This window comes from Salvia splendens, chromosome 21 (assembly GCF_004379255.2).
Source record: "Salvia splendens isolate huo1 chromosome 21, SspV2, whole genome shotgun sequence".
Lineage (NCBI taxonomy): Eukaryota > Viridiplantae > Streptophyta > Magnoliopsida > Lamiales > Lamiaceae > Salvia > Salvia splendens.
In genome coordinates this window covers 5284158-5356246 of record NC_056052.1, presented here as the reverse complement: position 1 = coordinate 5356246, position 72089 = coordinate 5284158, and the positions used below count along the sequence as shown (strand labels likewise).

Sequence of the window (72089 nt, the reverse complement as noted above, 5' to 3'; positions counted from 1 at the left end):
TCCCACTGTGACGGCGAGGAATAAACTATAGTTATATACATGGATTCGTTGCATATTTGCATCCCTTTTGCAATAGTAACATATATGTAAATCAATTGACCATTCCATTTTGAGCACATCTAATGAATTAATTAATTGCGGAATACTCCCCTATGAAACACTTCCACAATTTTTTTTCTATAGAGCAATCAATTCATACGATTGATCTGTAATCGTATGTATGGATTGCGGCAAATATTCGGTAATCCTAATTCAACTCTAACCTCAGCTGTGAGGAAGGATCAATAATGCAGAGAAAGAATCTGGAAAGATAAAAGAAGTAGAAAACAGATTGATCTCGGATATTCTATAACTCGCCATTGGAGGAGAAGAGAATTTTGCAGAAGAGAGAACAGAAAGGTTGAATCGCGCGACAGGTTAATTTTCAAATGAGAGGCATTTTACTTTTTTCCCCAATTTTGCCTGTGAAGTGACCATTATACTGGGTCATGTTATAGTGAAGTAAATTTGTAATAAGAGTGAACAGATTCTCCTTTAAATTCCAAAATCACATGTATTAATACTAGCCATTGATTTTCTTGATCTTGTGGCTGTGATTTGTTCTCTAGTTATATGTTTAATGGGCTCTTGCCCTAGATCACTACTATATATATATATATATATATATATATATATATATATATATATAGGGAGATGATTAAAATAAGTATGTGTTTAAATCCAGAAATGCAGACCAAATCTTGGCCCTAGGATTAGATGATCTAATGGTCAATAATTAACCAAAAACACGGAAGGTCATAATTAAGCAATTTTAAGTCATATTATAATATTTGGGTTTAATGTCATGCTAAGATCGTTTTAGGTCATGCTTTGTTAGCATGACCTAAAAATTACCTAATTATGACCTAAAAGTGACCTAATTATGATATTATTCTGCGTTTCTGTATTTAAATCTAGTTTTGCATAGATCAAAACCCTATATATATATATATATATATAGAGGATTGTATTCAAATCCTTTTTCCATATTTTCTCCTATTTACTTCTTGATCTCAGCCCCACGATTTTGTCATCCGACGGTTAGATTGATGCCACGTGTCATTTAATAATGCAGATTTTCAGTTAAATAATGCACACCGACTAATAATGCACCGTTATACTGTAATAATGCAGATTTTCAGTTGAATAATGCACACCGACTAATAATGCACCATTATAGTGTAATAATGCAGATCATCTGGACCGTTGATGAATGAGATCTAACGGTCACTTAAATCTAAGGGGAGAAAAGGAGTTTAACACTACCCTCTCTCTCTCTATATATATATATAGGGGTGCATTATAATGATAACCCCAATTTCCGTAATAACCCTATAACTAAATCTGGACTACACATTTTTAAAATCACGTGGTCTAGATTCAAACTTAGCTTTCCTTCATAAAAAAGGCGTAGAGGGTAAATATGTCATTTCGCTTATTTAATTTCTGAATTTCGCTGATGATAAAATTTATGTATCCAAATTTCAGTTACACGTATGTATGAGGTTCAGTTATACGTAAAATCTTATTTCCCATGATATACAAATTTCGCTCATTTAAATACGTAAAATCTTATTTAAGTATCATTTTATCATTTTATCAGTCAAAAGTATCATTTTATCAACTCAGAGTATCATTCTATCCGGCAAAACTATCATTCTATGCAATAAACCTAACATATATCATTTTATCATTCTATCATTTTATCAGTCAGTCAAAAGTATCATTTTATCAACTCAGAGTATCATTCTATCCGGCAAAAACTATCATTCTATGCAATAAACCTAACATATATCATTTTATCAGTCAAAAGTATCATTTTATCAACTCAGAGTATCATTCTATCCGGCAAAACTATCGTTCTATGCAATAAACCTAACATATACTCCCTCCGTTCCATAGTAGTGGGGGCATTTCTTTTCGGCACGGAGATTAAGAAAGTAGAGAGATGAAGAGAGAATAAAGTAAGAGAGAGTAAAGTAAGTGAGAAGAAGTGTGTTAACTTTTACTAAAAAAGGAAATGACTCAACTACTATGGAACGTACCAAAATGGCAAAATGACTCCACTACTATGGAACGGAGGGAGTATCATTTTATTATTTTATCAGTCAGTCAAAAGTATCATTTTATCAACTCAGAGTATCATTCTATCTGGCAAAACTATCATTATATGCAATAAACCTAACATATATCATTTTATCATTTTATCAGTCAGTCAAAAGTATCATTTTATCAACTCAGAGTATCATTCTATCCGACAAAACTATCATTCTATGCAATAAACCTAACATATATCATTTTATCATTTTATGAGTCAGTCAAAAAGTATCATTTTATCAACTCAGAGTATCATTCTATCCGGCAAAACTATCATTCTATGCAATAAACCTAACATGTATCATTTTATCATTTTACGTGATATTTGACAAAATTCAGAAATTAAATGAGGGAAATGACATAGTATCATTTTATCAACTCAGAGTATCATTCTATCCGGCAAAACTATCATTATATGTAATAAACCTAACATATATCATTTTATCATTTTACGTGATATTTGGCGAAATTCAGAAATTAAATGATGGAAATGACATATTTACCCCCACGTTTTTTTTATGAAGTAAATCTAAGTTTGAATCTCAACCACAAGATTAAAAAATATGTGTGGTTCAGATTTGGTTATAGGGTTATTACGTGATTTAGGGGTTATCATATGATCACAACTATATATATATATATATATATATATATAGGAAAATGATCAATACAAAACTTGATCTCAATACAAAATCCAGACCAAATCCTGACCATGAGATTTGACAATCCAATGGTCAATAATTAAACAAAAACACGGAGGGTCATTGTAAAGTAGTTTTAGGTCATATTATAAACTTTGGGTTAGAGGTCATGTTAAGATCATTTCATGTCATCCTTACTATAACGACGTAAAAATAAGCTTACAATGACCTAAAAATGACTTTTGTATGCTTGGTTCTGCATTTTTGTATTAAGAATGGTTTTGCATGGATCAAAACCATATATATATATATATATATAGTTGTGATCATATAATAACCCCCAATTCACGTAATAACTCTATAACCAAATCTGAACTACACATATTTTCTAATCTTGTGACTGAGATTCAAACTTAGATTTACTTAATAAAAAAGGCAGAGAGTAAATATGTCATTTCCCTCATTTAATTTCTGAATTTCACTCCATTCTTTTACTCTCTCTCAGTTCGATGTTAGGTTTACTGCATAAAATGATAGTTTTGCCGGATAGAATGATACTCTGAGTTGATACAATGATACTTTTACTGATTTGTAGGTATGTACATAAAATGATAGTTTTGCCGGACAGAATGATGCTCTTAGCATGTCAACGAAGAAGTCAGTATTACTTCTTACCAGCCCAATTTATAACGAAATGACAATTTTTCCCTTTATATATCCGAATATGATAGTTTTATTTGATAAAATGATAGTTTTGTTAGATTAAATCTAGACCACATATTTTAAAAATGTATGGTGGAGATTTAGTAATAGGGTTATCACACAAATTGGGGTTATCATTATAATGCACCCCTATATATATATAAATAAAACTATGCAGCCGACTCACACAAAACTCTTTTCTAATAAATACATAATGTATAGCGGTGAAACGGAAAAGAATACATAAATTAATAATTTTAATTTAAAATAATTTATTACAACTTAAAAATTTAAATTTAAAGGATGGCAAAGAGAAGAAGAAGATAATTTTGAAATAATACCAGATTTGGTACTCCCTCCGTCCCAACTAAGTTGAGACAAAACTTTTGTGCACGAGGATTAAGAAATTGTGTTGAAAAGTATGAGGGAGATGAATAAAGTAGGAAAGATAAAGAGAGAGTAAAGTAGATGGTGGAATGAAGTAAGAATGATTGGATATTTTGTTTTTTGTTAAAGATAGAAATGACTCAACTTAGTTGAGACTTCCCAAAGAAGAATACGACTCAACTTAGTTGGGACTGAGGGAGTACATTATTGAAATAAGATCATACTAAAATAGTTAAAATATTAAAAGATGAAATTGTCCAGCAGCCCAAAAGGGCATTTTCGGAAGAAAATAGTGTAAAATGACCAAATTTGAAATAAATCCTAAGTCTAGGAACTACTGTAGATATTTTTAAAGTCTAGGAACTATTGTCCGTGATTAAATGTCTCATATTTGACCAGCACAGATTTTAAGAAATTATTTGACTTTATGTAATAAAGTAGGTAGAAAAGTTAGTGGAATGTTGTGTCTACTTTTATATATTGTTTTTATAATAAAATGTATGTGAAATGAGTTTATGGAATGTATGATCCACTTGCCAAATATAGTAAAAGTGAAATGAGACATTTTTTGGCGAACGAACAAAAAAGATAAAATGAGACATTTATTGGCGGACGGAGGGAGTATTATTTCAAAATTATCTTCTTCTTTCCATTGTCATCCTTCACTTTGTTTCTTTATTTCAATGTTAGATTTAATTTTATAAAATAAAATTTAAAATATATATTTTTAAATATTAATATATTAATTTTAATTAAAATTATTAAATTATGTATTCTATTATAAAAGAGTTTTGTGTGAACTGGCTGCATAATCTTATTTATATATAGCTGCGAGTCAAGAAAGAATACATAAATTAATAATTGTAATTAAAATATTTTATTGATATTTAAAATTTTAAATTTTAAATTTAATTTTATAAAATTAAATTTGATATTTAAAAAATAAAATAAAATAAAGGAACGCAAAGAAAAGCCAAGCAGAAGATAATTTTAATTAAAATAATTTATTGATATTTAAAATTTTTAATTTAATTTTATAAAATTAAATTTAATATTCAAAAAATAAAATAAAATAAAGGAATGCAAATAAAAGCTGAAGATAATTTTAAAATAATATCATAGTATTAGATAAAAAAGTTAAAAAGAATTTGAAACGAAATTGTGGAAGTTGGTCTGTTCTAGCCTTGTAGGAGGCACCGGGTCTCAGTCAGAAAAAATCAGAAAGTCGACACTCGACTACTGTTTTACTAATTTCCAGTCAGAAACTCGAAAGTGATGGGAAGCGCACTATTTTATTTTTTATAAAATGTGTTTTGCGTAAAATGCACTGTGAAAAGACTTGACTCTCAATCAGCACAAGTGTGATTTTTAGTATGGAATACAATCTTGTTGATTTTCATTTAAGGATTCGGATGGCTTTCAAGTTTATTACTACGTATTTGTTATTATTTCTTTGGAGTAGATTTTGCAGAGAGAGCATCAGATACCATTTCAGCAGGCCAATCTCTGTTTCCAAACCAGATCATAATCTCCAAAGGGGGCAGGTTTGAGCAGAAGTATTTGATGGGGTTTCCATACCCAACACGTGAGCACGAGCAATTTTTCGAGCATGCTAAACTGCATAAATCACGACTTGAAGCTGTTAAATCTGTCAATGAATTAGATCATATTCATATTTCTAGACAAACTCTTAAATCATTTATGTGCCTTTCTCCTGTCATTTTAGGACTTAAGAGTTGCAACAAAAGCTTTCAAACAAACAGATAGAGTTTCCAGGCACCAGAACATCATTAATACAGATTGGGAAATAAGGGAAAAAACATGCAAGAAACTAGGACAAGTGTTGATGTGAACTGAATAGGCAATGGTGCAGCGACGACGTTGCTTTCAAATATTTAACGAGCCTCGACATGAGACATCGTCATATCCTGTATAGAACAAATCTCGGCCTCTCTTTGAGCAACCAATGCTCTCCCAACAGTAAAAGTTGGATTTGTTGGTGATTGTATGGCTCTTTTATCATTGTTGAGCATTGCAACAACATCAGAGATGACTGGCCTATCAACTGGATTTTCTTCGACGCACAATAGACTTATCTGAACGTATCTCATTGCAACTGATGACCAAGATTTGAGCAGTTCTAACGTAGGATCAACCAGCTCATCAACACAACCTTTCTTCCACAAATCCCACGCCTGAAACCAACATCAAATTCCATCATTTTCAATATTAATGTTTAATCATATCATTGCAACTTTGCAAGATTCAATACAACTTACATATCTAAGAAGACAGATACTCAGAGCCATAGAAACCAGTATTCTTCTTTCCACTAATAATCTCCAGCATCAGTACTCCGAACGCAAACACATCAGACTTCACTGAGAAAAGCCCTTCCATGGCATATTCTGGTGACATATAACCACTGCATTTCCACAAATATATATAGTCTCTCATTTATGCACTGCCATGGATGAGAAATAAATAGCATTTTACTTACTATGTTCCAACAATCCGTTTAGTATTTGCCTGCGACTCATTTCCTCCAAATATTCTGGCCAGGCCGAAATCGGAGATTTTGGGATTCATGTCAGCATCTAGTAGGATATTGCTAGCTTTCAAATCCCTATGCACTATTCTCAACCGCGAATACTGGTGGAGATATAGAAGCCCTTGAGCAATTCCGGAGATGATATGAATGCGTTTATTCCAATCAAGTACCTCTTTCTGGGAGGGCGCTGCATTCAAAACATATGTTTAGTTGAGCTTGTTAAGCATGGCGATTTAAGAATTTGATGCATGACTAACCAAAGAGGAAACAATCCAAGCTTTTATTGGGCATGTATTCGTAGACAAGTATCATCTCATCTTTCTCATCGCAGCATCCTAAAATGCGGACAAGATTTGTGTGCTGCAGTTTGGCAATCAGTTGCATCTCATTTCTGAATTCCTCCAATCCCTGCCTTGACCTCTTTGATAGCCTTTTCACAGCTACAAACTGTCCATTAGCCAACTCTCCCTGCAAACTCAAATCTAACATTATTTTACTATTTTCAATTAACTCTCACAGATTCAATATGTATGTGACAGTATTACCTTATACACAGGTCCAAAACCACCTTGTCCAAGCTTGCTTGTAATGGAAAAATTGTTGGTAGATGCAGCTATGCTTCCCAAACTGAAGATTGGCAATTCATGCCAACCATCTTCAGCTTCTCCATCCTTGTTTCTAAATGAACCATCACTATTCAAATCTAGTAGCAATAGATCCTGATTTGTTTTCCCAGAATCTGAACAGAGACAAGCAAGACAACGAGATACTAATCGCTTAATAATGAGTTCAACTAGAAATGTGATACTATTGAACAAGAGAGTGTTAATTACCTTTGGTTTTGAGCTTTGGCCAGATATAGCAGAAACACAAACATGATATAATTAGCACAGAAGCAATGGACACAGTTAGAGCCACAATAAGTAGTATTCTAGTGTGTGCATTATGAGATGATTCTGTTCTGATATAAATAACGACCCCCGCAGAAGTATTTGATGTGGTTTCCAAAGCCAACAAATCACCCGTATACCACAAGCATGCTCCTTCAGTACCGTAGGCATAAGCAGAGCACGAGCAATTTTTCAAGCATGCTAATCTGCATAAATCATTTGAAGCTGTCCAATGTTTACGGTTAGCAGGCAATCTTGCTACGGTTACCTTTATAAACCTGAATTTACGCTCGTCACATTGAAGCGGCAGTATAATCTTTCTGTGACAACCATTAGAAAAGTCGGATAAATCCCATTGATGTTGATCCCGTGGTACGAACCCATCCAAGCATCTGCAAGCTGGTGAATATCGTGCATCACATATAGTGTTCGACCAACAACTGCGGTGTGTAGTAGAAGCCACCACAATCCAATCCTGCCTTGCCTCAGACCAAGCGAAACCCGTGAGTTGGCCATCATACCCTATAACAATCCTCGACAGTAGCATTGATTTATTGTAAAAATAAAGAGTGTCATATTCACCAATATCAGTAGAGTGAAGGGCAAGAATATGAGAGTTGCTAAAACTTGAGTGATCAAAGAGGGTACTACTACATATCCCTCTCTCCCACCCCACATTTTTCACTGGATTCACCGACAACAGACTTGGGCTCTCGTCTAATAATAAAAAGTAATTTCCTTTTGCAGGATCAATTGAATTCCTCCAAGAATAAATATCGGAATAAATTGGAGAAGTATATGCACGCTCCATAGCTGGATCAGTTGAATTCCTCCAAGAATAAATATCGGAATAAATTGGAGAAGTATATGCACGCTTCATAGCTGGCAGCAAGGTGTCGGTGAGGTAGTCAAAGCTCTGCCATAGAATGCCGCCTGAATCATTTCTCAGCATGAAGTTGCCACTGTCGAGAATCACAGCCTCACTAATATTTGAACTTCCGCCAAGACATCTTAAAATAGTATTTTCTACGTTCAGACATAATACAGAACTGTCATCGGACAGAAATTGCAGCCGTGGTTTATTGTTATAGAAAGAGATAGGGGTGTCTCTATTAAACACCCAAACAACTGTTTGAAGGGGTACGGTTTTGTTATAGTACCATATACCCAAGTAATAGTTGTTGGAATTTGGTGGAGAGAAGAATCCCAGTTCAAATATGCCTCCTTTGGATACTAATGTCTGGTTTAAGAGAAGAGTTTGGCCTAATAATAAGGTGTCTGATCCATAGCAAACGCAACTGGAAAAGAATATGAGCAAATCAGCAAGAAATATTGATAACATTATGGTCACCAAGTTAGATTGATAGCGTGAAGCGTTTGGAAATTCGAACTAGTATCTTCTTTTTCTGAGAAAAGAGCTACGATGACTCCGAGTAAGTCAACGTGATGAAATTCAGAATAAACTATACGTCTACAGTTGATCTATCCCTTGTTGAATCTTTCAACTATCATTATAATTATTCTTGTGGAGTGACGAAATGACTAATCAGTAATCTATCAATATCTAAAGTGAGAGTTTTTTTATGCCAATGGCAGCATGTTGGTGGGAAAATGAGGTTTCTTCTTCGTTTTTTTTGTTTTTTTGCCTTTGTTTATGAATACTGTTTCTGTCATTCATGGTTCCAATGTTGCTTTGCTGTTTTTATTATTCGATTTTTGGTAGCTTTTGTTTGATTGTTTTATGCAGTTCACTATTTTTTGAACTATTAAACCTCAATCCTATACACAAATACAACACAGTTTTCATATGTAATTGAGATACATATATTCTGCAAATTCAGTGCTTCAATTACCTGAACAAGTTTGAAAGATATATTAGTACCAAATATAGAGTACAAAATCTAATACATATATAGAAATTAAGAATTCAATATTTTAGTGCTAATTTAAGAATTTCAAAGCTGCTTAGATTACAAAATCTCAGTACTAATACATATATAGAAATTAAGAATTCAATATCATTTAATGTTATGGTATAACTTGCTTTTGTATAATAATATGCAAAATGTATTCAATATCTCAGTGCAAATTTTAGAATTTCAAGTTACATATTCAAAATGTATCATTTAATGTTATTTTTAATAGATCTGCAGTGCATTATAATCATATGATTGAAGAAACTAGACATTGATTTCATATTCAATGAGTGTCCTCATTTCAATATCCATGTTTGCAAATCTAATAAATAAGAATAGTACCTGTGTTTGGTTGTTCATGAACTATTCCATTGAGATTAATATTCAGATATCCTGCAAATGTAGAATCAATTTGCAAATAATATAGTTCTTAAAGTGCAAATAATATAGTTCAAAAAGCAGATGTTGATTATTGTGGTAGTCTATATAATATATTTCTTAAAGATCCTCAAACTAAATGTCTTACCAAATAATTGGAAATTCTTCTTCATCTTCTTCTATTTTCCACAAAAGATAGATGTGTTATTTGGATATATTCTGTAAACAAAGTAAAGTATAAATTAAAATATTAAACCGACAATTATATATTTGTTCAAGCTAACAAAATGGCAGTAGATACCTATTTTGTGTTCTTCCTTCTTCCTTTTCTCTCTCCTTCACCTACACCAAGACACATATGTGCAGATATGCAGAGGCTTATAGGCGTGCAACCTGTATTTGTAGTTTACTATTTTATTGGTTGCAGCATTCTTTCTCTCTCTTCCTTCTTGAAAATTTGAGGAAGACTTCTGCCATTAGGATTTCTTAGTTTGCTTTGGTATTCCTGCAAAATATGGTTAATATTATTAGGGCAACAACAACTAATTGTCATAAATGCGGCTGACGTGTGGCCCAATTAATGGGGCCTATAATTAATAGAGCATGCACAAAAATCAATTCTGAGTGTGTATATATGAAGTTGTTCTATTAACTAACTTATTTTAGTACTGACTTTCCTAGGATATGCATATATTCTATGGAATTATTTCTGGTGCCAAATATGGTGATTAATACATGCAGCATAATCAAAATGTATTATTTAATGTTTTGTGTAATAGATCTGCAGTTGGATATAATTATATGAATTCCTTTACCTAGACCTTGAATTCATATTCTTTGAGATACCTGTTTTGATCATTCCAAGTTTGCAAATCTATTAAATAAGAATAATACCTGTTTTTGGTTGTTCATTTTTTTCCATTAAGATAAAGATGCAGATATCCTGCAAATGTAATAATTTGTAACTTAGTATCTTAATCTGAAAATAATATAGGTCTTAAAGGTCTATATAATATACTTCTTAAAGTCTTTAAATTAAAGGTCTTACCAAATAATTGGAAATTCTTCTTCATTTTCTTCTTTCTTCCACAAAAGTTAGGTGTGTTATTTGGTTAAGGTTTACTGTAAACAAAATAATGCTTAAATGTATATGTTAAACTGGCAATAATTTTTGTATTCAATCTAATAAATGGAAGTAGATACCTATTTTGTGTTCTTTCTTCTTCCTTAGCTCTTTTCCACATTGTAGAGTGTAGAATATAAACGGATCAAGCATGCATCTTCTCTTTTTCTTCTTTGTGTAATGATTGCCTTTATTACTCTCTCATTCACCCACACAAAGAGGCATATCTGCAGATATGCCCTTGCTTAAAGGCGTGCATCCTTTATCTGTAGTTACATCTTTTATTGGTTGTAGCATTCTTTCTCTCTCTTTCTTCTTGAAAATTAGAGGCGGCTCTTTTGTCATTAGGTTTTATTTGTTTGTTTTAGTATTCCTGCAAAATATGGTTAATATTAATAGGACAACAAGAATTAATGTATAATTAATGTGGCTGAGATGTGACCCAATTAATGGGCCTATAATTAATAGAGTACGCACAAGAATCTATAATCAGTGTGTATATATTAAATTGTTCTATTATCTAGGGTTTCTGCATCTATTTTTTATTCGAAGTTAATACTAAATACCTGGTTTCCCTTTATTTTAATTTATTTGTGTTATTTGAAAGGTCTCATCTATGATTATGTATGTTTTCTAATGTTTATTTTATTTTTATTCGGTTGTGTTTGCATATATACATCACCAAACATCTATAAATACTCAAGTGTGCTTCTCTTTTACTCACCCTGCAACATCTTCCTCTCCAGCTTAGAATTCCATTCTTTTCTTGGTATATGATACTTCCATTGTCTATTTCTCATACTCATCAACTGTTTTGCCTAATCATATATGCAGTGTCTTTAGCTATTTATTTGTTCTTATATTGCAGTTCTACTTTCCTCTACTTTACTACTTCAAATTTCATATACCATATTGATGTTTCAGTAGTTTAGTTTAGTATATCTGACATTTGATGATATGTCAGCTTCTGTTCTTTTCCTTTTGTAGACTAGATTGAATACGCGCGAACCGTAGTTTTAAGTTGAGATAATCTATCACTTTCCCGAGTGACGAAAATGAACGAGAATCTGAAAGTTTGGGGTGAACCCCTAAATTGTCAAGTCACGACGAGGCAAGGAGATCTAGAGTGCGAATGGAGGCCGGTGAACCATGAGACTTTTTCTTAGAATTGCGTGAAACGTTGGAGCAAGCTTGACGTGTGAACTATTTTACTATTTCCTACGTTTTCCCTGAACGACAAGTACAAAAAGAATACGAGGAAGATTTGTTTTATAGAAAACCTGTTTTCAATCATGGACAGCTGTATGTTGCTATATCAAGAGTCACAAGTCGTGAAGGTTTGAAGATTTTGGTGTGTAAAGATGAACAAGGTGAAGGCAATGGTGATTCTACTGTTAACATTGTTTATAAAGAAGTTTTTCAAAACTTATGAACTATTGGATTGCAGATGTTTGCGTAAGTTCCTATTTATGAATATTGCGTTTTTTTAATGAACTTATTTTACAATTCTCTTACGTATTATGTATGTATATATGTATCATTTTATCATCTTTATTCTGTATTATATTTTATTTATTCCCCTCATATCTGCGTTTCAAATTTATAACAATTATTTGTTCATTGAAAATAGACACTTATATATTTGTCTTGATATTTACAATCAGTGGCGGAGCCAGAATTTTAATAGTGGGGGGCCCAAACTACCATTGAATTTTTTAAGTTCCAACGACACATAAACAACTCAGACATGAGCAATATATAAAGCCACATGTGAAAAAAATAAATGATGAGAAAATTAACTAGTCTGAATAGATTTTTTTTTAAAGCATAACATCAATTTTACAAATATTATATGATATATTTACATATTTATTAGATCAAAGAGTTATTTTTTATTTTAGATTTTTTATAATATAGAGCATCACAATAAAATATATTTTATTCTATACTTCAATTATAAAATCATTCTTATGATTAGAAATTTAAATGAAAATTACTAGTTAAAAAAAATTAATAAAAGTTAAGAATGTGAGAGTCCATAAAACATTAATGAATATGAGAAAATCAACAAAAATGACTAATTTGAGAAAATAAGAATAGCCACAAATGAACTACGAGCATAGCTTTAAAATCGATTTTACTAAAGTTATATTATACTACTACAAGCATATTTTTACATTTGTAGAGCTAAATAATTCTTTATTATATATAACCATAAGTTATATTATTTAAACAAAACTAATAATATTATAAATCCAATAAAACAAAAATGAATAGAGAATAGAAGAAACAGAATTTCCAATAAATGCGCCCGGAAGGATTCAACCTCTGCACCACATGAACAGAAGACTGGAACTTGGTCCACCTGCGCTAGCATTAGATATCTTTACTGCTGCATATATATGTTATATTGAAAATACACAAATGGCCGAGGGGCCCAAGGGCCCCCCTGGCCACCACCGTGGCTCCGCCCCTGTTTACAATGTGGTTTTTTACAAACAACGAATTCTCTGTCTGCAAGCATAATTATATAATATTTATCATCTACTTTTTTTAAAGTTCATTTATCTAAGAATTTATTACAAGTTTTTTGGCCCGTGCATAGTACTGGTGGTAAAACTAATTGTTCTTATGGGTTAATTTCTTAGCTTCACTACCTTGATAATGGTACAAATGATAACTTGAACCGTGAGAAAGAATGTGTACAGAAAAGTTAACCCACCATGAATCCCCCTCACTTTGTTTACCATTTAACCATGTTTGTCTTAGTTTATTTCTCAATAATATCTCAATTAAAAATCCTTGTTCATAGCCCATAATATTGAGCATACTAAATTTCGTGCAAATTACACAGAATGAAGAATTTGATTGTGAGATGAAGATACAAATATGAAATATTTGGCTCAAAATACACACTCCAACACTCAATAAAGACTACACGAAGGCTTATTACAATAGACTCCTTTAAAAAATAAACTCCTATACTATAGAAAAGAGGAAATTAGGAAATTACAACTAATGTCAAGGGAGGAAATTACAAGATAAATAAACTCCTATACAAATAAACTCATATACTATAGAAAGGAGGAAATTAGGAAATTACAATACAAAGTCAAGGGAGGAAATTACAATACAAATAAAAGGGAGGAAATTACAATACAAATAAACTCCTATACTATAGAAAGAAGGAAATTAGGAAATTACAACGGAAATTACAATCCTCATACAATAATGTCTAAGCTTCTTGCTGCTAGGACACAGGCTCTGGACATGTTTATCTTAGTTTATTTCTCAATAATGTCTCAATTAAAATTCCTTGTTCATATCCCAAAATATTGAGCATACTAAATTTCGTGCAAATTACACAGAATGAAGTATTTGATTGTGAGATGAAGATACAAATATGAGATATTTGTATCTCCTAATACACACTCCAACACTCAACCATGCTAATAAAGACTACACAAAGGCTTATTACAATAGACTCCTTTAAAATTTCAACTACATAGATAAATCAATACAATAATGTCCGAAGATGGGCCTTTGTCGAAAATTAAATGTGCCTCCCAACTGTATCAGAGATGAGTAGCCTATCCACACCATTGTTGAATATTTCAACTCTTATTATAACCATAAGAGCAGTTTGGGGTTTACAATTAATCATCATATGCAACCAAAGAAAACTTCAACGCGCTTCAACATGAGAGAGTGTCAAACCATTCACAGAGCAAATTTGGACTTTATTTGAACTTCTCGTAACAGTGAATGCAGGATTCAGGGGAGATGGCGCTTCCGCGTCTTCATTACTTAGCATGCCAACCACATCGGACATCAAAGGTCGATCAGCTGGATTTTCTTGAACGCATAGTAGGCCAATCTTAATGTATCTTAATGCAGCTGAAGATGAAGCTGCCATTTCCAATGATGGATCAAACACCTCCAGTGCTCTTCCATGTATCCATGCATTCCACGTCTGTAACCACCAAAATATCAGATGTTTTAGCAGATTTCCACAAGTGTTGAGTAGAAAACGAGGACTTACATAGCCTAGAAGACTAAGATACTCAGAACCATAAAAACCAGTGTTCTTCTTTCCGCTGATAATCTCCAGCATCAGTACTCCGAATGCAAACACATCAGACTTCACTGAGAAAAGCCCTTCCATGGCATATTCTGGTGACATATAACCACTGCATTTCCACAAATATATATAGTCTCTCATATATGCACTACCATGACTTGAGTTGATGAGAAATAAATTGCATTTTACTTACTATGTTCCGACAATCCTTTCAGTATTTGCTTGCATGCTGTTTCCTCCAAAGATTCTTGCCATGCCAAAATCAGAGATTTTGGGGTTCATCTCTGCATCTAGTAGAATATTACTAGCTTTCAGATCCCTATGAACTATTCTCAGCCGGGAGTAATGGTGGAGATACAGAAGCCCTTGAGCAATGCCCTCTATAATTTCAACACGTTTAGCCCACTCCAACACCACTCCACTTGTAGGCTCTGCATTCAGATTAGATTTTGTACTAAATGTCAATTCATTTCTTGCTGAATATCACACACAATCAGAATATTGATTCTGAGACAAACCAAAGATAAAGAAGTCGAGGCTGTTATTGGGCATGTATTCATACACTAAAATCATCTCATTGTTCTCAATACAGCATCCTAAGATCCTAACAAGGTTTCTGTGCTGTAGTTTGGCAATCACTTCTGTCTCATTTTTGAACTCCTCTAGTCCCTGTCCGGACCTTTTGGAGAGTCGTTTCACAGCGACAAACAGTCCATTCAGTAGTAATCCCTGAAAGAAGATTAACAGCATTGAAGTGGCTTCATCCATTCAAACATAACAGTTATATGCATAGCAAGGTATCCTTACCTTGTAAACAGGTCCAAAACCACCCTCTCCAAGCTTGTTTTCCACGGAAAAGTTATTAGTCGATGCAACTATGCTAGAAAAACTGAAAATTGGCAACTCATATTTGTCATTTTTATCTTCTCCATGAGTATTACCAACTTGCACGACTTTCTTATATTCTGCCCCATTCGAATCCAAATCAAGGAGTAGTAGGTTTTGATGTGTGTCCTTGGATTCTGAGCCAAAACAAAAGACAAACATTAGCTTCATGAAAATGCAATGTGGAATTTGCTATTCATTAGCAAGAAAGTCATACTCCGGTTTATTAGCTTTGGTCCCACATAACAGAAACCAAAACAAGACAAGAGTAGTAGTGCAGCAGGAATGGGCAACACTAACTCCAAAAGAAGCACTTTTCTATTCCCTGAAACAATTAGAGAAAGTGAATGCTAATGCAATACAGAGCAAATGACAAAATCACAAGAAACTAGCTCACCTTTTTGTTTCACTTTCACATGAAGATCTACACCTGCGGAATTGTTTGTTGGGGTTTCCAGATCTAGAAAGTCCCCCTCAAGTAATATACATTTACCTCCACTGCCGTATGCATAGGCAGTGCAGGAGCATGTTTTTGAGCATTGCAACTCGCAGACATTATTTGGCAACTCCACAGATTCCTGGCTTTCAGGCAATCTACTAGTGGTTACCTTGATATATCCTACTTTGTCAGTACAATGGAATGGTCTTCTTCTAACACATCCACTAGAAAAATCGGACGAATCCCAGTCTACCTCAACTAGTGGTTTGAACCCACTCAAACACCTACACGCTGGCGAGGGATCGGTATCACACATTGTATTGGGACCACACATGGCATATGCCCCACAAGAATAAGGCTTCACCATGAACAGATCCCAGGCCCGCCTGACCTCCAGCCACTGAAACAGCTCCATTCTGCCGCGATGGTTAATCAGAATCCTAGATAGCACAGACTTATTATTATATGTCACATATACATCTAAATCGCGTGCAAGGTACGTAAAGTTGTAGGGATAATTCAAGTCAAGTGACTGGAAAGTCCCTCCTTGCCAAGGCCCGCTGCTCCACAATGTTCCATTGCCTTTTCTAATGGAAAGATCACTGTTTCCATCAGACCCCATGCCTAATGAAAAGCTTCCTGAAGCAGGGTCATTTGGATTCCTCCACGAAACAAGTTTTACATTGATATCACTAAACCAACGGTATCCAAGCTTAGCACCGGGCAGCCATGTATCCGTTGGGTGCTCAAAGCTCTGCCATTGAACACCCGAAGCATTTCTTATGATGAAATTGCCAGTGTCTAGAATTACAGCTTCAGTGGCATTATTTGTTTGCTTGTATGAAAAAATCATGTTGAGACCACTTCGAAGGAGTAGAGTACCATTGGCTACTTCTAGTTGAGAGTTGTAATAAAGGGATTGTGGGATAGGGTGATTTCTATTTAAGACCCAAACAACTGTTGTAACAGGTATGTTTTTGTACCATATCCCAATATAGAAGTTGGTAGAGGTACCTGGAGAAAAGAAACCAAGCTCAAACTTGCCCTCTTTGGAGATTATGGTCTGGTTTGGAAACAGAGATTGGCCTGCTGAAATGGTGTCTGATGCTCTGCAAAAGCTACTCGAAAAAAATATGGACACACCAAAGAGAAACAAGAAATATGTAATAAACTTGAAAGCCATCAGAATCCTTGAATGAAAATCAACAAGAATGTATTCCACCAAAATCCTACTACTAAAAATCTTACTTGTGTTGATTGAGAGTCAAGTCTTTTTGCAGGGCATTTTACGCAAAAGACATCCAGTAATGGTCCAAATTCCAGAGAAAAATAGTGTGCTTCCCATCACTTTCAACACAAAGACTGGAACTAATTACTAATACAAAGTCTTGGTTGAAATTTCAACTACAACTGTTACGCTAGAAAATTGAAAACCAGTGGGGCCATGTTAGCAATACAACATTTGGAGCGAAACTCTCGGTTTTAAGTTGCATAGGGCAGCTTTAGCCATAGCTTTATTAGCACTGTCAATGAGAAATAGTCTTATATGTGAATGGAGCAAATTTTAATACATATTAGTAACGATATAGAGATAAAGAGAAATAATAGGAAAAGTACAAGAGAAAAGGATAAAAATTGATGAAAATTTTTTCATAAATACAAATGACAGTGGACATACCACAAAAAAAAAATAGAAAATTTTTGTAAATGGGTAGAGAATTTTTTGTGATAAAAATATATAACAGAATACGGAAAAAATGTTTTTGCATAATTAAATTGAAAAGAAAAAAAGGAGAAAAATTAAGTTATTGTTTAAAGTCACTATGAAAACGAATTTTGAGTTTGCTTGGATTATTTGCAAAGAAAAAGGAAAAAAAATACGGTGGAGAATAAAATTTAGAATCTATTGAATTTATTAATGGAAAACTAAATTATTAAATTAAAATTCAGTTAACACGCCTAAATGAAAGTAAAAGTATTAAGAAGTTGTTGCGGTGTAATTTAATTCAATAGCCGAAACATTTGGACACATTTTACTAGAAAAATATAATAATAATAATTTATTAACCTTTTTGAGTGAAGTCATCTTCTTCCTCCACCGAGCTGTAGCCATTGTTATATTTCATCATCTGCAATTTTTATTTTTTGATTGTTCAGCCCTTTTTTTCCTACAATTTCTGATGATTTAGTCTTAAATAACATTATTTAGGTAAGGGCTGAGAGATAAGTTTTAGGATTTTTGAAAATTTTAGTAACGAAAAAACTACAAAAAAAAAGTGGGTGAGAGCTTAAGCCCTCCCCTCTTTCAACGTCGGTCCGCCCCTGTTAGCAATTGGAGCATCCAAATAACTTTCTCTGGAGAAGATATGCACAGAACACCAACGAATATTAAAGAATTGAAACTACACGGGAAAACTAAGGCCAATTCAATTCTTTTTTTATTTTGAATCTTACCTGATTTGAGTACTAACACTTAAAAAATTCGAAGATGCACAGAATGTAAGCCATATTTCTATGCTTTAATGATTTCGAAAATGAAATCTAATTCTAGATTTGAATTTCAACCACATATTTATACTTGAGTGGAGATATTATCACCAACTTCCATCCATGCTTTCTTCATTTGATGTAGAGGTTGAAATCCACCATTTGATGTTTGTCTTATTTAACTGGATTCTCCAATTGATGTTATCCCCTCTTTAACCTCTAGCTTTTAATGATTCTTTTAATGGATAAAGAATCAATAAGTTTTACTATACATATAAGTATGTATATATATGGACTATATATTTACGTAGGTAAATTGCCGAGAGATGTTGTACTTTTCTCATGCATTTGATAATGCTATACTTTTATGCATATCACTTTGCATGCATATGATTTTTCTCGTATCTCATTAGCATGGTATCTCCATCTATTTATAGATAATCAACCGATACCATTAACTAACAATTCAAGGGACGTGACTTTCCAAAATAATAACCAAATAGAAGTTATATTGAAATAACTACTTTTCCATACCATAAGCCAACCGCCAACTCAATCCACGGCATTACACATATATAGTCACTACTTTAATATATATGCATATTTATAATTCATTATTATATATACATATATTATCTTTTCATGTATATATAATATTCTATTATAAGGTAAGAGAGGAGGGTTATCAATACACCCGATTCTAATTCTTTAATCGAATACGATCCATCACGGTATCGTCTTTAATATTAGAATCATTTTTAACCTTCAATATTATGAACTTGAACTTTAATAGTAAACCGATAGACACACATGTCACATAAGAATATAAATATTCTTACATTCTCCCACTCGACCTTTGTATCGTCTTGATGGTTTAACTATCATAATGCGCACTTTTATATCAAGTTCAAAATATCCTTTAAATACCATAATAAAATTAGAACTAATCGAATCATGGCCGTCACACATCATTAAGCGACATGATTCATTCCATGTATCACAAATCGATTCTAACTTCATATTATCCTTTCATTGAGATGATCCTTTATTCTCAATTTATCATATGTTATCCAAAACCATAATGTATACATACTATAATGATAACATATTTAATAAACAGAAACACAACTTTAATTGAATTCCAAGCGTCTTATACCTTATGAGCACAATATAATTGCATAGCAAAACTTTCTCTATAATACCCAAATGCTTTTCATGGCCAGTAAACATTTTGGATGATAATCCTTTAATTAACGGATCCACTCTAATTATATTTGTCCTAATATGCTCAATGGACACTTTATGTTTCTGTACTTCTTCCTTTACAGACAAGTACTTAAACTCGATATGTTTATTACCTTTCATGTACTTATCTTTCTTTATGAAGAAGATATCTGCGAAATTATTCCAAAAATTCTCAGCGGCTTGGCCATAATGTTAACAATCCCAAGTCCCGAGATTAAGTTTCGCAATAACTTTTCACGAACCTTGACCTCAAAGCATGTCAAAATTCAACTTTCATAGTGGAAATAACAATGACAAACTATTTTCCACTTTTCCATAATATTGCTCCCACGACTTAAAGGAACAAATAGCCAAACGTCAATTTTCTACCATTGACGTATCCGGCATAGCCTGAATCTGAATATCCAATGACTTCTATGTCATCGGATCCCCTTTACATAAGCATGTTCTCTTTGGTGCCTTGCAAGTACCTGAGGACTTTCATTGCAGCTTTCCAATGATCCATTCTGGGATTACTTTAATATCGACCCAACATACCAATAATAATGTAATATTTAGTTGCCTACATGTTTTGAACATAGTTCAAACTCCCAACCACTGATGCATATGGAATTCTTTCCATTTCCTTACGCTCCAATTCACTTTTAGGACATTTCATATTACCCGAACTTGTCTCCCTTCTGAATTGGAGCTATTTTTATAGAGCAATTTTCCATTCTATATCTCTCCAAATTTTATTAATATATCTTTTATGAGACAAATTCAACAATCATTGTGATCTAACTCAAATTATTTCTGTTTCGATCACATAAGATGTCTCACTCATATATTTCATTTCAAAATCCTTATGGAGAGATACAATTTATAAACATCATGTAACATACCCATGTCATTTGCAACTAGCAAAAATATTATCAATATATAAGACTCAATTCATAAACTTGCTCCCACTGATTTTTACATAGATACTTTGATCAATAATGATCTCTACAAAATCATATGACACAATGGTATCATTAAACTTTAAAATACCATTCCCAAGAAGCTTATTTTTGTCCATATATTGACTTACTCAGCTTAACATACTAATTTTCCTTCATGTGGTCACGAATCCTTCAGGTTGGTACATATATATTTTTTTCTACAATTCTCCATTCAGGAAGATGGTTTTTTTTTACATCCATTTGGTGAAGCTCTTGATCATAATGAGCCACCAAAGCCAAAATAATTCTTAAAAAATAATCACTTTTCATGGCTTGTTGGAATGCGTAACTATTTATCACGATTTATGTCACATTCACTTTTAATAGTGTAAACCGTAGTAATTTGAAACGACAAATTTTCTTTTCCTTACTGATCGTCTCAATATTTATTGTGGTTCACTATTCTTTTCTTGAATCGTGACAAGTTCATCTACTTCATTTTCGGTTAGTGGGTTTTACACATCATCTTGTTGTTCTATTGTGGCTATTGATTGTGTTACAATAAGAACAACCTTAGGTGCAACAAAATGTGGATGAACCTTATTATGGACTACTTGAATATCCACCTTACTGGTTTCACCACTCCCACTAGTTTTCACCATTTTCAATGAACCTAGCATTTTCCGTTTAAACTATCCTCGTACTATGGTTAGAATAATAAATGTATACCCCTTTAATTTTTCCCGATAGCCAATAAAAAAATCACTGACAATCCTTGAACCAAGAATCTTTTCATGTGGATCATATACATTACTTATGCTCAACAACCCCAAATATGAATATGCTTAAGCTAAGTTCCCTTCCTATCCACAGTTCAAAAAAGAGTTTTAGGAACTGTCTTACTAGGAACATGATTAAGCATATAAGTAGTCTTTGAAGCATAAATCCACAATAAACAGGGTAAATACAACAACTTAACATAAATCTAACCATTTTCCTTAAAGTACGATTCCACCTTTCCGTTTTAGAGTATCGGGCATTGTATATCATGTACAAACGCCTCTACTTCGAGTAACTTTACAAATACATAAACTCTCCAACTTTATCCGATCTCACAACTTCAACTTTTCCTTCTAACTGCCATCCATCTTGTCAACGAATATCTTTAGGACATTCACTGACTTCGATCTTTCATGCAGTAGACATTTATTCTATAATGTGAGTAATCGTCAATAAAGATGATAGAAGTATTTCTTACCAACCCAAGAAAGAGTATCAAAAGACCACATTTATAGTATGTATTAACATAATAAGCTGAGTGCTTCTCGTGGTTGATTTCCTTATAATGTGTTTAGTTTGCTTCCCTTTAATGCAATCTATACACATATCTTCGGATACTAAATTCATATTTTGAGGAAGACTTTCATACTTTACCAACCTCATAATTCTTTCTTTGGAAATAGGACCTAATCTTTAATGCCACAAGAACGCCAAACTTTTACTTGACGAACAACGCTTAACGCCTCGACTTTCAATATTAAATAAGGATTCATAAAACTTTGCATCAAGATTGTATCTATTAAGTGAATCAAATAATGTACCATTACCATAATAGTAATCATTTTGGTACGATGTGGATACACCATATCCAATCTAGATATTAAAACTTAAGTTATCGAATCCACTTACAAAATAATATTTATAGCACATTCAGGCACATAGAGATAATCTTTAAGATCTATATGATATCCGATGTCTAAGATCAATATGTAAGTCTCAATGCCTCTGTTCAATGCGTTCATCATGTTTTCCATGAACAAATACTGTTCAACTCCTTTTATAGATTGGATCAAACTGAAACCATGTTTAATATAAGACATATGAGTTGTAGCACCAAAAAACTAACCACCGAGTATTATTAGGCATTTCTATAAAGTTCAATTTAAATTAAACAAACTGTTATGTTTAACTTTCTTATCGAACCAAGCCTTCCTTTTAGGACAATCTTTCCTGAATTGTTCTATTTTCTTATGAAAGAAACACTTCTTTCCCTTATGGATTCACTTTTCCGGACCTTAGGGAAAAGATTTATCCTTCCATTTGTCCTATCTACTTAGTTTTCCTTTTACTGGTGCCAACACCTCCGAAAACTATGAGATTCACAATTTTATAATTTATCTTCTTTAATCTCACTTCCTTTTAAACTAACATAGCCTTTGATTCTTTAAACGTCCCATTTGTCTTTAATGGTATAATAATTCATCTGGAACTGTCTAAATTCAACATGTAGGAAGTTCATGATAAATTGGGCCGAGAATTGCTCAAGAACCTCCATTCTCAAGGTCGTTAACTTTACTGCCAAGTAAAACATGTTTGTCACATGATCGTAATTTGCTGAGACCAGTCAAACTTCTTTGTAGTCAGCTCATCCATTATGCTTCCTACAATTGACTTATCAGCCAAACCCGATTGAAACACTCTTTAATTTTCTTAATGAATTTCCTTGCATTTATGTCATGTGCAAAGATGACTTTAAATTTTCTGCCATCGTCATTCTCGTAAGGGTCAACCTATTTGATCACTCTCAAGTCTCACATTGAGATTTTTATTTACAGAGTGACATCTATAATGGTTGAGGATTCATCTTCCGTTAGTATGATATGGTCCAATATCTTTACACCCAGCGTTAGCCGAATCTATTCAGACCATTCTCCATAATTTTTGCCCATTAATTTAATGACAGAGTTAGCATATGCATACAAGTTTTATAAAGCTGCAACATTTATACATGCTTATATGTACGTGCTTTAGTTCTTTAACACAGATTCATAAACAATAATAAAACTTTAAATAACATGCATTCAAGTAACCTTTGGGTAATACTTAAGCACATGTACTTTCAGCGATGCTAAATATATACTTTAACAATTAATCAAACTAAACATATATCAAATAAGCATGTTACCTTTGGGTATACATACTAAATGACACATGAATAAATGATTAATCCACTTCGTATTTATTAACTATATACAATGATCCACCTTTGGGTGATCTCCCAATATATAGATAATAAAATAATTGATCAATCAAACTCTTATGTCATTTATAGCATCTCTATAATCATGATCAATTAATTAACATTTATCATTTTCAATAAATAAACGCAATATAGTAAGACCACTTTGGTGATAAACACATTATATATTATTTAAATATTAAAATCTTTAATGGGTAGAATATCCTAATATTGTTTTAACATTTCATAAAACCAATTACCCAACACACAAGCGGAAGCATATTAACCAAAATCGAAAAATCCATGACCATTCAAATTTTGAATTTGAAATCATATAAATGGTGAATTAATCAAATCTAGATTGGCTCTGATACCAACTGTAAGCCATATTTCTATGCTTTAATGATTTCGAAAATGAAATCTAATTCTAGATTTGAATTTCAACCACATATTTATACTTGAGTGGAGATATTATCACCAACCTCCATCCATGCTTTCTTCATTTGATGTAGAGGTTGAAATCCACCATTTGATGTTTGTCTTATTTAACTGGATTCTCCAATTGATGTTATCCCCTCTTTAACCTCTAGCTTTTAATGATTCTTTTAATGGATAAAGAATCAATAAGTTTTACTATACATATAAGTATGTATATATATGGACTATATATTTACGTAGGTAAATTGCCGAGAGATGTTGTACTTTTCTCATGCATTTGATAATGCTATACTTTTATGCATATCACTTTGCATGCATATGATTTTTCTCGTATCTCATTAGCATGGTATCTCCATCTATTTATAGATAATCAACCGATACCATTAACTAACAATTCAAGGGACGTGACTTTCCAAAATAATAACCAAATAGAAGTTATATTGAAATAACTACTTTTCCATACCATAAGCCAACCGCCAACTCAATCCACGGCATTACACATATATAGTCACTACTTTAATATATATGCATATTTATAATTCATTATTATATATACATATATTATCTTTTCATGTATATATGATATTCTAATATAAGGTAAGAGAGGAGGGGTTATCCATACACCCGATTCTAATTCTTTAATCGAAACCGGTCCATCACGGTATCGTCTTTAATATTAGAATCATTTTTAACCTTCAATATTATGAACTTGAACTTTAAAAGTAAACCAATAGACACACATGTCACATAAGAATATAAATATTCTTACACAGAACACCAATAATGTCTATGTCATAACAAAATTCGTTGACAAATAAATTAAAATCGAAATCTGTGCTAAAACAGATTGACGAGGGATCCGAAATCAGAATCATCTCCGGAGTCGCCTTTAGGCCCTGCATTTGTTAGGCCTTGCATGTGTATTCAATGTGTCTATATGTCTAAGTGTGTGTGTCCAATGTGAATATGTGGGTTGTGTCGTGTAGTGCATGTATTGTGTGTACATTTTGGAGGCGTTCGGTTGGCAAGATTGTACCATTATCAAGGCAGTGAAGCTGAGAAATTAACCCATAAGAACAATTACTGATTAGTCATTTATTTCATCACTCCACAAGAATAATTATAATTATAGTTGAAAGATTCAACAAGGAATAGATCAACTGTAGACGTATAGTATATTACGAATTTCATCACATTGACTTACTCGGAGTCATCGTAGCTCTTTTCTCAGAAAAAGAAGATACTAGTTCGAATTTCCACTATCAATCTAACTTGATGACCATAATGTTATCAATATTTCTTGCTGCTTTGCCCATATTCTTTTGATGTGTAATTTTCGAGCCTTTATATCAATGAATTACTTACACACAAGCTTAATAAAATAGCTCTAAAATTACAACTTTCTGCAAGAGTACAGATGTAGTTGTAGTAAAAGAGTGTCGAACCACAGGGAGGCGTAGGTTATTTAATTAGAGAAAGATAAAAATAAAGAAAGGATAAAACAAACAAAGATAAATAAAATACAAAACTAGAAAATAGGATAAGAAGAAATCATTGCTCCTATATGTCTTGGGCATACGAATTGGGATACTTCGATGGATTACTACGATCAAGACTATGCTTAAGAGGATTAAGTTTGTTTTACGCTCCCTATCCGCTGAACACTTCAAGAGAATTGTATACCTAGGATAAGCTGAACACGTCTCCCAAGTTCTAGTCACTAACCTATCACTCCTGCTAGGTCGCGCAGTAAGCTTTAGTTTAGCTTCTATGATTGTCAAACACGATAATTAGCTCATTTTAACTTAATGCCCACGCGGAAGCGCAACAGACACTAAACCAAATATATAGAAGAAAACTATCGATCCACTCGAGATTATCTCCCTGAACAAGTATCAAATCTCGAGTTCCTTGCATATGAGTACGACCAAAATCTATGCTAAAGAGGCAATAGAATATTGGCTACAAAGTTCTACCTATCTAGACGTCTCAAGATTAGTAGAATAATTAAACAATTCATAAACAAGAATCACACGTAAATCAAACCATAATAATCATCAAAGTATCCAACAATTCACCCTACAACATATTCGGAGCAACGAAGGAAATCTAGCCAAACATACTAAAATGAATTACACCAAAAGAACCGTGAACCGTGAACTCCGTGGTGTTCTCCAACTCTAGATGATGGATGATCTCCTCCGGGATGGAGTATGGATCCTCCCTTCCTCTTCTTCCTTCTCCTTATTTCTTCCTCAGCCGTCCTCCTGTCTCGTCCTTCTCTTCTCCTTTTAATTCCCCCAACTCCACAGCAAAACTGACAAGAAAACTGCCCATTTGCGGTTGGGGGGCCAAACGCCCGACCGGGCGAATTAGAAACACAAAGTCGCCCGACCGGGCGAAGAAACTGGAATCACTACGCATTACGAAATAGCCCGACCGGGCGAAAATAGAGGAGCACATCGCCCGACCGGGCGAAAGACTCTGGATGGCTCGCGGGGAAACGCCCGACCGGGCGAATTATGTCGTAAAGAATCGCCCGACCGGGCGAACTTTCTGGACTCCTCAAGTGAGCACTTCCGACGAACTTCCAGCTTCTAACATCCTAAACTACAACAAAAGCACGATTTGATGAGTTATAGTTTACATAAAAATGTGTAGTCTAAGGGGAAAAATATAGGAAATATGCTTCGCATCAAATACCCCCAAACTTGAGTTCTTGCTCGCCCTCGAGCAAGATGAACTTTAAGCACAATAACTCAACAAATTCTAACCCACAAAAAGTTTTCATCACAAAGTATCAAGTAAGGACGTTAATGACAAAATCTAAACCCCCAACAATTCCAATCAGGATTTCCCACTCTCGAAAACCATCACTTATCAACCTAGAACTTCAAGTCAAGGTGCATTTCAAAGTAAGTCCAAACATGTGATCATACAACTCAAACCGTCATCATTGACTCGTCAAGCATTACTTATCACATAGACTCGCGGATTTCAAATCAAACTTCATTAACTCTACCAAGCTATTTACAAAACATTCACAATGCATCAACGAAAAGGTCCAAGGTTTTATTTCAAGGTTGTAATGGGGCTAGGGATGAGGTAGGATAAATATGGATAGTGAGCTCAAAAGCTACACATTTGAGTGCCAAATTCTTCCCCCCTACACTTCCTTCCAAAGATCAAACAACAAAATTTTACAACCAAACTCTCACTCCCCCAAACTTGAGATCATTCTAGACAAGATTACATCTTACAACAAATAGAAGCTCTAACTTTATTTCACAAACTTTTTTCTTCTTTCTTTTCTTTTTTTTTTTTTAGATAAGACCTCGACTTTTGCAAATTTGGAGGTCGTCTCTTTTTTTTTTTTTTCAAGAACTTCATTCTTTTCACGTATGCATTACATCAAGTCTAAAAAGATGTCTACCCTTTTACAATTCACCACCCACACTCAACACTCAACCACCAAGCTCAAACTTGCATTTAGCACCCAAATAGTAGCAAGGTCCATTGATGAGGCTAAAATGAGGCTTATTTAAGTAACTAAGTGATTGGCTAAGTGTTTACACAAATGATAGGGAATTAAGCTCAAAGTGGCTTCTAGGGGATCATTAGATGGACTAGGCATGTGATCATTTGGCCATGGAGTTCATCCTAGTGCCTTATCCTCCCAAATCATTGACACAAATGAATACAAGCGGTTCACTCGATAAAGCAAATCAATCCAAGATAATTTCCACAAGACATATGACTTTCATACTCTCCTCAACTCAAGAAATCGGATGTAGTCACAACATGCTCTTTCAAATAAATACATGCACAAATTCTATCCATCCTAAGCTTCAAAGATCAAGTAAAATCAAGCAAGATTTCCCAACCAGAAAGCCGAAGATATAGCATGCACCCGTCAATTACATGATTCACAACACTTTAGCATAAAATACACCCAATAAACGTGCATAATGCATAACAAATCAATCACAACCCCCCCAAACTTGAATGCTTCATTGTCCTCAATGCAAGCAAAGAAGAACATAAAAAGTAAAGGGAAAGAATACTCCCCCAAACTTGGCATGATATCCATAGTGCATTCGGGTGGGAGGGCGGGTGTATTTTCCTTTGTAGGTGTGCTTCCTCATAAGCTCGAATGTGAATCATATCTCCATGTTGCTCCTACAAAAAGAAAAATTAAAACAACAAAAAGAAAACAAAAATACTCAATTCATAAAAATACATCGAAGGAAAGAATTGAGCGAACAAAACCCTCGATTTATTAAGAGAAAATAAAAAACTAAAAACTCATTGGGTTGCCTCCCAACTAGCGCCTTTGTTTAAAGTCGTTGGCTCGACTTAGCCTTCTAGCTACAACTCTGAAACAAGAAAATAAAATGTTAGAAAACTATACAAAAATAAAAAACAAAAAGGATCCTAAATTAAATAACCAGTTGCCTCCCCGGCAACGGCGCCAAAACTTGATGTGTAATTTTCGAGCCTTTATATCAATGAATTACTTACACACAAGCTTAATAAAATAGCTCTAAAATTACAACTTTCTGCAAGAGTACAGATGTAGTTGTAGTAAAAGAGTGTCGAACCACAGGGAGGCGTAGGTTATTTAATTAGAGAAAGATAAAAATAAAGAAAGGATAAAACAAACAAAGATAAATAAAATACAAAACTAGAAAATAGGATAAGAAGAAATCATTGCTCCTATATGTCTTGGGCATACGAATTGGGATACTTCGATGGATTACTACGATCAAGACTATGCTTAAGAGGATTAAGTTTGTTTTACGCTCCCTATCCGCTGAACACTTCAAGAGAATTGTATACCTAGGATAAGCTGAACACGTCTCCCAAGTTCTAGTCACTAACCTATCACTCCTGCTAGGTCGCGCAGTAAGCTTTAGTTTAGCTTCTATGATTGTCAAACACGATAATTAGCTCATTTTAACTTAATGCCCACGCGGAAGCGCAGCAGACACTAAACCAAATATATAGAAGAAAACTATCGATCCACTCGAGATTATCTCCCTGAACAAGTATCAAATCTCGAGTTCCTTGCATATGAGTACGACCAAAATCTATGCTAAAGAGGCAATAGAATATTGGCTACAAAGTTCTACCTATCTAGACGTCTCAAGATTAGTAGAATAATTAAACAATTCATAAACAAGAATCACACGTAAATCAAACCATAATAATCATCAAAGTATCCAACAATTCACCCTACAACATATTCGGAGCAACGAAGGAAATCTAGCCAAACATACTAAAATGAATTACACCAAAAGAACCGTGAACCGTGAACTCCGTGGTGTTCTCCAACTCTAGATGATGGATGATCTCCTCCGGGATGGAGTATGGATCCTCCCTTCCTCTTCTTCCTTCTCCTTATTTCTTCCTCAGCCGTCCTCCTGTCACGTCCTTCTCTTCTCCTTTTAATTCCCCCAACTCCACAGCAAAACTGACAAGAAAACTGCCCATTTGCGGTTGGGGGGCCAAACGCCCGACCGGGCGAATTAGAAACACAAAGTCGCCCGACCGGGCGAAGAAACTGGAATCACTACGCATTACGAAATAGCCCGACCGGGCGAAAATAGAGGAGCACATCGCCCGACCGGGCGAAAGACTCTGGATGGCTCGCGGGGAAACGCCCGACCGGGCGAATTATGTCGTAAAGAATCGCCCGACCGGGCGAACTTTCTGGACTCCTCAAGTGAGCACTTCCGACGAACTTCCAGCTTCTAACATCCTAAACTACAACAAAAGCACGATTTGATGAGTTATAGTTTACATAAAAATGTGTAGTCTAAGGGGAAAAATATAGGAAATATGTTTCGCATCAAATACCCCCAAACTTGAGTTCTTGCTCGCCCTCGAGCAAGATGAACTTTAAGCACAATAACTCAACAAATTCTAACCCACAAAAAGTTTTCATCACAAAGTATCAAGTAAGGACGTTAATGACAAAATCTAAACCCCCAACAATTCCAATCAGGATTTCCCACTCTCGAAAACCATCACTTATCAACCTAGAACTTCAAGTCAAGGTGCATTTCAAAGTAAGTCCAAACATGTGATCATACAACTCAAACCGTCATCATTGACTCGTCAAGCATTACTTATCACATAGACTCGCGGATTTCAAATCAAACTTCATTAACTCTACCAAGCTATTTACAAAACATTCACAATGCATCAACGAAAAGGTCCAAGGTCTTATTTCAAGGTTGTAATGGGGCTAGGGATGAGGTAGGATAAATATGGATAGTGAGCTCAAAAGCAGCTTGCAGATGCTTGGATGGGTTCGTACCACGGGATCAACATCAATGGGATTTATCCGACTTTTCTAATGGTTGTCACAGAAAGATTATACTGCCGCTTCAATGTGACGAGCGTAAATTCAGGTTTATCAAGGTAACCGTAGCAAGATTGCCTGCTAACCGTAATCATTGGACAGCTTCAAATGATGTATGCAGATTAGCATGCTTGAAAAATTGCTCGTGCTCTGCTTATGCCTACGGTACTGAAGGAGCATGCTTGTGGTATACGGGTGATTTGTTGGCTTTGGAAACCACATCAAATACTTCTGCGGGGGTCGATATTTATATCAGAACAGAATCATCTCATAATGCACACACTAGAATACTACTTATTGTGCCTCTAACTGTGTCCATTGCTTCTGTGCTAATTATATCATGTTTGTGTTTCTGCTATATCTGGCCAAAGCTCAAAACCAAAGGTAATTAACACTCTCTTGTTCAATAGTATCACATTTCTAGTTGAAGTCATTGTTAAGATGTTAGTATCTCGTTGTCTTGCTTGTCTCTATTCAGATTCAGGGAAAACAAATCAGGATCTATTGCTACTAGATTTGAATAGTGATGGTTCATTTACAAACAAGGAGGGAGAAGCTGAAGATGGTTGTCATGAATTGCCAATCTTCAGTTTGGGAAGCATAGCTGCATCTACCAACAATTTTTCCATTACAAACAAGCTTGGACAAGGTGGTTTTGGACCTGTTTATAAGGTAATACTGTCACATACATATTGAATCTGTGAGAGTTAATTGAAAATAGTAAAATAATGTTAGATTTGAGTTTGCAGGGAGAGTTGGCTAATGGACAGTTTGTAGCTGTGAAAAGGCTATCAAAGAGGTCAAGGCAGGGATTGGAGGAATTCAGAAATGAGATGCAACTGATTGCCAAACTGCAGCACACAAATCTTGTCCGCATTTTAGGATGCTGCGATGAGAAAGATGAGATGATACTTGTCTACGAATACATGCCCAATAAAAGCTTGGATTGTTTCCTCTTTGGTTAGTCATGCATCAAATTCTTAAATCGCCATGCTTAACAAGCTCAACTAAACATATGTTTTGAATGCAGCGCCCTCCCAGAAAGAGGTACTTGATTGGAATAAACGCATTCATATCATCTCCGGAATTGCTCAAGGGCTTCTATATCTCCACCAGTATTCGCGGTTGAGAATAGTGCATAGGGATTTGAAAGCTAGTAATATCCTACTAGATGCTGACATGAATCCCAAAATCTCCGATTTCGGCCTGGCCAGAATATTTGGAGGAAATGAGTCGCAGGCAAATACTAAACGGATTGTTGGAACATAGTAAGTAAAATGCTATTTATTTCTCATCCATGGCAGTGCATAAATGAGAGACTATATATATTTGTGGAAATGCAGTGGTTATATGTCACCAGAATATGCCATGGAAGGGCTTTTCTCAGTGAAGTCTGATGTGTTTGCGTTCGGAGTATTGATGCTGGAGATTATTAGTGGAAAGAAGAATACTGGTTTCTATGGCTCTGAGTATCTATGTCTTCTTAGATATGTAAGTTGTATTGAATCTTGCAAAGTTGCAATGATATGATTAAACATTAATATTGAAAATGATGGAATTTGATGTTGGTTTCAGGCGTGGGATTTGTGGAAGAAAGGTTGTGTTGATGAGCTGATTGATCCTACTACGTTAGAACTGCTCAAATCTTGGTCATCAGTTGCAATGAGATACGTTCAGATAAGTCTATTGTGCGTCGAAGAAAATCCAGTTGATAGGCCAGTCATCTCTGATGTTGTTGCAATGCTCAACAATGATAAAAGAGCCATACAATCACCAACAAATCCAACTTTTACTGTTGGGAGAGCATTGGTTGCTCAAAGAGAGGCCGAGATTTGTTCTATACAGGATATGACGATGTCTCATGTCGAGGCTCGTTAAATATTTGAAAGCAACATCGTCGCTGCACCCTTGCCTATTCAGTTCACATCAACACTTGTCCTAGTTTCTTGCATGTTTTTTCCCTTATTTCCCAATCTGTATTAATGATGTTCTGGTGCCTGGAAACTCTATCTGTTTGTTTGAAAGCTTTTGTTGCAACTCTTAAGTCCTAAAATGACAGGAGAAAGGCACATAAATGATTTAAGAGTTTGTCTAGAAATATGAATATGATCTAATTCATTGACAGATTTAACAGCTTCAAGTCGTGATTTATGCAGTTTAGCATGCTCGAAAAATTGCTCGTGCTCACGTGTTGGGTATGGAAACCCCATCAAATACTTCTGCTCAAACCTGCCCCCTTTGGAGATTATGATCTGGTTTGGAAACAGAGATTGGCCTGCTGAAATGGTATCTGATGCTCTCTCTGCAAAATCTACTCCAAAGAAATAATAACAAATACGTAGTAATAAACTTGAAAGCCATCCGAATCCTTAAATGAAAATCAACAAGATTGTATTCCATACTAAAAATCACACTTGTGCTGATTGAGAGTCAAGTCTTTTCACAGTGCATTTTACGCAAAACACATTTTATAAAAAATAAAATAGTGCGCTTCCCATCACTTTCGAGTTTCTGACTGGAAATTAGTAAAACAGTAGTCGAGTGTCGACTTTCTGATTTTTTCTGACTGAGACCCGGTGCCTCCTACAAGGCTAGAACAGACCAACTTCCACAATTTCGTTTCAAATTCTTTTTAACTTTTTTATCTAATACTATGATATTATTTTAAAATTATCTTCAGCTTTTATTTGCATTCCTTTATTTTATTTTATTTTTTAAATATTAAATTTAATTTTATAAAATTAAATTAAAATTTTTAAATATCAATAAATTACTTTAATTAAAATTATTAATTTATGTATTCTTTCTTGACTCACAGCTATGTATATAAATAAAATTATGCAGCCAGTTCACACAAAACTCTTTTATAATATAATACATAATTTAATAATTTTAATTAAAAATAATATATTAATATTTAAAAATATATATTTTAAATTTAATTTTATAAAATTAAATTTAATATTAAAATAAAAAAACAAAGTGAAGGATGGCAAAGGAAAGAAGAAGATAATTTTGAAATAATACTCCCTTCGTCCGCCAATAAATGTCTCATTTTACTTTTTTTGTTCGTTCGCCAAAAAATATCTCATTTCACTTTTACTATATTTGGTAAGTGAATCTTACATTCCACTAACTCATTTCACATACATTTTATTATAAAAACAATATATAAAAGTAGACCCAACATTCCATTAACCTTTTTACCCACTTTATTACATAAAGTCAAATAATTTTTTAAAATCCGTGTTGGTCAAATATGAGACATTTAATCATGGATGGAGGGAGTATTATTTCTCTTTTACTTTATTCTCTCTTTTACTTTATTCTCTCTTTATCTTCTATCTTTTTCATTTCCTACTTTATTTTTCTTTTACTTAATTCACTTAACACAATTTTTCTCAAATCTCCGTGCCGGAAAGAAATGTCTCTACTATTATGGAACGGATGGAGTACATATCATTATATAAAGTCCCTATTAATATTCTAAATTACCTAATAAATTTATTTTTAAATAAAATTTTAAAAATTTAGCCTCTACTTACGTTCATTTCTACATCCACCGCTGGTTGGATAAATATTGATGATGTGGAAGATGATGTGAATGAAATAAAAATTAATTAAATATTAAAAAAATAAATGATTGTGTTAGGTTGGGTTGAGTTGTTGCTTATAAAGATGGCCTTAATGGGGAGAACAATCAATATGGGTTTATAGACTAAATGTATTCTATAGTAGACTAGTCTTTTTGGATGAATTCTCTTCCTTAGTCTTTTAACATAAAATTTGTTAGCGGATGATATATTTTTCACTTTTATGATGTGAAATTCTCTAGCCGAATGGAATCAATTAACTTGATTTTTTTGATGGACATATTGCGTGTTGCTCGAGCCGAATTGAATCTATTAACTTGATTTGGATCGACATATTGCGTGTTGCACGGTGTCATTGTGAAAATTGGAGTAATCAATAAACTAGGAGTACAAATGGAGTAATCAATAAACTAGGAGTACAATTTCTATTTTCATTTCTCTATTAATACCCAATTATTATATTAATAAACTCACTTCTTATGTATATATGTGAATATTAGTAATAATCTTTTATTAAAATTCTAAACTTTTTCACAGGCATCGAGACTTTCTCTTTTGGGGAGTTGGGACTATCTTCGATCACAAAGTCTCCCACTGAGATGCAACCGGCGGCAGGGAGGACGCGGAAGCAGGGGAGAGGGAAGGGCAAGGGCACTACCTCGTCCTCGCGTGCGGGGAACGAGGGTGGGGCGGGGGCCGAGGGGGTGGGGGAAGAAGCCAGCGGGAGAAAAAGGACTATCTGGAGCATAGGGGAATGTGTCGCGCTGGCGAAGGCCTGGGTCGGTGTAGTCGATGATCCCTACGTCGGGGCTAACCAGCACATCGACAGAATGTGGTGGCACATTAGCCAAAGCTACCTCCAATTCAAAACGCCAGGTGGGAAGCCTCACGATGGAGAGCAATGCCAGAAATAATGAGAGCGGCTGATGAGGCAGCTTAGCCGATTTGCCAGCATCTACCAAAACAACCTCCGCACTGCATCAAGCGGCATGTCCGCTGATGATGTGAAGCTTTTGTCTCACCAGCAGTACCCCGGCAGTGAATTGGGTTTCGGGGAGTTCAAATATTGGGAGGTCTATCTTGTGGTGCAGACTTCCGCCAAGTTTAGTGCAGGTGTTGAAGCTGGCTGGCCGAAGCGGACGAAGATCAACGCCTCCAGGGAGTACAGCAACAGTGCCGGTTCCCACGAACTCCCTGACGCCGAGGCAGAGTTCCCGACCCCTCAATCGTCTTCCCGTCGCCGTCGCCTGGTTGGGCAAAAGACCGCGATGCGGATGGCTAGGGGAAGCGCCGGCGAGTCCCACGAGGTCCAATCGGAATCTCCGTCCATGGTCACTCCCGAGCTCAACAATCTCACCCGTGTGCATCTAATGCAGAGTATGCTCGACATCATGGACAAGTGGTATGCAGCGACTGATCCCTTATACAAGATCATGTTGAATGATGTCATCGACACTATGAGACGCGATTTGGGGATGACACCCCTGCCCGATAGTGGCGCCGGGACTGACGACGGGGACGACGAGGAGTGAGACGGGGGCAACATTTGTCGAAGCTTGACGTTATTTTTTGTAACTATGTATTTTTTTTAATAATTATGTATGTTTTTTGTTTTAAATAAAGTGGTTCCATTTTCTCCGTATTCGTGTCGAAACTTTAATTCTGTAAATTGTTTAATTTTGTGAATTTATGAATTTTTATTATTGTGGATGTCCGTCGGGATTTCCGTCGGGATGTCCGTCATTATGCAGTGGGATGTCCTTATAACGTGGTAGTGTAGTAGGATGTCCTTATGACGTGGCAGGAGGTGTTTTTGGGAAGTCTGTTGGGACATCTGTCCCACTGTGGATGCTCTAATAGTATTGTATTAAGTTGACCAAAAAGTGTTGCAGCAACAGGACTACCATTATTAATCACCAAACCAACATCATTGTAATTTGCAAGCAGGAGAGGAGTTTATTATGATGAGATATTTGTTTGCTTTGATGTTTGTATTTTACTCGGGTTTGGTTTATGGATTGGACACCTTATATCTGTGTTGTCAAAACCTAACCTTAGTTTTCAAGAGAAGGATATTTGAGTTGGGATTCTTCTCTCCGCCTAATTCCACAAACCATTACTCAAGAGATTGCTCATGTTCGGCTTATGCCTACGATACTAAAAGAGCGTGTTTGTGGTATACGGGTGGGTGATTTGTTGGCTTTGGAAACCACATCAAATACTTCTGTTGGGTTCGATATTTATATCAGAACAGAATCATCTCATAATGCACACACTAGAATCCTGATTCCTGATTATTGTGGCTCTTAATTGCGTCCATTGCTTCTGTGCTACTTATCTCATGTTTTTGCTTCTGCTATATTTGCCCAAAGCTCAAACCCAAAGGTAATCAACAAGTTTCTTGTTTAATACTTATTACATTTCTAGTTGAAGTCATTGCTAATATATTTGAAAAAAGGCTGTTTGTGGCGGTGAAAAAGGCTCTCTTAGAGGTCAAGACAGGGATTAGAGGAATGTAACTGTACATTGATCAGAGAGTAATTTAATTGTAGTGGTAGTAGTATATATTTTGGGGCAGCTCAATTTGACATCGACTTTGTAAACTATTTGTTTAGCCAACAAATCCAAACTTTTTCTTACAAAACTTTAGTGTGTGATGTGTTGCTGAAGGTTTCATTATATATATTTCTATAAAATTCTAAAGTTATTTTCAAGTTTGTTTCAATTGGGGAAGAGGACGAGTTCAAAAACTTTAATTGAATTCAATATAATATGACATTATTTCGTTGACTGATGGTTGGACGAATTTTTGATAGTAATAAATGCGGGTAAAAGAAAATATAGATCACGACACAAGGAATTACGTGGTTCGATTTACTGAGGTAAATCTACGTCCACGGGAAGAAAGGAGGGCAAGATTGTATTGCTTGATCTGGTTTACAGCTTACAAATACAGACTTGCTATATGATATTTGATGTCTAGAGAGCTCTTTTTTCCCTGGTCTATCTGATCTAAGTTCTATTTATACATTGAACTAAGATCGTGGCTTGCATCACCACTAACTAGGTCGTGGCTTGCATCACCACTAACTAGGTAGTGGATGTCGTGGAGGTCATGAGATCCTGCATGGGTCCACTATCTCTTTGTTTGGTCCGCTATCCTGCATGAGATCCTGCATGAGTTGACACCACTAAATAGATCGTGTAGTGGAGGTCGTGGAGGTTCTGCATGAGTCCACTATCTCCCAGTTCGGTCGAATACTGAGACCGAACTGCTGAACTATTGCCGAGCAGCTTTTGCCGATCTGAGAGTAGAGCTTGATTGGTCGGCTTTTACCGAGCTGTAGGCTGGGGCCGAACTCTTTGGTAATGCCGAACTGATACTCTTCCTTGGGCTTTGGGCTGATGGGCCGTCACTGCTATTGGGCTTGTTTAGTACGTACCCCATCACTACCCCCCCCCGAAAAGCGAAGTGAATCACTTCGGCGAAGCGAGTCACTTCGGCATTCTGGATAAAGGTACGGGGGAGGCTGACGTTAGGGGACGTGCCTTGCGCGTGACTGCATTAAATGCGACAGTAAAATCCGGCCGTTGAATCCTGAAAAGGTGGGATTCGAAACGGTGCGATGATTTTGAAATCTTCTCCGAATCTGATAAATACGTCATTTCTTCATCATTTGAACACTTTTGCTATTGCTTCTTCTGCATTCTCTCTCTTTTGCGTAAAAATTTCCTTCCGCTTTCAAGAATTTCTTCAGAATTTCTTCAGACTTTCAAAGAGTAAGAACCATGTCTTCTTCTTCTTCTTCTGAGTCAGGTAGCGGTAGGAAAGGGGGTAAGGGGTCTTCTAGCCGGAAAGAATCCGGGGAGAAGACCGTAGAGTATTTTCACAGCATCTTGAGTAAGGATACTGTGATATCCCTACACGAAAAATATTTTTTTCCTGGGGGGAAGGTTGCGATTCCCGACGACCTTCATAGGGCTGACTCGCCGCCGGAGGGTTACGCCACCGTTTATGAAGCCGGCTTGGAATGCGGGCTTCATTTCCCTCTTCCCCCTGCCTTTGTAGAGCTGCTTGATTTTTTCCAACTCCCTTTAGGTCAGGTGACTCCGAATTCTTGGAGGCACTTATCGGCCTTTGCTGCCGAACTGCGTAGGCTAGATAAGGATCTGTCTCTGAGGGCAATCCTTAATTTTTTCCAGTTTAAGAGAAAAGGATCTTGGTTTTACTTGATCCCTTTACAGCCTTTTAGGGCCTTCTGCAAAACCAAGTGGCCAAAGTGGCAACATCGCTTCTTTTTTTATAATAGGACAGCGGCTCCGGGCTTTCCCTGGAGAGGGCCGAAGTCCGTGATTCCTCATCCTCGGTTAGAACCGTTGAACGAGCTCGAGGGCGAGCTCAATAAGATTCCTATGATTAGGAAGCAGTACCTGGAGTCTGAGCTCGTCAAGGGCGACTTCGTGTTCGACTCCTCGTCTTCGGACGAAGAGACTGAGGGTGAGGACTTCTTTTTTGTGCCTTACTGCTTTTGTGGCGAAAACTAACCTTGCTTTCTTGCTTTTTGGCAGTGAACTTGCTAAATAAGATTAGCCGCAAATCCTCCGAGCTTAAGGAGCCGGAGAAACAGAAGGCTACCAGCTCGGCGCCTGATGCCGAGAAGAATCCGAAGAGGCAGAAGACCTCTTCTTCGGATCCAAAAAAGCCGGAGTCCACTTCGGCAAAGGGGAAGGGGAAGACCCAGAAGCCCCCAAGAGCGCCGGAGAGAGACATCGTCTTGGCGCCCCCTTCGGAGCATGTCTGTGAGCCTTTTGCATGGCCAACGGACTTTGCCGAGGTAACTTCTCTTCTTGATTCTTTGGCTTTGCTTCTTTCCTATGTTTTTTTGGTGGCCCCTCTGTTGACTCTTTCCTTTTTCCATTTTCAGAGGAATAGCATGCTCAGCAAGCTCGTCGCAGTCGAACTCTCTAAAGCGTCCAGCGACTATGCTGAGATGCAGAGGAAGTTGGCGGCTGCTCGTCACCAGGCCGAACAGGCTAAGGCAGACTTTGAGAAGGCCAGAGCTGCTAGGATCTCGGCCCAGGATGAAGCCCAGTTTGCCAAAAACCAGCTCGTCATCCAGCGAGAGCAGACGAAACGGAGGGATGCTGCCGCCGTGGTTGCCCAAGGGGAGGTTCTCCGTGCTTTCGCGGAGAAACTCTTTCTGAGCAATCAATTTTCGGCCTTTGTCGGTGATCTGCTGAAACTGATGACCGATAATGCCGAGCAGGGGCCCGAAGTCGTCCTGCCGCTGTACGGCCGAGAGATAGCAGCTCGTCTCCAGAGTCTGCCGCTCCTTGAGGAGCTTGCTTCGTCCTCGGTCCTGCTTTCTGCTGACCGAGTTCGTAGTTGCCGAGCTGACCGGGACGAGAATATGGAGGCTATCTTTGCCTCCTTAGGGCCAGTTTCACCCGCTCCAATTTTCCACGGAGAGGGTGAGACCGAGCAGCCTGATCAGCAGACCGGAGACAGGCAGGCCGAGCAAGAGGTGCTGCTGATCGGTGATGGGGGCACCGAGCAGGCTGGGGGGAGCAGGGAGGCTGAGGCTGAAGCTGAGGCAGACAAGGAGAAGGAAGCTGAACCTCACCGAGGAGCCGGAGAGGAAGCTGGCGGAGTATGATTTCGTCTCCCTTCTCTTAGTTTAGTTTCTTCCTTCTTGTAAAATGGCCTTGAAGCCCTCCTTGTGTAAAAAATTTTTTTCTTATGAATGAAAAAATTCTTCTTTCTACACTTGTGTCTTCGTATAGCTTTTCATACTCTCTTTTACTCCTGTTGTGGTTTACTACCTGCTCAGTAAAATGAAATGCCGAACTGACATAGCTGCTTTGTATTCTTAACTCTTAAGGAGCTGGAGGTACTTCACTGGAAGCGGCTGTACTCTTCCGCTTTAGACGAAGCTGAGAAAAAAGCCATAGCTGACCAGATGAAGAATGACGAACTCTTGGTTTGTTTAGTGAAGCTGGAGGCCGACAATAAGGACTTAGAGTCCGAAAAGAAAGATCTGGAGGCCGAGCTGAACACTGCCGTCGCTGAGAGGACTGCGTATGAGGATTTCATCTGCAGGCGCGGGGGAATGACCATCTCTGAAGTTCAGGAACGAGTTGACGAACTGTGGGAGGAATATCATGTACTCCGGAGGAACAATGCGCTGGAGAGCTCGGCTTGCCAACAAGTCGTGAAATCATTGCGGCGCTGGGCTTCTCGGTACGACATCATTCTTTCCCGGCGTCCCTCAATCGAGAGATTCCTTAGGCATTTCCCGCCAACAGATGGTCGCACTCCAGCTCAAACCTCTGATTCACTTGCTCAAAACCCTACTCCAAGTCAGCAACGAACTCAGGAACAGCCGGAGACGTCAAGACGAGGACGGACTGAAGTTCGCAGAGGAGCGGTGACTATGAGTGAGCAAGATCGGCAAATGATTCGTGAAGAGACTCTTCGCCGCCGAGGTGCTAGAGCTTCCCGGGCTCAGGGAAGAGGCGGTAGGTCGATTAGAGCATCTCGTCGACCTGCTTATTCTTCAGCTGCCCGGAATGGCCGAACTCGGCTTCACGAGGATTTTGTGAATAGATGGCTCAACTTTAGCAACCATGGACAGTAGAATAGTCCTTTGTAATGGCGTAACGCCTTCTCGTAGGGCAGCAGAATTATATGCCGAACAAGATTTAATAAATGAAATTTTCATTTCGCTTCTATCACTGCGTATTTACAGCTCAGCGAAAAAATTTCATCGTGCTCGTCCTCGGTCTTATGAAGTAAACTTCTTTGACCGGACTCGTCCTCGGTCTTATGAAGTAAGCTTCTTTGACCAGACTCGTCTTTGGTCTTATGAAGTAAACTTCTTTGACCGGACTTGGTCCTCGGTCTTATGAAATAAACTTCTTTGACCGGACTCGTCTTTGGTCTTATGAAGTAAACTTCTTTGACCGGACTTGGTCCTCGGTCTTATGAAATAAACTTCTTTGACCGGACTCGTCTTTGGTCTTATGAAGTAAACTTCTTTGACCGGACTTGGTCCTCGGTCTTATGAAATAAACTTCTTTGACCGGACTCGTCTTTGGTCTTATGAAGTAAACTTCTTTGACCGGACTCGTCTTTGGTCTTATGAAGTAAATTTCTTTGACCGGACTAAGCTTGTGTCCTAATTTGGCGAGTTTTATCGCTCGGATCGGACTTTCCCTTGTCCTAATTTGGGGAGTTTTATCGCGTGGATCGGACTTTCCCTTTGTTGCAGTTCGTTTCAGACGAACTGCTTGTTTCTTAAGCTGAATTGTGGTCTTGTATCCTCCTTAGAAGCTTGGACTCACAATCGTTGGCTTATATATGTTCTAAAAAGGGGATCAGCCTTCGAAGAACAAGATACCTCAGTAACATTTGTAAGAGACGACACGCACATAGACAGACAAAACGCACATAGACAAACATGAAAAACAAGTAAAAGACAAAGAAAGCACATACCCCTAGGACCGAACTAGACACAAGACTGACTGACCGGACTGTCTCTTACAAATGGAACTTCTTGAGGTTGGAAATGTGCCATGTTCGGGGTACTTGTTCTCCTGACATGTGAGTCAATTTATAAGACCCTTTGCCGAGGACTTCTGACACCCGATATGGACCTTCCCATGTGGGTTTGAGTTTGCCCAGCTTTTCTGCTCGGCTTACTTCATTGTTTCTCAAGACGAGATCTCCCACTTGAAATTGCAGCTTTTTCACCCTTTGGTTATAATACCGGGCTACTTGCTCCTTGTACTTGGCTGCTTTTATGCAGGCCAAATCTCTTCTTTCTTCGGCAAGATCTAGTTCGGCTCTCAGTCCGTCATCATTCATTTCTGAGGAGAAATTTAGAGTTCGGGGACTGGGTACGCCGATCTCAACCGGAATCACGGCTTCAGTGCCGTACACCAGACTGTACGGAGTTTCACCGTTGGAGATTTTGGGTGTAGTTCGGTAGGACCATAGGACTTGAGGGAGATTTTCTACCCATTGTCCTTTGGCTTGTTCTAACCGAGCTTTTAACCCTTTCACCAAGATACGGTTTGTTACCTCCGTTTGTCCGTCGGGAGCGATGAGTAGAATACCAGCTCCACTTCCCGTCTTATTCGAAGCTCCATCTACGAATCCACTCCAGCAGTCCGGTTGTTCAATGGTACGAACTGAGCGGGCGGTTTCTCAAGATTGAGACGTGGCCCCAATCGGTCTTGCACCGGAGTCCTTTGAATCCTTTCAAAAGGAGTTCGGCGAGGATGTCCCTGATCGCCAAAAGGAGTTCGGCGAGGATGTCCCTGATCGCTATGATCGGGCTTCCTCCTGTCTCCTCGGGATGAGCTGTCTAAAGACCGTTTGCGACGGTCTGCCTCATAGGCACGGGAGAACTGGTCCGCAATGTCCCACATCTCTTGAGCTGTTTGCGGACTGCATTCCACGAGCTTTCTGTAGAGAGCTCCGGGCAGGATTCCATTTTGGAATGCCGAAATGACAAGTAGATCATTGAGATCATCTACTTGTAGGCATTCCTTGTGGAATCTCGTCATAAAGTCGCTGATCTTTTCGTCGCGATCTTGACGTATAGAAAGCAGCTGAGCCGAAGTGATTCGGGCTTCCGCTTTCTGAAAGAACCTCCTGTGGAAAGCATCCATTAGATCTCGGTAAGATCTAATGCTGCCTTGGGGGAGGCTATCGAACCACCTTCTTGCGTTCCCGATAAGCAGCTCGGGAAACAGCTTGCACATATGGACCTCATTGAGACCCTGATTCGCCATGTTATACTGATAGCGTCCCAGGAAGTCATGAGGATTCACTAACCCGTCATAAGTCATTGACGGAGTTCGGTAGTTCTGTGGCAAGGGAGTTCGGGTGATATCGTCCGAGAACGGAGTCTTCAATGCTCCGTACATGGCGAACCCGACATCTCTTCGGTATGGAGGAGATGGAGTTCTCCTGTGATTCCGGTACCGAGGAGGAACAGGAACATGTCGGGGTTGAGGATTCTTCTTCCTGGAAGACACGGCACTACTGCGGTAGTGACTTTCATGTCTGGATGAGGAGGGAGAATCCACCGTTTTCGTCTCCGGCTTTTGGCCCTTTTGCAGGAAAATTAAGAACTCTTCCTGCTTCTCGGCCAAAAACAACTTGACAGCCTCGTTCAAATCGGGCTGCTGGGAAGACTCGGTGCGATGAGTCTTTGAGCGGCTTGTTCCTTCTCCGTGAGAACTGGAAGTAGATTTCTCCCGAGGCTGTTTTCCAGACCTGCGGGCTGGACTAGCTTCCTCATGGTTATCACGGACGGAAGCACGGGTATTATGTGATCTGGTATGCATTTTTTTGGTGGAAGAGGATCAAAAACTCGCTTTTATCACAGATTTGGTTCTCTGTTTCCCACAGACGGCGCCAGTGATGGTTGGACGAATTTTTGATAGTAATAAATGCGGGTAAAAGAAAATATAGATCACGACACAAGGAATTACGTGGTTCGATTTACTGAGGTAAATCTACGTCCACGGGAAGAAAGGAGGGCAAGATTGTATTGCTTGATCTGGTTTACAGCTTACAAATACAGACTTGCTATATGATATTTGATGTCTAGAGAGCTCTTTTTTCCCTGGTCTATCTGATCTAAGTTCTATTTATACATTGAACTAAGATCGTGGCTTGCATCACCACTAACTAGGTCGTGGCTTGCATCACCACTAACTAGGTAGTGGATGTCGTGGAGGTCATGAGATCCTGCATGGGTCCACTATCTCTTTGTTTGGTCCGCTATCCTGCATGAGATCCTGCATAAGTTGACACCACTAAATAGATCGTGTAGCGGAGGTCGTGGAGGTTCTGCATGAGTCCACTATCTCCCAGTTCGGTCGAATACTGAGACCGAACTGCTGAACTATTGCCGAGCAGCTTTTGCCGATCTGAGAGTAGAGCTTGATTGGTCGGCTTTTACCGAGCTGTAGGCTGGGGCCGAACTCTTTGGTAATGCCGAACTGATACTCTTCCTTGGGCTTTGGGCTGATGGGCCGTCACTGCTATTGGGCTTGTTTAGTACGTACCCCATCATTGACTATAATGTTGCGCTATATTGATTAATGTCTAATAGTGATGTACTATATAAGTATTCTATCAAACTATAATATACATAATAAATTAATAGTTGACGAGAGTTTTAAACTTTACAGGTTAGAATAAATTGTGCACATCCCAAGCAAATCAAATTCAGATTGCTCACAGCAATATTTGTGGATTTCATTTTACAAACTGTATTTGATCCTTGTGGGCCCCAAAAATATACAACTGTCATCAAAAGTAAAATAAAATTATAAAGTAAATAAATAATGATCAAATGTGTTACTAGTAGTAGTTATAACATTACTGTACTGACATTAGATAATTAATTAATAGTCGGTTAATTCTTACGATTTGGTGACGGCACTAATCGTCATAATCACGAAAAGTTGAAACACGTTAATGACAGTAACCTATTGTGTCTATTACAGCTAGTCAAGTTCCACCACCCTAATTATTTCAGATGTTTGGAAAATGCTTCTCTTTCCACAAATGTGGACGTTTTTGTTTGTGTCCAACGTTAGAAGGTACAACATTTTTAATAATGGAGCCTAAATTTGGGGATCCAAAATTAGGCACTAATTGAATGCATTTTTTCAGTTTAATTAACGTGATTAGAATAGTTTAAGTCTAAATAAATTGATTTGTGTTATGTATAATAAGTATTATGTGTATCACCTGAAACGTGGACTACACAAATCTACATGGCACATATAAATTTATTTGTGTTATGTATAATAAGTATCATGTGTATAATAAGTATTATGTATAATATATACGTGCGTAGGGGTGCGTTGACAACTCATATTTAGTGTGATAACCTAGTAACCTCGTACTATTATTTTATGGATGAAATATATCATTTTTACTAAAATATCATTTTCTACGGGCAGAATATCATTTACATTGACATCATTTTTATACATACAAAATATCATTTTATAGAACATAATCATTTTATACAAATAGAAAATCATTTTATTGATTACAAGTACCATTTTATACTTGCTAAAAGAATATCTTTTATTGTGTATAAATATTACATCCGTCCCTCAAGAATATGCACTCTTTCCTTTTTAGTCCGTCCCACAAGAATATGCGCTTTCCAATTTTGGAAACTCTTTTATCTCTAATGAGGTGCCCATTCCCCACTAAAATACTCTAATTATTTTTTCTCTCTACCTCTCTCTTACTTTACTAATTTTGCATTAAAACTCGTGTCGAACCCAAAGTGCATATTCTTTGGGGACGGAGAGAGTATTATTTTAGCAAAAATGATATATTTCATCTATAAAATGATAGGCTATTAGGTTATCACTATAAATATGGGTTATCATATGATCACATCTCTACTTATGTATTTATAAAGATATTTGTGTATTGAAGCAAACAAGATATTAGGGTATTATAAGTACATTGTTAATTTTAATGACTCGTTACATAGGTTTCGTTTACTAATGTAAGTACATGGTTTGGCAAAATAATCATAAAAATTATCTTTAAGATGACCTAGCGATATAAGTATTATCTGATTTTAAATGTTTCAAATTCGAATTTACAGATTTAAACAAGAAATATCTTTTAGTCGAGTCTATTAAATTTGATTTGCATTTGTAAAACTTGGTTCACTTGAATGTTGCCCACTTGTTGAACTTATTTGAATCAAGCATATTCACCCTTTTACCACAATTAAAAATCATGAATTTAGAGATATTCTAACCTTTTATTTTCTCGAATGCTGACTATAAGATGGTCTATGTCAACTTTTGTGGACGACACTTCATTTAAAGAAAAGGTTAGCATTATCTATAAAAGAAAGAATTTAATAATTCTATGCCTTTTGTTGTACATTAATTATCCTTCAAATACGTAATTTTCTATTTTCTCAATTTTTTAATACTTCGAATAAAAAATTCATGCTTTAAATATTGGGTCAAGTATTTTCAAGTTAAAATTCTTTACAATATAGAAATTAGTTCACCATTTTTTTCATAGTGCATAAATACTGCCATAACTAATAAAAAATTAGTACTCGATTTGATGAATTAATTAGTTACATACTTTAATTAGTCTATAAGTAATTAAGTTTGGATTCAGATCTAGCATTTCCCTCCCCTAAGTAAAAATATAATAATTCATCTGATTAAATTGTAATATTCTATTATTTGATCTGTTATTCCATTATGGTGATAGAGCAACCCAACTAATTACAATCAGTTTAAGCAACCACTTTGATTTCGTTAGCAAACCAAATAACAGAACTATTGACATCATATTAGTTAAAGACTATAATCACTAATTATTACTCAAATGATGATGATAAGCATGACCTCAACTACCAAACCATCTAGAATAATATTTACCTCAGAAATTGATAAATTTTAAAGCTAATTACAATTTCTAGACAGCTAATCAAGTCACCACATATTAGTCAAATCTTCTCTCTCCAATGTGGGCAATATATTTAAATGGTACATCCCACTCTCCACCATTGCAACATTACATTCATCCACCTACTACTTCACACAAGAGAGAGAAACTCCCTTCATTGCAATGGCCAAAATCTACATAGTGTATGTTATCTGATTTTTTCATAATCTTTTTTTTTTCAATTAATTGTGCCCATCATAATATTCATACTATTTGAACATGTTACATACTTTAGTTTGTATCAAGTGTTGACATGATCCATTGTTTTTTTTCTGTGTTTCTTTCAAAGAAATCTGCAGTAAATTTACTGTTTCTTGGAAGTTGCTACAGTCCCCTGTTTCTTGATTATACCATTTTCACCATCCTTTTACATAGTGGGAAACTTGTATTTTTAAGTATTTCCAAATCTTCATTAAATCTGCTATCTTTTTTAAATGATCATGTGATTGTGTTAGGAATTGGGAGTCCTCCGATTTCAATTAAACAGATATGTACTATTTTTAGGCAAATCTGGATTTTAATTCAAGTTTAGTTAAATGTCATAGGACAAAATTGGGTTATTGGTCCAACTTGTTGGTTTTCTTGCATTCTATGTCCAATCAAACAATCATATTTTTCCATATAAGTATAATCCAACTTCTACTTATTAATCTGGGCATTTTGACCAAATTTAGTAGTCCAATTCTTGTGACATAATAATGATTATTGCCTATAGCTAAGAAGTTTCTGAGTTATAAAAATATACAATTAGAAAACTCATATGTTACCGTATAGCTACTATTCCATGTACGGCCATGTCGAGAAGTTGGCACACGAGATCAAGAAAGGCGTTGAATCCGTGGAAGGAGTGGAGGCCAAATTGTGGCAGGTTTGAAGATTTTTCTAGCTCGAATTTTGAATTTGCAAGTGAGGTGAAGATTTTTTTGTGTAATCGAACAGGTCCCCGAGACTCTTTCTGAGGAGGTTCTCGCAAAGATGGGAGCCCCGGGAAGAAGTGATGTGGCGGTGATCACCCCAAATGAGCTAACTGAGGCTGATGGCATTATATTTGGCTTCCCAACTAGGTTTGGGATGATGGCTGCTCAATTCAAGGCGTTCTTTGACGCGACCGGTGGTCTGTGGAAGACCCAGGCTCTGGCTGGCAAGCCGGCCGGGATCTTCTTCAGCACCGGGTCCCAGGGAGGCGGACAAGAGACTACAGCGTGAGTTATTGATATCATGTCGTTTTTGTGAACATGTTTGATGGCCTTAAAAAGTGTTTGTAGGGATTATAAATGTCTATGATTGTTAGCGTTGACCGTTCGACTAACTGGTCAAGATCTTGATTTATGAGACTGTCTCGCACAAGACTCTTATTTTCAAGAATTTTTAAATTATCGATAATTCTGACTCTGCCACTATCTTGTACGTGTAGATTGACCGCGGTCACGCAGCTCACCCATCACGGCATGTTATTTGTGCCAATTGGGTACACGTTTGGTGGTGGCATGTTCGAGATGGAGAAGATTAAGGGTGGCAGCCCTTACGGCGCGGGGACGTACGCAGGAGATGGGATGAGGCAGCCTTCAGAAATCGAGCTCGGACAAGCTTTCCATCAAGGGAAATACTTTGCAGGAATTACAAAGAAGCTCAAATAAGTTGCCTAATGTCGTCATACCAGAATATGCATCTCTACAATTTTATTTGTATTTCATCCAATTTCTGCTTTGATTTTTAAAATTATGCTATTTGAGTTTTTGAAGTGTATGTCATAGATATATCATAATGGTGTATTATATTTGGCTATCCTATTTGTGTAGAACTATATATTGAGATTGATGCATTTGGTTACACATTTAATATTACAATGTGTTTTGTTTTAGAATAACTCTATCACTTAGATGAATGATGAATCCAAATATAACTATCTTGGGCCATCAATAATTCGGCTTGTGGTACTTTTAAACGTGACAATTTAAGTTAGGGCGTGGTTTTGTTTTACAATGTGTTTTGTTTTATGGAGTGGTTTGGATTTGTGTGCCGTGGATTATAATATGGATTATAAATGTGGATTACATATGTTAGCATCCAATCATACCATGTGTTTTATAGAAAGGGTTAATGGACTAGTTTAGTCTAACACACGTTTTATACATGTAATCCCCTATGTGGATATATTCTGTAATGACCAATCTGTCCTAGCTAAAATATTGTTATTCCTAAATTGTCCTCAATGAGATGAAACCAAACCCTATTTAGCACCAAAATTCACCCCCTAACAATTCACAATTCCCGCCTACTAACTCTTGGCATCCTTGAGAAACACCCAAGACGGCAAAGGTCAGTTTTTTTTCAATTTTATTTTTTTTCTAATCATGTTAGTTTTAAGTATTGTTCTTTATGATAGCATCTTGTTGAAGAATTTTGGTTTATTTTTAGTTTAATATGTTCGAATTTATTCATTTTTGAGTAAAGGCCAAAATTGGTCCTGAACATATAGCCATTTTACGATTTTGGTCCTAAACATTATCTTTTGGATTTTTTGGTCCTGCACATATGGACATTTGATCATTTTGGTCCTCCGTCAATATTTCCGTTAAAAACTAACGGTCAACATTATCTTTTGGATTTTTTGGTCCTGCACATATGGACATTTGATCATTTTGGTCCTGCACATATGGAATTTTGATCATTTTGGTCCTCCGTCAATATTTTCGTTAAAAACTAACGGTCAACGGTCGATTTTTGACTAAAACAATGGGTTGGGTCGGGTCGTGTTTGGGTCGGGTTTGGGTTACACGTTAAGAAAAAAATAATATTTTCTTAAAATCTAAGCATAATATTTTCGTTAAAATCTAAGCATAATATTCTTAAAAAATTAATTAATATTTTTTAATTAATAAAATTAAAGTATAGTATTTTTTAATTAATTTTTTCATGAATTTGAAGAAAATATTATGCTTAGATTTTATTAAAAATAATTTTTTAATTATTTAATTTTATTATATAGATTTAATATTAGTATACTTTAATTTTATTGTTTTGATTAAAAAATGATTATTTTAATTTGGTAATTTTTTATTTTATCGTGTAATATCATGTTTAAATCGTATAATAACATCATGTTTTTAGTCGTTATAATATTTTTAATCAACAAAAATAACTAAAAATTAAAGTTTTATAATTTTTTAATTAATAAAAAATAATTATTTTTTTTCTTAACGTGTAACCCAAACCCGACCCAAACACGACCTGACCCAACCCATTGTTTTAGTCAAAAATCGGCTGTTGACCGTTAGTTTTTAACGAAAATGTTGACGGAGGACCAAAATGATCAAAATTCCATATGTGCAGGACCAAAATGATCAAATATCCATATGTGCAGGACCAAAAAATCCAAAAGATAATGTTGACCGTTAGTTTTTAACGAAAATGTTGACGGAGGACCAAAATGATCAAATTTCCATATGTGCAGGACCAAAATGATCAAATGTCCATATGTGCAGGACCAAAAAATCCAAAAGATAATGTTTAGGACCAAAATCGTAAAATGACTATATGTTCAGGACCAATTTTGGCCTTTACTCTTCATTTTTTATTCATAGTTTAGTTTTTAAGGAGTGGTATCTTTTTCGATTCACGCTGCAAGCTGCATAGATTGTGTAATTTTCAGTTCATTTGTGATGGAAAAGTCAATGCGCACGAACGGAGGGAGCCAAGCGGGTTTCGGAAACCAAGGTGAGTATAATATCTTCACATCCATGTATGTTCTGTGTAAAAAATGAGGTACGCTGTGCGATGTTGTGAACTATTTACCTTGTGCATCCTTGTTATAACTTATGTTGACGGTGTAGGACGGAAATAGAACAAAACTGACCGCACACGCCGCGGTTGGACCGACCGAGAGGAGGCATTTCTACTCGCCACACTGAAGGAACTGGTCGCGACAGGCTGGAAGTCCGACAATGTTTTAGATCTGGTTACCTTCAGAAGTTAGAAGATTCATTGCGTCAGGAGTTCCCTCGGAGCGATTTGAAAGCTAATCCACATATCCAATCCAAGATCCACATTTGGAAGAAATCATATGGAGCTCTTTCACTAGTCCTAGCCAGGAGTGGGGTCGGATTTAATGTTCATAACGACTACAAAATCGATTGTGATAAAAACAATGGGATCAGATTATCAAGGTAGAACTCATAACTTGCCCTACACTCACTTATCCACTGTTGCTAATTTATGTGTCCTTTTGACAGGCTGACAATAGTGCTCGCTTACTACGTAATAAGGCATGGCCACTCTACAATGATTGGAAGATTGTGTTTGGAAAGAACAGAGCCACCGGTGATAAGGGCCGAGATACAGGCAACATTCCAAATGAATTTGGTTCTGGTCCACCATCCACAAACCCTGGCAGGGAGAGTCCTTTGACTGTGAGTCACGAAGACCTATTTGGAGAAGATCCACGAGCATACAATGAGCCACCTAATGCGGCTGGAGAAAGTATTAACAGCTCTAGGAGGGAAAGCCAGTCAACAACTCATTCCGCTAAGAAGCGCAAGATGGATGATCCAATAGAAGGACTAGTGGATGTTATTACGAAGATGCACATGACACAAACGCTCGTCTCGAGCATCTGGCAAGTCGCATCGGCTATGAATTCGATGTCGAGAAAGCACAGAAGCAGCTGTTTGAGCTAATTGGAGTTATCCATCGGCTCACTCTTGGACAAGTGTTTGATGCATCTGATGTCATACTTGAGAAGATAGAGAGGCTCAACTACTTCATGAGCCTTCCTCCAAGAGCAAGGGAAGCTTATGTGCGGTGTGCCTTGGAAAAGTACAACAACTAAATTGCTCGAAGTTCAAGTTATGAAGCATATAGTTTATGGGTAATAGGTCTAGTTTATGGTGGCTAGTTTAATATTATGAACTTCATGTCTCCTATCTAACTACAGCACCTAATCGTGTGCTACTTTTTTGCATTAAGCCATCAAGTTTAGCACCTTATAGAGTGCTACTTTTTTGTATGAAAGATGGCTTATAAAAACCCTATTACTTTTGTAAAATCTATGTTGTTTAATGCAGTTTGCATATATATATATATATATATATATATATATATATATATATATATATATATATATATATATATATATATATATATAATGAGCAAGGTAGTACAATACCAAAAAAAATTTCCCCACAAAACCCAGATAAGGAAACTAAAACATAGATGGATTACATGCACATTCCTAAATTTAAAGTGAGAGTTTCACCAAAGTTAGGCTACTGAGTCATTAGTAGAAGTTGAACACAAACACAAAATATAGGAGAACTAGTACTAGTAGATATCCTTACCTAGACAGTGCTTCTTCACGCTCGATCGAGATACAGAAGTGGACAAGTGTGACATCAACCAAACGAAAGTGACAACAGTTTCCCTCTGCAAGTTTGTTGTCTCTCACGAACCGAGACCAACCCTGGGTGACGCGAATCTTGTCATTGTGCTTGGTTACCTTGACCTTCCAGATCTTCTAGTCAACCATGAAAAAAACGATGCCTTGTAAGGAGTCAAGGCCAATGTGTTCGTCCCAGAATCCTTACGGCAAATCCTGAGTGCAAAACATCTTTCAAAATATTAATCTGACAAACTATGTGTTAAGGGTGAAGTTCCCTTAACACGATAAAAGGCAGTTGTTGGAGCTTTGCCGGTCGATCAAACCAAAATTTAGGATTGCAAAAAGATAAAATACGATAAAACCTAAAAAGATAATTTCATATTTCTTGATTGAAATAGAAGAATACAATATCTCCTATTTATAAGACTACTCTGACTTAGGGAATAAGAAATAAAGATACTAAGAATATATGGAAAGATATGCTAAATCAATACTAAACTAAATAATAGATATATAGGATATTCGTAGAGATATTCTCGTATCAACTCCCCCACGGTTAAAATCCACCTTGTCCTCAAGGTGAGAACCACGACATAACCAAGAGTGTCGCGAACATAAGCTTTGGCGAGACCTCCCCTCCTGGATCAAACGGTCGGTGCCGATAAAGGAACAAACTTTGTATACTAGATCGACACCATGACTCAATTATGCCGGTGAACATAAGCTTTGTTGCTCCAATAAATCTACTATTAGATAGGCTCTTAACTAGAATAAAGTTATCTGCACAACCGACAACATTCTCCTTAAGCAAAGCCTCTATATCATATTTTATTCTCAATTCATGATGTGTTGGAACAATAATTCCATCCCCATTTTTGTCATCATATGACTCAACGAGCAATTGAGGCCTCATATTGTCATTCCTGAGGATCACTTTGCAGGACTCGTCGTCTAGAACATCAAGAGTAACACCATTATTATTGCGAGTTGCATTGTTGGAAACATCTTTAATGTCCTCAGGAATATCCTCACTCAATACCATTGTGGGAGTATTATCAATATTCTCCATAGCTAGGCATGCACAAACCGACCCGGCCCGCCGGTTAACCGCCGGTTCAGGCCCACCGGTTCATGAACCGGAACCGGACCCGGAACCGGCGGTTTGAACCGGTAGGCGGGTTGAAGGGTCGGAAGGGCCGGTTCAGGTTCGTGAATATCTCAACCTTTGAACCGGCGGTTCGGCGGTTCGAACCGCCGGTTCAAAGGGTCGAACAGTGTTTCGTAGGTTAGGGGTTCGTAGGGTTCGCGTAGGGGTTGAGGATAGCCATTGGAACCGGCGGTTTGCGGGGTAAACCGCCGGTTTAAGGGGTAAACCGGCGGTTCGGGAGCCGGTTTCCGCCGGTTCCGGCCACTTTTCAGAGGCTAGGTCGTAGGGTCAGTGATTAGGCCTGCAAAACCGGTCGTAAACCGCCGGTTTTCGGTCAGAAACCGGTGGTTTTCTGACGCAACCCGTGACCAACCCGCCGGTTTAGGGTTGAACCGCCGGTTTCGGTGGTAAACCGGCGGTTTACGGCAGATTTCAAAATTTCAAAAATTTTTTTTTCATCCAATTTTACTCCTATAAATACCCCCACTTCTCCTTCATTATTCCTTGCCTCATTCCTTGAATTTTCGGAATTTCATTCTCAATCTCCATTTCTCTATTCTCTCCTCATTCTCTCTAATTGCGCAAGTTTAATTCTACACTTTCTACTCACTAGTCACTACTATATTTGTTGTGCTCATAATTTACCACTTCTTTTATACGTCTTAATACATATTTCATTCCAAGTCCATATTACTTTTCATTTATCAATATATTCAATATGTCTTCTTCTCGTGGTGGATCGGGACGTGGTGACCGGGGAAAGGGAATAGCCCAAGATCAAAGCACTACGCGTCCCTCAAAATCTCGACGACCTAGTCGTCGAGATGTTATGGAAGAGGTTTCCCGATTGGCAGCCGAACGCATGCAAGTAAGTAATGAAAAATTTGTTTTCCAATTCACATGCACAAAATTTCATTAAACTTTTTTTGCGTTCATACTTTTAACTTCTACGTACATAATATTTGTAGATGGAAGAAGATCAAAGGACCGCCATGCTACTTGCTGAAATGCAACAAGGTGGGGGTAGGGGAGGTCGTTCCCAACAAGATGAGGAGTTCGACGTTACTATATCGTCGGACTCGGACAACAACGAGGATAGATCGCATTCTCGTATTCCTTCTAGCACCGGAGGAAATGAGGAGATGCCTGCTCTCCCTGCACCCGCTAACCCGACAAAAGCTTTGAAATCGGACATTTTTGTCAAACACTACAAGAGGGTCCCGGTGGTGATTCCAAGTCCTCACGATCCGAACTCTCAAAAAGAGACTTCGGACTTTCATGTTTACTGCAACTATTGCGATAAAGTGTACAAATGGACCGCCGGTGGTGGATATGGCACCCTCCGTCGCCATTTAGTGGCAAAGCAATCGGTAGAATGCGGCACTGCCTCTACCCAAAGCCAACTAAACTTCCAACCCGCCGGCTCGGGTTCGTCAGGTGCGCCTCTATTTAAATATGAAAAAAAGAATTTTGATGATTCAATGACTAGATGGGCGGCTATGAAGCATATGCCCTTTAATGTTTTTGATGACAAAAGTTTTGAGGTTACTATGCAAAGTGGGTTGAATGTAGCAATCAAAAGAATAGGTAGAATGACCGTGCAACGATCTACCGTTCGGTAGTGCTTGGAGAAAAAGGTAGAATTATCACGTTATTTAGTTAACATGGGCCACAGGGTGAACATTTGCTCAGATGTTTGGACGGATTGTTTTAACCGTCATTCATACATGGGTATTACGGTTCACTTTGTAGACAACAGTTGGACTTTGAACAAGCGTTTAATTGGTTTTAGAGAATTTGAAAGTCCACACACTGCACCCGAAATTGCTTCTTTGATTATATAAGTGTTGAATGAGTTTCAGTTATGCAACAAGATATTTTCTATTGGTTTTGATAATGCAACTGCCAACACCGCAAGTATTGCCGATTTGATTGTGGCTTGTACACCGGTAATTGGAGGTAAGTATTTTCATCAAAGATGCATTTGCCATATTTTAAATTTATGTGTACAGGATGCGCTTGAATTATGGCAAAAGCATGTTTCTCCTATTAGAAATGCAGTTAGATTAATCCATCAAAAGCCAGCTATTGGCAAAGCATGGAAGAAATATTGCCATCAAAAGAATGTCAGATACACGAATTTTACTATGGATGTGTCTCATAGATGGAATTCGACATATGATTGTCTGAATTCTACTTTGACACATAAAGATGCTTTATGTGATTTTTATAGAACTAACCCCTACCGTGATTTATATCTTTCGCATAGTTGTTGGGATAACTGTTTGGCTTTATTTAAATTGTTCAAATATTTCAAAAATGCTACTGTTGAATTGTCGGGTGTTTATTATTGCACTGCTGTTCGTGTTTTGGAGCATTGCATGTACATATCCCTTGGTTTTAAAACTGCAATGAAAATTGCTTCCTCTTCTCCCGAGTTAATGTGCGTTTTGTATTATATGATTGAAAAATGGCTCAAGTATTTCAGTGAGATTCCTAACGTGTTTTTGATTGCAAAGGTATTGGATCCAAAATGGAAATTAGCAGGTACCACGAGAATTTTAGATTTTTATTATAACAATTTGAGTTCAATTGATCTTGGTCCCCTTCAAGCAATCCAATCGGATACCAGTGACGAATTTGGAGTCGACCTCTCAGAAACCTTTCAAATAAACCTCCCGGACCGGTCAGTTGTGCAACAATACCTCGAGTATAACTTGCGCTCTCTCTACACCGAATATGAAACCAAGTATAACACCACTCACCAAGTCAGAAGACCCCCTCCTCCACAACATAACTATGGCTTTGCATTTCAAGCCGATTATGATGACCCCGACGCGCAATCCCAACTAGCCGACCTATACAACTACAGCACCGGAGGAAGGTCCTCAGGTATGGTCAGTGAATTAGATTTATATTTTGAATCACTCTTTTCCTTTGGTGATGAAGGTCCTACTCCTCCCGCCCAAATCGACGTCCTCGATTGGTGGGGAACCCACGAGAAAGATTTTCCCATCCTTGCTTCAATGGCCAAGGAGATTTTTTCTGTTCCGGCTTCCACCGTCGCCGTCGAGTCCGCTTTTAGTGTTGGCTCGCGCGTTTTGGAAGAATCAAGAAGTAAGCTCTCGGCGAAAAATATGGAAGCCGTGATGTTACTTGATGATTGGGCCAAAGCTGACGTCCGAGAACAAGAAAATTATTGGAATGATCATCAAGAGGGATCACAAGATGAATTCACCGGGGATGAAGATTAGGCCAACCGTCAACCGCCGCCGGCCAAGCCAAATAGGTAAGTAAGGTAAGAGAACTACGTGGACTTTGATTCCCTAATGCAAATGAGCAATTGGGATACGTAGGCACCTCAACTTAAATTTTTAATTTAAGTTGAGCTCAAGTCATTTTTCTTTTATTTCTTTTTTTTCCCATTAATTCATACTTTAAAAATATGCAAATACAATTACATAATTGTATTTGTGTATACTCTAGTCGATGAAGTATATTTCTCTATACGGCTAAATGAGGGAAACTTTTGACAATTCTACTATAATTGTTGATTGTTAGACGAAACTCAACATTTAAAGTTGAATTGCTAAAGGCGTCCTTAATTTAGTTATGTAGAAAGATCTTCTTCGCCGGTTAAGAGTATATATATAATACACTTATACGTTTAAGAACTTCAACGTCGTTTCTTGTCATTTGTAATTAGTTCTTCACTAGTAGTCTCATTTGTATTTAAATTTTGTTTAACACTTCAAGACCGCCATATGTTTTCAATTTGTAATTGTTGTAACTTGTAACGTGTAATTTGTAAACATGCAATTTCAATAAAATTGCAACTTTAGCCGTATTTTTTTCAATTTTATTTACTCACATTGCATACAAAAACAAACTTGAAAAGTGTAATGTAATTTGATTAAAATTCAAAAGTTGAAAAATGCAAAAAAAAAAAAAAATCGTGGAACCGGCGAACCGGCCCGGAACCGGCGGTTCAAGCCGAAAACCGGCGGTTTTGAACCGCCGGGTAACCCGCCGGTTTTTTGAACCTGAACCGGAACCGTCCGAAGCTAGGCGGGCCGGTTCAGGTTCGTGAATATCTCGACCCTTGAACCGCCGGTTCGGGCCCGGAACCGGCGGTTTACGACCCTTGTGCATGCCTATCCACAGCTATATTTTCATCATCAATGTTCTCCTCAAACCGAGCGGTCACACGGGCGAGCAGGGCGGCTTGGTCCAATCTATACACACGTAACTTCTCGTTGTAATCGTTTACGGCGGCTAGTTGGGCAGGGGAGGGCGATCGAACCATGAGGTTGGTAATATTGTTGAGACCACGCGGCTGCCCCGAATCAATAAACTCCCGCGACTGTTGAGGCAGGAGCGTGGAGCCAGATCGTGGCTGGGCAACAGCAGGCAGCAACGCTGTGCCGGGACTCAGTGATCGGTCGAACTGCGATGGCTGGTACGTAGGCTGCATATGCAGGACTCCAGGCGGGTGGTGAATCGGCTGCCATTGTTGATAACCGGTGTGGAAGGTCAGTGGGCAGCGGTAGCTGGGTGGGTACCAACATGAGGGTTGACGGGGCTGCTCGGCGCGGACATTATGAGGCTGGTGGTGTAACCCCGGATACCCGGCATTAGGATTTTGTTGAGGAACTGGTCCATCTACGAACGGGAGCGGCGACTGATCGCATAGCCATGGCGGGTCCCAGCAGGTGGGCTGTCAGGCCTGGTAGGCCGGCTGTGCATATGGCATCTCCGCGTCAAGGACAGTTTCTGTTCGCGGTGTCGCCCATGGCTGATATTGTTAGTTGCGACAATACATGACGTGGCTGTCGAAATGGTGGTAATCCGGAGGATGAGATCCGATGAAGCACCAATTGTTAAGGGTGAAGTTCCCTTAACACGATAAAAGGCAGTCGTCGGAGCTTTGCCGGTCGATCAAACCAAAATTTAGGATTGCAAAAAGATAAAATACGATAAAAGCTAAAAAGATAATTTCATATTTCTTGATTGAAATAGAAGAATACAATATCTCCTATTTATAAGACTACTCTGACTTAGGGAATAAGAAATAAAGATACTAAGAATATTTGGAAAGATATGCTAAATCAATACTAAACTAAATAATAGATATATAGGATATTCGTAGAGATATTCTCGTATCACTATGTATGACCAAAAAATGAAGAGTAATGTATTATGCAGTTATTACAAAGCTTCCCTTTATGTCCGACTGCGAGAGGACTACAACAAAAGATGGGTGCTTCCCTTTATGTCCGACTTCGACAGCCTTTTTTTGTTTTTTTGTTGTATTTTGGGCACTATGTAGTGTCAGATGCAACGAGATTGTGCTTTATATGTGGCACGTTGCATCTGTCACTGGCTGTAATCGATATGTAAGCTCTTAATCATATTAAGTTTATGTAAATATATTTAGCTCATCAAGTATTCGATATGTAGGCTCTTAACCATATGAAGTTAATGATAATGTATTTATTCTCATCAAGTACCTGCTTATGAATCAAATACTATAAATTATGTATAAGAAGTAAAAAAGAAAGTGAACTATAATGTTGCTCCAGTAATAATCCATATTAATTAATAGATATTGCTATTATACACAAAGGAAAAAAATGATTGATTTATGCTTATTTTGTTTGACTTTAAAATATTAGGGGTTAACATTTCTTTTTTGTCAAAACGAAAATAATTCAACTTATTAATAAATTACCCGTAAAGAAATATGACTCAATTTTGTTGTGATGGAAGGAGTATTACATGGTTAAGACCTTTTTAAGAATTTTTTATGGGTTCGCCACTGATTATACGTAAATATGTGCATCAATATTCCAAGAAAGTCGACAATGTCAGTTTAAAAGGCAGAAAATCTGGGATCAAAATAATTTTCCCATTAAAAACTAGAGATTAATCGAAATAAACACTACAAATGCATAGGGTGCTCGAGCTTCCTCATAACAAGTCTCCACATCTCAGCAACACACAACATCAAACAGTTTGAGTCCTCATAGAACTTGATTCGCCCACTACAGGAATTGATGGAAACAAAAGACCATAAGTTTGGGTAAGTAACAACACCATAATGCATATAACAGATGGAAGAGTAAAATTAATTTGAATCTACACATATTCAAGAGGTGAAGAGTATCTCAAAGGCTCCACCCTATTAACAAATTCCCCGAGGACACCATCATCCTCTGCCTCCTCATTATCAGTGAACTCATCATTCTCACTCATTTCGATTGGATCTGTAGGCATCTCTGATCTTATATAGTTGTGGAGTAGAAAGCAAGCTGTGATCAACCATGTCTGAATCTTCACAGGATAATATGAGGCAGTTCGTAGAATGCCCCAACGCATCTTCAATACAGCGAAAGCTCGTTCAATGACATTTCGAGCTCTTGTATGCCGCATATTAAAGATTTCGCGTGCATTTTGTGGTGCTTCTGTGGCTGGACCCCACTCTTTGAGATGGTAGCGAACACTTTTATATGGAGCTAGGAAACCATCGCAATTAGAGTAGTCGTTGTCGCATAAGTAGTAGTTGCTTGAAATCACATCCTCATTCAATGCTATTCTATGTAATAAAAAAGTTAGATCTTTACTAGCAAATTAGGTGTGCATGGTTTAAGTTATTTTAAAAAAATCACCTTTAGGTACTTTGAAGCCGTTTGATCGAGTGATGGCGTTACGCAAAACCCTAGCATCAGTGGTCGAGCCCTCCCACCCAGCCAAGACATAAGTAAACCTCAGTCGTCTATCACACGCGACCAATGTACTGGTAAAAATTTGACCCTTCCTGGATCAATACCTAGGCTTATCGGCATTTGGCACATGTACGTTGATGTATGTCCCGTCAATTGCCCCAAGGCACCCCTACAATTGGATAATATATGATGGAGGTTAGACACACAAATTTGCAAAGAAATCTAAGATTGAGTATTGCACAAAAGAGAACACAAGGTTTCGTACCTTGAACCACTTCCACCTGTTATCATCACAATCATCAGGCACGGGTTCGGGTGTTACCAAGAAAGATGCATGAAGCTTGAGCACGGCTGGCAAGACAACGTGTACATAGTGGGAAACTGTAAAGCTTGATCTCATAAAAATTAAACTTAACAACCCGAATCTTCTTATGATGTGCTAAAATACTCAAGAACATTGCGACTTGTTCTTCCACCATCACATACTCCCCATCATCTAAGTCCCTTGTTTGACGCAGCATTATACAAAGCCTCTCGAAGGTGTTGCGGTCCATCCTAAGATTTTCCAAGCAAGCAACATCACTTACTCCGACAAGCCGATTAATGTGTCTTACTTGATCGGGTACCCGACCTAGGCGTGTGAATGTGGCTCTACTTCATCTTCGATTCATGCGCCGGGTTCGTGCTAGGTGGCGAAGTGTAATCAGTATCACACAAATAGTATCAAATCGGTAGTTACGCACAACATCCTCTACCAACTGAATCACATTCGCATTCGTCGAAGCTGAATCAGCCATGGACCCAACACAATATCTGATTTTAATATACCAACTTTGATTAGCTTATGTGTACAACAATTGACACAATAATAGTATTCTAGAGATCCGAAAAAAAAGACATAAAACCAATTCCATATGGGCAAATTTTCACATAATTTTTTGGAAATACATTTAAATCATAAAATGAAAATAGTGATTAGAGTTTCAACATTGGGGTATTTAGGAATTTCTAGGAAGAACCTACGACGTTTGAGCATTCAGCATCAATGCAGTCAAATCTACATATTTTCCGACATAATACAACAAGTAATCGGCAACACATACAACCAAATTTAGCAAATCGACCTTCAACTGCCGGAATCGGGTCAAATATAGTACGCAATTGTGCAACCTATATGTTTTTTGAAGCAAAAAATTGCGTATGTAACCTGAAATGAGGCACGCTGGCGAGCTGCTAGCCGGAGAAGAGTGTCGTCAAGACGCCTGACCCGCTGGTCGGAGAGTATCTAGACAGCGTCGCCTTCCTTCCAGCTTCTTTATAAACCCACTACTTTCAAAACCCTTCTTTCTCAGATTTTCTTCTCCGAAATAGATAAATGGAGGGGTATTGAGGGAAATGTAATCCCCTATTCGGGTACAAGCCCCGAGGAGTGAATCTAAACCCACTACAGTTGGGAGGTTTAATTTCAACCACTTTCCATAACAAACAGTAATTTTTTTCGGGTCAAAGGAGTGAATCCCAGTTTACCGGGATTATTTTTCCATTCTATAAAACGGCCAAAATATGGTGGATATCTTTTCCAACCCTATGTATTCCACTCCATAAAACGCGTCCTTATAGGATAACGAAGGCTAAAAAATTAATGAGATTGCATTGGTAAGAAAATATCTAAAAAGTTACTTTTCCAGAATAATCTTACTTAATATTTTCTTAAGTATCAATCCAAGTAAATTAATCCAACAATATATTTAAAAATCAAGTAGTCTGTGTCTGTCTAATACCACCAACCAAACACCCCTATATTTTCTTATTTTATTATCTTCGTTCATTTTCACTACTTTATATTCTCCACTAATACATTAAACAATATTGCATAAAATTTTCATACCGAAAAAGAAATATCTCTTTTTTTTCCTCACGATTTTGATATAACTCGTCAAAAATAAAATTATACTCCGTACAATATCATCGGTGAATTGCATAAAGATTTTGGGAGCCACAAAATGGACGCATGAAATATTATAACTAATTTAGTTTTAGTATAATTTAGAACACTTTTAGTATTTATATAAAAAAATATTTATTTAAACACAGGGCAACGTTAATATCTTTTTTGAGCTTAACCTTTCAAATAAATTAGAAAAGCATTTAGTATATCATCCGATTAGTATATACTATGTGTGTGAGTGTGTGTAAAAGGGAAATGATATAATATTAGGAACTAAATGATATGTTTATCCAAAGAAAGTAAATTGTAAATATAATTATTGCATGTCAATATACATGCGGTGATGTTGATAAAGCATAACACTTTTTCGATTTTGTTAAGCTTCAAAGGGAAGTATAGTGAAATGTTTGGCAATTGACATGATAATTAAAGCAAAGTAGCGTATAGAGTATCATAGCAAATATTTTAGGTGAAGGAATTATATGAAATTCATCATTTGGCAAAAGATGCTTTTACTTTCTAGTGTATTCAATCAGTTCTTCCCTCGTCATCCTCTTAGCATAAAAATCATATAGTATTTCGTACATTTTTTTACAAAAAGACGAGGAACAAGGGGAACTGTAATTGGCATAGTCTTCATTCTTCCAAAGTGAGATTATAAAATTCCAAGCTTGTGGTGGTAGTAGTACTCTAACAAAATATTATAATATTTATAGAATTTAATATTTGAAAGTCTACGATAATTAAATACTTCAAAAATATATACTCCCTCCATCCCATAAAAAATGTTACACTTTTTTTTTAGTTTGTCCCATTAAAGATGTCACATTTCTATTTTTAGAAATAGTTCTCTCTCACAATAATATAACTATTATATTTTTCTCTTTCCACCTAACACAAAACAAAACTTCCTAAAATATCGTAGTGTCTAACAAGTATGACATCTTTTGTCTAGTGAGAGAGGGAAAAGATGAGACTATGACTCTGTGTGTGTGTCAACTGGCCAGGAGGGTACCTAGACCCAGCTGTGTCGTTGGGTCTGTGTCTATCTTCCCTATCAACAAAAAAATACCTCAACCCACTTCTACTGGCTAGTATAGTGGAGTAAGGGTCGAATCCCACAGAGATGGATGTAGGCGAGATACACTTGCGATGACATTCTGGGAGCGGTTGGTTAGCTACCATGTTTTTTTTGGGTTGAGTTTTACCTAGTCAGAAAATGAAATGGAACCTATACCCCTCCTGACCTGTAGGTCAGGGTGGGCTCTAAATGTTGTGTGCTAAAAGAAATTAAAGTGCGTGTGTAAATTAGGGTACGAGTGTGCATGTGAGAAGCTACTAGATGAAACTTACTAAAAATGGCTAGACAAAAGGTAAAGAGAATCAAAGGACATGCTGGCAGACTGGTTCCTAGGTGTGCAGAAAAGCTGAAAAAGTGCAATTACAAAAGCAAAAAGCAACAAAAGCAACACAAGTGGTCTCATTCTTTGATTGTGACATTATCTTCTTCACCAAGCTAAACAAACAAGATCTAACAAACTCCATTGATGAATGATCAAGCTTGAAAATTCGTAAATGCAATATTTAACTTGAAATCGAGAACGAAAGCTAAGAAAACTGAGATCTACGCAAACTGGTCAGCGGGACAAGGTGACAGAAGCAAGCAGGAACGATTCCCATGCATTTTTTGAGGAACTTAACCCGATTAAAACTTGTAAACACTCCAAGAAAACCTAGATCTAACTAAGCAAAGCAGATTCAAGCACTTAAACAACAGAAATCAACGTAAAACTACCAGATCTAGCTACTAGGCAGAAAGAAATAATAAGCAAGCTGAAACACAAAATAAAATCACAATAAACTTCATTGCATTCAAGATTATCACCCAAAAGATGTTCCAACTAAGTATCTACTGGAATCCAAGTCAAAGGCAAGCAAAAACAAGTACTTAAACTAAGAAATCTTAAAAACAAAGCAAGTAAAAGATTGTTTGGCTCATCGGAAACTGAAACTGGAGGAATTTCTGGAACTACGGCGGCTGGAATGAATCAGGCAGATGCTCCTCATCGGCAGGTGGCCGGAATCTTCAAGTCAGGCTGCTGGATTTAGATGGAACTAAGAGCTAGTGGAGCTATTCTCCTCAAAAGTGATGTAGTAGTGATGATAAGTCCTAAGTGAAATGGTGTAAAAAAATTCCTCCTTCTTTATGTTCAGCTCTTATTTATAGGGTGGCTTGCCCTAATGTCTAGGGCTTTCTCTTCATGTGGAATGACAATTTTGCCCTTCTTTAGATAGGTGATTATTCCAAGCAAATCCTTCCTTCTCGTGTCCAGGTCTATAGCATCCATCCTGACCTGTTTGCGTATTTTCTGCTCATACTAACCAGTTTGCACACTTTTCGCAGCTTTTTTCACTCGAATTCCTTCTGAACCTTTCCTCCTGATTTAGTACTTCAACCTGCACACTTTAGCAGCTATTTTGCAGATATTATCCAATAAAGCACCTTATACTGACCAGTAACCAAGGCCGAGAACGAGACTCATCATCTAGCCACTAGGTGCTTACACGCATTGACGCTTAAGGGCACGATGGTATCAATTTTATTTATTTTTTAATAATTTAAGTATATAAATAGTTGTGTTTAATTTATATAGGAAATATTATACTCTTAGTTTAGTGGTAGGAGATGTTTCTTTTGGTTGAAGCTATGAGGGTTCAAATCCCAACACCTCCAACACCTTTTTTCATAATATTTTTTTCATTATTTTAGTTATTTAAACAATGTATATTTAAAAAAGTAATGAATGTATTTTTGTAATGTCTAGCAAAACAAAGCATAAAATATATATATGGTTGATTTATCTTTTGAAAATGAGAGTGCGAAAGCATTTGCATTGCCATCAGAACTATAAAATTAAGCGTGATTGGACGAGAGTAGTACTAGGATGGTGAACCCTTCTCAAGGAAAAAAAAACTTATACTACTAAGTTACGCTGCACATAGTTCATACATTCAGCACATTATGAATGCAAATACATCCTACATTGTACTACAATTTTACTTTCAAAATAAAGTAAGTATAGTGTTAAATTGTTTTTCAAAATTTTTACAAAATAAAGTGAATATCTGCCCCTCATAATTTGATGAACATCATTACTGGACATATATAATTTCTTCGAATTCAGTTTCATGTATCGAATTATTACTGGACATCATGTAACGAACAAATGATTTAAAACTAAATTATAATTCAATTCCACATAATTTTAACCAATGCAATTCCAATTTCGTGTACCGAATCGTATCCTAGTTTCTTTCAACAATAATATTTTTCTTGATTGAAAAATCAAACTTTTGTTTTATTTAAGTAGGCACTAGTATTTTCATTTGATTCGACTAGATCAAACCTCACAAGTTTTGTACTCCTAATACAAAGGTGCTTAGCATTGGGTTTTGGATTCATGCAGTCCACGTGCATGCGAGCATTTTTTTTCCATCATGTGCGATTGTGTAGTGGTTTGCTTATTAAAAACTCAATACATTTTTTTGCACAAAATCGAAAATTGATCAATGTTGGCAACTTTGAATTCCAAAAGATATCTTTTCCATATATTATTCAAAAAAAAACCATGCCACTTTTATACTATACATTCACCTATAGGCATTATATCCTATAATGCAACAATTTATAAACTAATGAATACAAAATTAACCAATAAAAATCCAAAATTTATATAAAAAAATGTAATCATGCAGTGGGGCTTCCGTACGCACACGCGTAAGTAACAAAACAACACCACCCACTCATCAATATACAACAAACCCTAAAAGCCAACTCCACTAAAACCTTCATAATTCCAAAATTAAATTAAAAGTTATGTAGGTAACATCTCCAAATAAATAACACAAACCTATCTCAATATTTTCCAACTTTAAGCATAAATAAAATAAGAGTCGGTGGACAATATAATATGAAAATGAGTTGTACTTAGAAACAGGAACAAAACCACCATACAAGCTGCTAAATTCAGCTGAAATTAAAACTGATAATTAAAGCATAAACATGTATGCATATAATTAATCAGATCTCCTAAACTAATCGAACCTAAAGCTAAATTTAGCACTTGTTCCCGTTCCTCATCAACAAATTAATTAAAACAATTTATTTATTGTATTTTTGTGTTTCTTAATCATTTGCTAACCTTCATGATGATACATATGGCCCAGATTGGCTGTCTTCTCTCCTTTTCTCTTTTCCCCCATCCTTTCCCTTGTCTTGCTTTTCATCAATACTGAAACAACAATGTGGCCTCCAATTCTGCAACACACAAGTCTCTCTCTTCTCTCTCTATATCATCCTTTTTCTTGGACTAGATAAGTTTAAACCAATGCTTTTCCCTTCTCTCTCTCTCTCTCTTTTTTTTTTTGCTTTTTCTTTTTCTGTTATATTTTTCTTTTTTTTTCTACCTGAAGGTCCCTCCGAATGTAGGCGTCCAGAAATCGGGGGTAGTCTCAGTAGCCACCGGAAAAGTGCTTGATATCGGCACGAGGCAAAGGCCCCTGCTCTTTAGGTCCTTTATTGGCTCTTCTTGCTCCTTAATTTTGTCGGGAGCCTACGAGTAATAACTTTACATAAATATTTGAGTTAACATATCAAAATATTCTTTTTGTTTTTAATTGTAAAAAAAATGAGCCAGAAAGATACAAAAGGTTAAAGACAATAGTCACATACGTTACATAAAAAATTAGTAAATCATTTTTAGATATTTACTAGGCATATTGATGTTGATTTTGAACTATTATTTGAAATTTAAAACATTTTCGTGTGCACCATCCCTTAGCACATGGTGTCGTGGGCCAAAACTGGGCAAAAAGCGTCAACATGTTCCGTGTGAAATGGCACCGTCTACGACTCCATAAGTATTTCCTTTAAGCTTATATTACATCAAGGCCATGTTTGGTTATCAGGATTCTGTCTGGGAAAGTAATCTGATTTCTTAAATTTTAAATTCCTGTGTTTGTTTTCGTTTTTAATCAAACTGAGAAAGTAATCAAAATCTTGAAACAAGGAAAGTTAGTACAACTTTCTAGGATTCTGAATCCTAACTTTTCTTAGGTATTCTTTTCCCAATTTTAGGATTCTTAAATGCAATATAATACAGTTCATCATCATCATTATTATTTATTACAATGTTTTAAAATAATTTAAAAGTATAAACCATATTTAATTTCAGGATAATAAATAACTATAATTCAAATTATCATAATTATAACTATATTATTAATATTTATTTTCATTTTTATTATCATAATAATAATAATAATTTATTAAATAATTAAATATAATTATAATTATATAATAATATAATAATTATTAATTTATAGATTAGTAATTAACAATAAAATTGTAGTGAAATTTTAAATTATTAAATTTATTCAATTAAAAATTAAGTAAATATAATGATAATAATAACAATAATCTTATTTATTATTATATTATATATTATGATGTATAATCCATATTTAAACTATCCATCGTAATAATAAATAAAATAATATAATTATTATCATTTGTAATTAATAATTTATTAAATAATATGTATTATTATTTTTTATAAATAAAAAATGATAAGTATATTTTTAGCTTAGTGTTTAAATCAAATATATACTTTCAAATCTTGATATTTTCCAAACACGGGAAAGTAAAGTTATTAGAAATCATATTCCCGAGATTCATTTTCCCATGAATCATTTTCCTTGCCAACTTTACTTTCTCGTCAACCAAACATGGCCCAAGTGATTTGCAAAATACTATAGTAAATTTTTAATTTGTTCGTGGATGCAATTGAAATGAAAGCAATTTAGGTCATACCTGTTGGCGTTGCAATGGAGGCGGTCCATTCTTCAAATAAGGAGTGCTTAGTACCTAAAAGCAAGCAAAAAATATAAAATATACACCAAGATTTAATTTAGAAATCAAAATAATTTCAGTGGGATAATTAGGACATACTATTAACTTACATTGACTTGATCGTGGAGCAATTTAATATAGTCTATCGCTTCATGGAGAACTGACGCGGTATCAGTCTGTAACAACATTAAATCACATTTTATTATGAAACATTTCAAGTTCAAAAATTGTGGTCAATTGCCTTCAAAATACACAATTTTGGAACATTTTTAGCTCTTCACAAGAAGTTTCAAAAAAAAATTCGTCAAGTTCACAAACTCTAAATTAGCGTATATTGCAACAAATATAAACTTTAAATCAGAGCAATTTAATTAATAAAAAGAATATTATAGTGCATGACCAAAACGAGCAAAAGTTTGTATTTTTTTCACACAATTAACCCTAAATTTACAGCTACATGTTGTAGAAATGATAGTATAATTCAGAAAAAATTGAAAACTATAGAAGTAGAACCAACATGAGTAAAATTTTATGAATTTGAAGGCATGAAATTAACTCTAAAATAATTTACTATAAATTCTGGATTTGAAGGCAAGAAATTAAAATTCTGGATTTTTTACCTTTCCAAAGGGTGAAACCAACTGCTGGAGCGCAGTAACTCGGTCCCCCAGCTTCTCTTTTCGGACCTATTGAAGAAAGTCTAAAATTTTATCGCTCCATTTTCTAACACACATTATAATTTTTTTCAATAAAAAGCTAAAAATAAACTTACCTTAAAAGTTGGCGATGGAGTTTCAATTATTGCACGCTTTAATGAAGGTTCATTCCCATCTTTCAACTCCGCCGCGTCTGCTCCCGCTGCCTTCCGGTTAACATTCTAAAATATACAAAATTTATTCTTTCTCAAATTAGGTTTTAATTATCTACTAGAAAACTAAACCTAGAAAAGTTCAAAACCTCAAAACTTAATTTAAACACCAAATAGTAAAAACTTAATTCAAGAAATTCATACTAAAACTCAGCTTGACAAATTAAGATAAAATATCTAAACACATGCAATTTAACATGTTGATGCAATTACCTTTGAACCGAAGCTCTGGTGATTGAGTTTCGGCTTAGTAAGAGCTGAGGGAATGAGCTGTGGCGTCGACGACGGGAGAAAGCTCGCTCCGACCGTCGCATTCCAGAAAGCAGCGTTGTTGATGAGCTGAAAATTGCTAGCAATCTGCTGCTGCTTAGGAAAAGAGGGCCTCAAATTAGGCGGCGAAGCAAAATTAGTCGCCGGATTTTCGAGAAGAGGCTGAGTATCATCGGCCTCGAACAGCGTGTGCAGTAGCGAAGAAGTGTAGCTGTACGACGTCGTATTTAGCGGGAAGCTCGTGGCTGTGTTTGCGACGGAATTCGTTAGCTCGAGATTGTTCATGTAAGAATAATTTTGTTGTGATATTGCGCTATCATGGCTGCAAGAGGACAAGAAGATAAGTGTGAGTTTGATTGATCAAGTTGGTTTGCCTTTTTGCATTTGTTACAAGTCGAAAAAACACACCTTTTTTTAGGGCAGCTACTGAAATTTTGGACCATTTATTAGGGATTTTATGAAATTGGAGATTTGAGAGAAATTAAAATAATTATGTGAGAAATATTTCTTACATCAAATCTTGATTCCAATCGTCGGCAATCATGTGAAAAGTTGAATCAATCGGCATGTTTTGTGGTTCTGGAGCTTCTTGGAGGACGACGGAGCTGCCGGAGCCGGTGGAGTGGTTGCTGATGGACTTTGCGGTTTTGACGAGGCTAGGGTTCAGGCAGCCGGAGTCGTTGACTGCGGCGGAGCACGGCGATGAAGCGAAAAGATTTCTTGAAGAGTTCCACCAATTTCCTCCACAAACTACCGATTGGAATTCTTCTTCCATGATTCTTGCTAAAAGTTGTGTTTTCAAATTTTCAACTTTGATTGTTGTTGTTGTTCAACTTTTGTGTAGGAGATGAGAAGTAGTTTTGGTTTTGAGATGGGATATGAAAATGGATTTTAGTGGATGTAATTGTGTATATATATATGTGTGCTATGATACGTTTTTCTATTTGTGGAAATTAAAAAATTTATAAAAGAAAAGTGAGTGAAATAGATTAAGGAATGTGGTTGACATTGGAAGAGATTGTGATTAGAATTACTATGAGACAACTAAAAAGTTTTGTTATACTAAAAAAAGGAAATTTGGTAGAAATAAACTTCTTTATCGTATGCAATGATTATTATTATTTTATTTTATTAATGTCCCTAATTAATGTGTTTAGTTTTGTATTTTTGTGTGGTGATTTAAATATTTTGTGGGTCGCTTATGAACAAAGGAATATGGTTTGATGGGGTACGAATGTTTGCACCTTTTTCACTAGTTAAGAAAATTCTGCGGCTGATATTGATTTTAGGGACGAAATGGAAATTTCACCTTCTTTTACTCACTTTACTTTCAAGATTTCAGACAATTTATAATGGTAATCACTTATTCTTGTTGTTAAACCCTACTTTATTATGCGGACATGCTTTAGTACAATATGGTATTTATCTTTTTTATATTACTGCTAGCAACAAATTGTATGTCAACACTCAATACCCGGCCCTTACCTAATTAGTTTTTTGAATTTTATAAATAAATTAACTAATAAAATAGTTATTTTAAAATAGTAAAGCTAAACTGTGTTTTGATATAAAAATATTAAACAAAAAATAATTCTACTATTTTATTCTTTAATTCACGATTAGGATATTGTTGGGTCCCGGTGGTGCACACCCGAACTCCACATTAGTATGATATTGTCCGCTTTGGGCAAAGCCCTCACGGTTTTGCTCTTGGGATACTCCCCAAAAGGCCTCATACTAATGGAGTTGGGTAGCCCATTTATATGCTTGCAACTCTTGTTCATTCTCCGATGTGGGATATGGTTTGCTTCACCACAGATATTTGTGAATTTTTGGCATTTTGCGACGGCCAATAATAGATTTCGTCAAGAATTACTCCGCTAATAGTGTTATTTACAACTATGAATATAGGGTTGGTCCAAAAGTACCTCAAGGGTACGAAGGGAGTACAAAAATTTTGTTGATTTAGTCGGGAGCCTCGAAATCATAATAACCTAAGATCAACAAATTGTGAGGTCAGAGTTCATCAAAATGACGATTCATTTTTATGCATTAAAAATGCTAAAAGTGATAAAAATAGTACATGAGAGTTCAACAAGACAATCGATAAAATTCTGCTACAATAACAAAACTACTAATCACTCACACCCAACAACCAAGCCAAAAAAAATTACATCCTACACGTTCTTATCGGAAGAATGATCAACATTTGGAAATCTGGCCTTTATATTATTAAGTCGCCCACTGACATTGTGGGAAAACTAGAAAATCGTATTTTAAAACGCTTCTCGAGTTAAACATTTTCCACTATATATATGTGATTGTATACATTTGTTGCAGATGACTTTGACAAATAAAAATTTTACAGGGTTGACTAGCGTGTGAGAATTACCTGTATTTGATAGTATATCACGCATGTCGGCATGTGTTTGGGTGCCAATTTAAGGTTGGTAGATATCATCTTTAAGAATTTTCAAGCAATTATTGAAGAAGTAATTAATGGATTACTTAACTTATAAAGAATTAAATCGAAGGTTAGAATAGGGTCAAATTCCAAAAGCTCACCTCATATATATGTTTCTTTTGTTAAATTTGATCAGACCGTTATATATTTTATTCTTATTTGAACAGCTTAAAGATTATCTTAACTTGAGAACCTCATATATAGTTTTGGAAAAAATAGATATAGAAAAACATGTGATGATAAAATATTTGATCACCAAGTGAGGATATGCATTCGATTACACAATACTCCATACTACTTCTTTCTTTAGTCAATATTTAAATGTCGCTGTCGCATATTATTAGCTTCGAATATTTTCTACTAAATATTTCATACTCCTACTTTTACTATTTTTATTAATTGGATCTCATATTTTATAAACCCATTTCACTTACAATTTTAACAAACTAATTAATATGTAAAGTATTACTCATATTCTAATGATTTTTCCATCTATTTTCTTCAAAACATTTATGTTAAAAACTATATGTAAAGGTGTGCATTTATTAATCATGGGGTGTATAAATGTTTTTGTAAGACTAACGCTGATGTTTATTGTGCTATAGCAATATAATACTACTCAGTGTGATTACTACTATTTCAGAACTAGCGT

At 36.3% G+C, this 72089-nt stretch overlaps 3 protein-coding genes and 1 pseudogene across 5 annotated transcripts; 2 read left to right on the top strand and 2 right to left on the bottom strand.

Moving 5' to 3' along the window:
- Nucleotides 1-5545: 5545 nt before the first annotated feature.
- On the bottom strand, nt 5546-17475 carry LOC121784095 (annotated as a pseudogene).
- A 13076-nt stretch (nt 17476-30551) lies between these two features.
- On the top strand, nt 30552-32486 carry LOC121784094 (receptor-like serine/threonine-protein kinase SD1-7). The gene is made up of 7 exons (XM_042182272.1): nt 30552-30667; nt 30730-30803; nt 31087-31280; nt 31358-31568; nt 31639-31876; nt 31952-32099; nt 32184-32486. The coding sequence occupies exons 1-7, from the start codon at nt 30552-30554 to the stop codon at nt 32484-32486; spliced, it is 1284 nt and encodes a 427-aa protein (XP_042038206.1).
- Nucleotides 32487-46735: 14249 nt separating this feature from the next.
- LOC121785466 (probable NAD(P)H dehydrogenase (quinone) FQR1-like 1) lies at nt 46736-48571 on the top strand. Its single transcript, XM_042183909.1, has 4 exons — nt 46736-46870; nt 47502-47595; nt 47667-47929; nt 48142-48571. Exons 1-4 carry the CDS (start codon nt 46851-46853, stop codon nt 48362-48364), a joined length of 600 nt encoding a protein of 199 aa, XP_042039843.1. The 5' UTR covers nt 46736-46850; the 3' UTR covers nt 48365-48571.
- Nucleotides 48572-65821: 17250 nt separating this feature from the next.
- On the bottom strand, nt 65822-69868 carry LOC121783298 (transcription factor bHLH112-like). 3 transcript variants are annotated; one of them, XM_042181326.1, is made up of 7 exons: nt 69486-69868; nt 68917-69295; nt 68608-68712; nt 68456-68521; nt 67946-68011; nt 67797-67850; nt 65822-66537 (listed from the first exon to the last, which is right to left on the bottom strand). In XM_042181326.1, the coding sequence occupies exons 1-7, from the start codon at nt 69746-69748 to the stop codon at nt 66388-66390; spliced, it is 1083 nt and encodes a 360-aa protein (XP_042037260.1). In that variant the 5' UTR covers nt 69749-69868; the 3' UTR covers nt 65822-66387. The 3 variants fall into 3 exon arrangements, with proteins under 3 accessions (XP_042037260.1, XP_042037262.1, XP_042037261.1); XM_042181328.1 differs by having other exon boundaries at nt 69382-69520; XM_042181327.1 differs by having other exon boundaries at nt 66386-66550.
- Nucleotides 69869-72089: the final 2221 nt, after the last annotated feature.

Bases quoted from the DNA above. Each gene is read 5' to 3' on its own strand.
- LOC121783298 (XM_042181326.1), bottom strand. From the start codon at position 69,748: ATGGAAGAAGAATTCCAATCGGTAGTTTGTGGAGGAAATTGGTGGAAC. The intron at 68,522-68,607 runs GTAAGTTTATTT...TTTCTTCAATAG, and splicing joins CTCCATCGCCAACTTTTAAG to GTCCGAAAAGAGAAGCTGGG. The intron at 67,851-67,945 runs GTAAGTTAATAG...GCTTGCTTTTAG, and splicing joins TGCTCCACGATCAAGTCAAT to GTACTAAGCACTCCTTATTT.
- LOC121785466 (XM_042183909.1), top strand. From the start codon at position 46,851: ATGGCCAAAATCTACATAGT. The intron at 46,871-47,501 runs GTATGTTATCTG...GTTACCGTATAG, and splicing joins ATGGCCAAAATCTACATAGT to CTACTATTCCATGTACGGCC. The intron at 47,930-48,141 runs GTGAGTTATTGA...TTGTACGTGTAG, and splicing joins GGCGGACAAGAGACTACAGC to ATTGACCGCGGTCACGCAGC.
- LOC121784094 (XM_042182272.1), top strand. From the start codon at position 30,552: ATGGGTTCGTACCACGGGATCAACATCAATGGGATTTATCCGACTTTT. The intron at 30,668-30,729 runs GTAACCGTAGCA...TGATGTATGCAG, and splicing joins GTAAATTCAGGTTTATCAAG to ATTAGCATGCTTGAAAAATT. The intron at 32,100-32,183 runs GTAAGTTGTATT...TGTTGGTTTCAG, and splicing joins ATCTATGTCTTCTTAGATAT to GCGTGGGATTTGTGGAAGAA.